Raw genomic sequence first — 60948 nt, forward strand, 5'->3', positions numbered from 1 at the left:
AGAATTTATATGCAATTTTATGCCCTTAACCCAGATACAACAGTTGTTAAATTATTGGGTCTCACTCTCTCCAAATACTTGAATTTGTGCACACTCAACACACTGATGCCTACGCACACAGCTTTTCCGATATCTTACCTCTTCTATCAAATACCTAAGTGTGTTTCCCTTGAGCAGCTGTAATACAGTATCCAACCAAGTCTGGTGTCGATGCACAGCACTACACAACCCAACAGCTTATTTAAATGTCACCAGTTGTCCCCGCTGGTACAGTGGAGTGTGTCCCGATTTTAATCGAGTGTCTCACTGGGCACCCTTGTTCTGAACCTCCCTGTGGCATCGGGTGCAGAAAGAAGACAGAGAGGCACTCTAGGGGTGATTCTTAGCCTCTCCCGCTCTAAGTGTGATTCTTAGCCTCTCCTGCCACGGGGGATCAGCCTACGGCTGACTCACTCCCTGCCGCCTCAGTGATTGCGGTGTGCTATTTCATGGTGTGCTACTTTTGTTTGTACTGCGGAACATTTGTTTAACTCTGTGGAACATTTGTATTAAAGGTGTATTGTTTTTACTCGTGCTGCATTTGTTTAACTCTGTGGAGCTGTGATTCCCTGTGTAAAACACCTGATGGCCTGACGAAGAGCTGAACGGCCATAGCGAGGCAGGAAAAGGACAGGCGGGACCAGTGGGCAGCGAGAATAAACAGACAGAGAAATCGGGGGAGGAGAAGGGGGGGCAAGAGAGAACAAAGAGAGGAGGACAGCGGAGCCAGCTACAGAGTAAGAGTGAGGGTAAGTGTCCAAAAATGAGAGAGGCAAAAGATAGTCGGGAGAACTGAAGAAAAGCTGGCAAGAATCTAGCCCAGCTAAGGCTGGGCATTCGTAAGTAAGACTAAGCCTCCACCTGTGTGATTTATTTAGGAGCTTGGGGGCGGGGGACGGGGTGGTGGGGAGGGGGCGGGGGGGCTAAAGAGTAATAGAAACCAACAATATTTTGGCGTTCTAATATGGGGCTAGAATCAAAATCAAACAATTTGCTAAGGGCCTTTTTATTGTTATAAAGTTCACACCTTTAGCAAGTCAATTTCCGTATACCAAAAGCTCCTATCTAAACTCCCCAAAGAAACAATGTTAGCGCAGATTTTCAGTTAAGAGACACAGAACCAAGTTTTGTGTAGGCGTTGAACTTTTAGGAACCGCTCAGATAGGACTTAGACACTTCAACCAGGAGGTGCCGGAGACAGAAGCAGTCACAAAAGGAAGATCAAAGCCAGAAGCAAGCCAGCTGCAGAGGTGTACAGAATCTCCCCTAACATATCCCCCCTTCGTATATGTTATGACTAACTGGGCTGAAAATTACACAGCCTTACAGCAGATACGGCCTTCTCTCTATTTTTCAATCTGAAGTAAGTAAGCCAAAACACAGTTTAAAGTCAGTAAGGTTGCTACTATTGCTGGAACAAGAGTAACACTTGCTAAAACAAGAAATCTACTAAAGTGATTCCCAAGATTGAATGAGGCTGTGGTATCTGCAAGGCTTCCCATAATATCCGTTCCTGACATATCAGGTAACTTTTTTTGTGAAAGTTTCCTTAATCTCTTGTTGTAAATGAAAAGTCATTTGGGAAGAATTAGGGTGACCCCCTCAAATGCATCTTAGTCATACTTGTATTCCTAAACTATAAAGATGTAATACAATAGGATGTGACACATTTTACTTTTACCTACTCCTTTAGTATTTCTTGTCGGGGTCAGCCAACCTGAATAGGAGAGTGAGGATTAGAAAGAGAAAAGGCGGAAGATAGAATTGGGAGGGCTCTCGGTGAATACTGCAGCAGCCCTGAATTTATTTCCCACAGCCCTTTTATACCCAAAGCAAAAGAGGGAGGGCAAAAGACATCCTTACCATAGTTCAAGGAACAAACAGGCGTAATTAACCTCCTAATTCTCAAACCATGCAGTAACCACGCCTCTGCCCAAACATCCTGTTATTTGGCCTTGAGCAGTAACAAGCTTGAACTCTCTCAAGTCAAGATGGAATGGAGTCACTGTGGGCCCCCACAGTTTCTGATTGATCCCCTAATGGTATAACGGCTTGTCTCAAATCAGCTATTCAATTAACTGTCTCATTATCTATATTGTTGAGCTCAGAGTTGTGCAGGATGCTTATGCCAGTCTCTAACAAACTCAGCAGTTTGAGTTTCCTCATGAAGTTTCCACTCTGGCTCTTGCAGCGGCAGCAGATAGTGCAATAATCGGTTCAACCATCCAGTATGCTCCTCTTAATACTGTTTCAGTGAACTTCTGCCCCGGGATCACCACAGGAGAGTCTGGCATGGCCTCGACAGCTTCACCGGTATCTGTGGTGCTGGCCTTGCTCAAGGATGGATGAATGTTCAGAGGTTAAGTTTCAAGACATACTAGAAGGACACAGCGTTCATGAGTGATGCGGTAATTTTTAGGGTGCCATGGCACAGGCCCCTTCAGTAAGATAATGGTACCCACGCTCCAAAAGGATGGCTTTGAGTTAGTCTGAAAGGCAAAGTATACTGATCATCCTTGATGTTTATCCTTCTTTCCCACTCCTGAAGAGGGTGGAGGGCACGTGCCAATTTTCACAAGTTAGTCTGAATTGAATTTACAAATTGCAGGAGAGGACTTGACATTCCAGCTCATGCTGTTGAGTAGGTTCATCAACAGTAAAACGGATCTCTAAAGTTCCGTCCAAACCATGCCGCTGCCATCTTAACTCTGAGTGAGAATATTTTTCTTGAGGGAAGCCATGACGTCATCCAGGCTATGCCGTCTCCTGGGAGATATTAAATAGCACTCTAGGTTTCTCAGCGTCACACGATCGCCAATGTACCCCGTCAGACTGCTTGTTGGTGACCAACATCTCATAAGATGGTAGATCTGTGGAACCAGTAGCATTAATCTCCTGTCCCTTAAAACCAGCTGCACGAAGCATATAAATCTTACTACTAATAATCTTGGGTAGTAGTAACTACAGATGGCCATACTTGAAAGGTTATATTTAGGCTTCAAATTCCATTTTCCATACAAATAGGAATTCCTTGTACTCCCACAGTATAAATTTTAATCTCTTTACCCTCCTCCAATGGCTGAGTAGGACCTCAGTTGTAAGTGGGGTTCTTAATTGATCTAAATAATAAAAACCTGGAGTCAGATACGGAGGAAAATGTTGAGAGATCACGAGAAGCAGCAGCAAGCCAAAGCCACCCTTACCGCATCAGCTTCCTAGTGGAAAAGAGAGCGAGTTCCTGTTTATTCCCGGTTATAGCCTCTCTCTGGCCAGCCATCTCACTTCCTATCTGCACAGACCTCCAGACCTCTATGGTTAGCTAATGGCATGCTCTATCCTCTGATCTTCAGACAAGCTTTATTTGTACGAGGAAGGTATCACCACAGTCGGCTGTCATAAGGACCAGGAAGCCAAGAAGGTTCACTAACCACCACAGGAATACCCACATCTCCCCACCCTACTGCTAGGTTAATTGGAGGACTGGAGATAAAATCCCAATATGTGTGGTTGGCTTCTGTTACCTGTAGAGCTACCACAGATAGCACAGCAAGGAACGTATTTGTAGCATTTAGAGGTTTCTGAGTCACTGGAACGATCACCTCCCCTTTGTCGCACAAATTCTTAATCTGTCCCAGGCGGGAGGACCAGCTGTCTGCTCCAAAGGCTGTCTGTATCTTTTCTTTCCCAGAGGCCCGTCTCCCATCTCAGTAGACAAGCATCCGAGAGACTCCTCTTGCTCACACCAGAGTCTTGGTTCTGATTTTGATTCTTTATCAACTTCGACGGGACCCGTAACTTCTCCTGTATAAGCATAAGCATACCTTCAGCCCATCTTTCCCCATTTTCCGTACTGATGCCAAGGCTTTCTTGTAGCACATTGGCTGACTTAACTCGGCAGTTCTTTCTATGGTCCAATGCCTTTCGGCAGCTGTTGGCCCTGTTTTGTTAACATTTAAATTTAAGGTTAGTAAAGCATCCCGCAGTCTCTCCCGGGGGTCCTCGTATTCCCCCTTCTGTTTAACAAGCAGCTTTAGAGTGCGATTAGCTCTCTCAACAATTGCTTGTCCTAGTAGGATTGTTTGATATCTCTGTAATGTGTTTTATGTTGTAACATGCAAAAAAAAATGGTTTCATGTCACTGGAAACATAAGTTTGGGCTTTATCAGTCTTAATTTGTGCTAGTATGCCCATTACAGCCATTGTTTCTAGTAAATATGTAATTATAGAATCTGCCCTTTCAGAACTTAAGGCAGATGCCCACTGGAACCCAGAATAAGTGTCAATGGTATGATGAATATATTTTAGTTTTACAAGTTTTGTTAAATGAAATACATCAATTTGCCAAATTTTATTTCTTTGTGTACCTTTAGGTAAAGGAACTTGATTATACAAATAACAAGATTTTTAAATAATTTTCTTAGCTTGTCAAGTAATGAAAAATTTTTTTCTTGAGTCCCTACTATTAATATGCTGTTTCGTATGAAACTCTAAAGCTTCCAACACATTTCCTATCAGTAATTGATCAATTTTTTCATTTCCTTTTGCTAATGGCCCAGGCAACCCAATTTGGGGCTAAATATGAATGCTGTATAGTGGCTAACTTCTGTACCAGATTGCTTATTGCAGTTGTATAAGTAATAAAGTTAATTCTGAATTATCAGGAATATGTTCAGCAGGGTTTTTTGGGTTTTGGCTTTGTTTTCTTGTTTGTTTGGTTGGTTGATTTTTTGAGATAGGGTTTCTCTATGTAGCTTTAGAGGCTGTCCTGGAACTCACTCTGTAGACCAGGCTGGCCTTGAACTCACAGAGATCTGCCTGCCTCCTGAGTGCTGGGATTAAAGGTGAGCACCACCAACACCAAGCTAGTTCAGCAGCATCTATCTGCAATTCAACCCTTTGTGCATATTGAGAATCAGTAATTAAGAGATTCATTAAAGTCTAATAAAACCATCAGAATGGCATGTAACTCTGATTTTTGAACGGAACCATATGGACTTTGGATTACTCTATTGATGTTTCCTGCTTTGTGACCAGCCATTTTTAATTTATTTGCACCAGTGTAAAATGTGAAAGCCCCCAAATGCATGCTATTTTCATTATGCAGGGAAGAATTCACTCAGTTCTTTTTATAAGCTGAATCTGTTTACTTTTTGGATATCTGTTGTTAATTTCTCCTAAGAAATTACTACAAGCTCCTTGTCAATCATCATCAATCGCCCACAATTGCACAATTTCAGCATTAGTATAGGGTGCCACAACCTCAGCTGGATCTATAAGTGACAACTGGTCACGTCTTATTCTTCCCTTTATAATTAATTCAAAAATCTTTTTTACGTAGGCTCTTAACTTTCTATTCTGTTTGTGAGCTAGGAAAATCCATTCTAAAATATTATCCTCCCTCTGCATAATGAATTACTAAAATACATTCAGTTGTGAGATCTAATTATTTCATGTAATTTTTTTGGAGGGGGGTTTCCGAGACAGGGTTTCTCTGTGGCTTTGGAGGCTGTCCTGGAACTCGCTCTGTAGACCAGGCTGGCCTCGAACTCACAGAGATCCGCCTGCCTCTGCCTCCCGAGTGCTAGGATTAAAGGCGTGTACTACCAACACCCGGCTTGTTGTATGTAATTTGAGCTCCCCATTGTTGTAACAAATCTCCCTTCCCCATACATTTGTGGGTATAGAAGCCACATAAGTCTTTAATATCCCTATTTGTCCTTTAGGCCCTATGCATTTAATCTGTTCCACATTTCATTTTACCTGAGATAACGTTCCAATGTCTATAAATTGAGTGGGGATTCTTTTTTGTAAAAGCTGATTTGGAGTTTAAGATTTTTGAAAAATTATAGATACCTTGGCTTTAGTGTCTAATAGGCTTGAGATTTCAATACCATTTACTCATAGGTTTATCTTTGTCATCATATTATTATCAATTATTTCTCTCTAGTACTTTCGAAAGCTCCCGTCCTAGGTATAGTAGCTTTTTCCCTTTAAAATATGGGAGAAATAGCAATTGAGCAAATTTATCACCAGACTTGTTTGCATGGTCTATTTTCAGCAAAGGCCATCTATAAAAGCATTAAAGACAATATAGGGTTTCAAGAGGTAACATTAAGCAAGACTATGGAGTATTTCTGGAACCCTTTTAAAAAAGAGGATCTTGTTTTATAGATTCCCAAGTAACATGTTAATGTAATGTGTCAATTATTAAACTGCGGGTTGAACAGTCTACCTGTGTTTTATTTAGTGGAAAAATAATTTCCATAGACTTTTTATCGGTTAAGAGATTGTTTTTATGGGTTTCTACTTTAGTAACCACCCAATCTGTTTCAGGGGTTACATTTTTATAGAATTTTTTTTTTCTAGAAGCCAACTTAAAGAGCAGAGCCAAATTTTCAGTAATATTGGGTAAGAGCATACTCAACAATATAGCTTAAAATCGTGAGCTTTGCTTCTTTTGCTGTGAAAATTAAACATTTATCTAAACATTAACTAGACAGTCAAAAGAGAACATCCTCTCTACAATGAGGGACTAATGTTTCTGGAAATCTAGACAGCGCTGAATTAGGACTTTATACCCTAACTGTGATTGTTTTTTGTTGTTAGATGCTGGGCTTGTTTTTTTAAAATATTTTTTTATTATTTTAATTTTAAATAGCTTATTTTACATGTCAATCCCAGTTCCCTCTCCCTCCCCTGTTCCCGCACCCCCACCATCCCCCCCCAGCCTCCCACCCTATCCCTACTTCCTTCCACATAGGGGATATCTAGAGTCTGTCATTTCAGTCAGGGCAGGGTCCAGGCACTCCCCTAAGAGTCCAGGCTGAGAGAGCATCCCTCTTTGTGTTATGGACACACGATGTCTGTTTGTATTCCAGGGATAAACACTGATCCACTGCTCAGGACCCCATAGTTTGCCCAGGCCTTCTCGCTGACACTCACATTTGGGGGGGGTCCAGATCAGTCCCATGCTGGCCTCCCCACTGTCAGTCTGGGGTCCAAGAGCTCTCCCCTCTTCAGATCAGCTGTCTCTGCTGGTTTTGCCATTCTTTGCCTATTTGCTCATCACTCCTCTCTCTCTGTCGCTAGGTTCCTTGGGTTCAGTTCAGTGTTTAACTGTGGGTGTTTGCCTCTGCTTCCATCAGTCACTGGATGAAGGCTCCCAGATGGTTATAGACATCAAGTTCATTATCAGGAATGGGCATTTAAGGTGGTCTCTCCACTATTGCTTAGCTTGCCAATTGGTGTCATCCCTTTAGATCACTAGAGGTCACACTGGTGTCAGATCTGTCTTCTAACCTATGGCTCCCTCTTCCCCCAATTCTACCCCCCACTCAGACTTCCTGTTCCCCCATGGCCTACTCTCTCTTCCTCTTCTCCCCCTCTCTTTTTCCCAGCTCCCACTCCTCCCCACTTGCTGTGTTCCCCATCTGTTCAGAGGATCTTGCCTAATTTCTCTTCTCTTGGGTACCATGCATATCTTTTAGGTTCTTTCCTGTTTCCCAGACTCTCTGTCAGTGGAAATGCAGACTGGCACTTTCCTGATCCATGTTTAAAATCCATATATGAGTGAGTACATACCATGTTTGTCTTTTTGTGACTGGGTTACCTCACTCAGGATGGTTTCCTCCAGTGCTATCCATTTACCAGCAAACTCTGGGCTTGTTTAAGATTTCCTCTTTCTCCCATGAAGGCACCACTGATGATGAGTTATATTCCCACTATTAGGGAAAAGTAAAAAGTATTTCCCATAAAGGGGCCTTCAATATTGAGTTATTCCCGATCTGAGGGAAAAAAACAAAAAATCATTTAAACCAAAGTTAAGCAAAGGGACAAGAAAACTCCAGGCTCTGGGCTTGCGGTTTTGCTCAGGCTGCAGCAGAGAAGTCACCTGCCGACTCTTTGTGATTGATCTGAGTGTTAGCTGTCCTCAGTTTCTTGTGTAGGAAAGAGCCTTTTTGCTTCCTCTGTTTCTGCTGGGAGGAGGATTCATTCTTTCCTTTATTTTTCATTTATGGGACCTTTTAATTTTTAGACCTTGATTCACTAATCTCCCCCTTTTTACTGGGAAATTCCTTTTTTCTTGATTATCCATTTCTCCTTTTTCCATCGAGAAGTTTCCTTTTATTTCCTTTCCTTCCCTCTCTTCCTTTTTTAAATTTCCTTCCCTTCCCTCTTCTCCACTGGGACGTTTCCTTTTTCCTTGATTTATTCTTTGTCTCAGGAGCCATTCCATTTCCATCTTTAATATTTAAAAGCTGTGCAGTTACGCTTTTTCTTTTAGCAACCGTACATAATGTTACTCCTGAGATGGGTGAAAGGTTCAGGCATTGCGCTGGCCTGCCCTGTTACCTGGCAGGATTCATTCAGGCAGCGCTCTGGCCAGCCCAGAGTTCTGTGAGAACCACACATGTGCAAAGGACCCTTTAAAGGACTGACCCCTGCCCGTTTACGCTCTTTTATTCTTACTCTTTTCTCTTACTCTCATCATCTCATCCTCTCTCTCTCTCTCTCTCTCTCTCTCTCTCTCTCTCTCTCTCTCTCTCTCTCTCTCAGCTCTGCTCACATCTCATCCTCTCTCTCTCTCTCTCTCTCTCTCTCTCTCTCTCTCTCTCTCTCTCTCTCAGCTCTGCTCACATCTCATCCTCTCTCTCTCTCTCTCTCTCTCTCTCTCTCTCTCTCTCTTTCTCTCTCTCTCTCTCTCAGCTCTGCTCTGCACAGGTTGGTTACCTCTCATCCCCCCCTTTCCTTCCCTGTCCACCAATAAAACCACGCGGGACCGTCGTGTCTCGTTACTGGGTAAACCCAGACGTTTTAACAACAACGGGGAGTTTAAATTCTTCACGACCCTGCTGGAGTCCTCTTGCCCTGAGAGTGAACTTCCCTCCCGTCCTTAGAGTGTTGAATCCCCTCAACCAAAGAATGAATGAAGGAAATGTCCTACATTTACACAATGGAGTCCTACTGAGTGGTTAAAAAATGACCTTTTGCAATTTGCAGGCAAATGGACACAACTAGCAAAAGCCATCCTTAGTGAGGTAACCCGGACCCACAAAGACAAATATAACACGTACTCACTCATAAGTGGACATTAGACATAAAGCAAAGGACATCAGCCTACAGGTCACAACCCCAGAGAACCTAGGTAACAAAGACAAACCTAAGAGGGACATACATGGATCCGCCTAGGGAAGGGAAAGGATAAGATCTCCTGAGTAAACGGGGGGGGGCGCACGGGGAAGGATTGAGGGGGAAGGGGAGGTGGGAAGGGGCGTGGAGAAAAATGTATAGCTTGGTAAAAATTATTAAAAAAATAAAAAGAGTAAAAAAATTCCCAGGTGTCTCATGGTGACCACAGCCATGAGTGAGGGCAGCTGTTGCTACACTTCATCAGAATGTTGGCGGCGCACAGTCTGGTCAAGGCAGCTGCGGCTGAACGGCAACTCTGGGGGGGGGGGGCTACAAAGCCAGCAGCAAGTGGCCGTCTCCTGATCTTGCGCGCTGACAACAGACGGAGTGTTTATCCAATTATTCTTTATCAATACAAACTCTGGAGTCAGACATCAGGGCAAGGCCATGAATGGTCAGACAAGTGGCGGGGGAAGTGGCCAGCGACCTCCTCTCTCACCCAAAAAAAGAGTCAAGAATCTCCCTAAGCCTCATCCTTTCCGTGTTTCTCTCTGTGTCCTTGCTCCTCCAAAACCTCTGTGGCTAATTTTGGTCGGCTAGTAGCTAGCTCCACCCCCTGATCCAAAGTAAACTTTATTGGCAGTCTTGGGAGTGTCCGAATGGGACCAAAACATCCCACGACATCCCGGAGGCGGGCCACAGCTTGCACAGGAGGGCATTTCTCCCCCAGGTGGGCAGCACCACGGGACAGAGGCTGGCCTTGCAAACACGGCCATTTCAAAATCCACAGTGGGACCATGACTGGCTGCCTGTGGGTGACCAATGAAGGGCGTGTCCCCCAGAAGACCTCTGGGCAGACAGACAGACATTCTCTGACTGGTGCTGGGAGGAGTCGGCTCTGAGCTCCAAGGCTACCCCGGATCCACTCCGCCTCAGCCTTCCATGTTACTGGGTTACAGGTGCGATCCGTCACCCCTGGCTTCCCTCGCCATTGTATTCGTGTGTGTACGCTGGGGTGGGGACAAGCGCGTGGAGATCAGAGAACAGCTTTGCAGCGTGGACTCTTGGACTTGACGCAGGCCAAAAGGATCGCACGGCATGTGCTTTGCCTGCTGAGCCCCCTCACGGCCCCCAATTGTCTTTTCAATTCTTCTTCCTCCTCCTCCTCTTCATTCTTCTCTTTTTTTTTTTTTTCATTTTTGGTTTGTGGAGACACAGTTTCTCTGTGTAGCCCTGGATGGCCTGGAACTCACTTTGTAGACGAGGCTGGCCTCGAACTCACAGAGATCCACTTGCCTCTGCCTCCCGAGTGCTGGGGTTGAAGGTGTGTGCCGTTACATCTGTGTTGATAATCCTTTTTTTGTCTGTTTTGTCTGTCGATTCGATCTGGTTTGGACTGAGTAATCTCTATCATCCTGTCTGCTGGTTCACTCATTTCTATTTCATCAACAATATATTGTTGAACCCAAGTATTTAATGTTTAATATTTTGTACACTGTAATGTTTAGCTCTGCAATTTACATTACAAGATACTAACCTCCCATCCACCGCTGCAGAGTTAGTCTGTTCCTAAAACTCAGACTTTAAATTGCAACCTGCCTAACACCTGCAGAAATCAAGGAAGTTTTTTTTTTAAGATTTACTTTTCATGCAATACCTGCAGAGGCCAGAAGAGGGCATAAGATCCTGGAACTGGACTTGCAGACAGTAGTCAGCAACCATGAAGGTGTTGGGAACCCAACCTGTATTCTCTGCAAGGACACCCAGAGCTCTGAACCACTAAGCCCTCTCTCCAGTCCCAAGAAATTTCTTCATGAGATGTTAACATTGAAACCAGGACTTTTCAAATGTTAGACACATGCTCTACTGCTGAGAAATGCTGCCAGCCCCTCACTGGGGGATTCTAGGCAGGGGCTCTACTACTGAGCCACGCCCCCAGCCCCTCACTGGGGGATTCTAGGCAGGGGCTCTACTGCTGAACCCTGTCCCCTACTCAAGAATGCATTCCTAAACTTGTGAGCTCTATGAAATAAAAACAAATCCAGTGGACCGGCCATGGTGGATCACACTTCTGATCCCAGCAGCCAGAGGCAGAGGCAAGTGGGTCTGACTTGAAGTCAGCCTAATCTACATAGCAAGTTCCAGGACAGAAGCCTGCACAGTGAGACCAGGTCCTGCAAACAAAACAAGCAGCCCCAGTGAGATCAGGGACAGACAGACCTTATCCAGAGATCACTCTTGCTGTAAGTGAGCACTTGTACCTTTGGCATGACCCAAACATCTGAAACAGGAAGGAGCTTTGAAACTACACTGGCAAACAAAGAGATAAAAAAAATAAAAATGTGTTGTGTAGGAGGAAAACAGAACTCCGCCATTAGCCATGTGACTTACTAGTGGCGCATACAAATGAGGTAATAAAAGGACGGTTTAGCCGGGCGTTGGTGGCGCACGCCTTTAATCCCAGCACTCGGGAGGCAGAGGCAGGAGGATCTCTGTGAGTTCAAGGCCGGGCTGGACCGACAGCCTCCAAAACAATACAGAGAAACCCTGTCTTGTAAAAACCAAAAAAAAAAAAAAAAAGGACGGTTTACCACACCCTAACCACACCCACTTTAGGCATGACTAAAGACGTATATGGACGTAGGCGGTGAACTACATCACTTGCCAGGCCCACTTTGGGGTATGGCTAGGGGTGTTACGGAGGAAGGTGTAAAAGACTGAACAATGGAAGTCTCGCGCTCTTTTCCGGCTTCTAGTTTGGTGGCAGAAAACTACTCAGCTCATCTGGGTTACTTGTTTGGTCTCTTGTAATTTCTACAATAAATACTTATTTTACTTTCAGTATGTGTGCTGTTTATTGTTGCAGCATCATTTTGTTGTCAGAAGTTCTGGAACCCGGATCCAGGCACCTAGAAAAGTGGCTGCTCCTCTGCCCTACCAGGCACACCTGGACTCTCCTTTCGCTAAGCTCCCCACCACTTTGCTGGGCAAGGCACGATTCCTGCCGCCGGGAACCAGCACCTTCTACCTGCCGGTAAGGTTAAGTGGTCTTCTGAGATTTCTCTCGTGGCCACGTGCTCTTTCACTGGCGGCCTGCTGATTTCCACCTGAATAAAACTCCACTGGTAACAAACTTAACTGCTTTATACAATGTCAACTAACATTACGATGCAGGATGTTAAGAATTTTCTTGTTTTTTGTATGGATGGGATTTTAGAAAAGGTTGAGGACCTACCTGGAAGGTACTTCCTACCCACGATGGTGATTATTAGTTTCATAATCAATATAATTTTGCTAAAGAAATGGTTCAAAAATAGGGCGAAATATGACAAACTTATACAGGTCATACGGTCATCGCAGGATGGTTATGAAATCCTAGTACAAAGAATTCAGGAAATGGAAAATTCCTTGCAGGATAGGAAGGAAGGTTTGGTATAAAATATTCAGGATATTAAAAATGATAATGTAGGTCTGACAAACAGGTTTAAAGAGACGGATCACAAAATTGAATTACTTTCAGGAAAAATGTGTTCAACAGACAAAATAGAAAAAGTGGAATAATGTTGAAACGTTTAACCAACAAAACTGTTCCATGTTTGATGATTTCACTAGCAAACTACAAAGACTGGAACATAAGATTGAAATGCTAACAGAAAAGAATTGTTCCATGTTTGAGAGCAATGACAAACTAGCTGATAGAACGTCATTTCTGGAAGGCAGTTTACATGCCATTGAGATACTTTCTAAGGATGAGAATATTAAATATTTGGAATTACGTGTAAATAATGAATGCAAAAAAATGAAAGATTCCATGACGTCCTTAGAAAATTATTTGTCCCAAGAACTTCAAGAGCTCAGAGAAACAATGATGAATAGACTGCAGGTTTTAGAAGACGTTCAATCTGATACTTCAGAATCAGACATACAGGCAACAGGTCAGGACAGGAGTTTCCCAACACCTCTTAAATGCCGGAAAGGTCTCCCTAAGGTTGCTATGCGTTCACCTATGGTTTTCCGAGTATCTGTAACCAAAAAACCAGCCACGAAAAAGCACGCAAATGGTACCATTGCTTATCAATGGAAACCTATACAGACGAAGGACCTAAAGGGAATCAAGGAGGCCATTGTTTCGTATGGTCTTCATTCTCCCTATGTCAGAGAGCTCCTAACCTCATGGGCCACTGTAAATAAAGTAACCCCAAAAGACTGCGCCCAATTAGCCTCAGCAGTGCTCAAAAATCTTTTCAAATTCAATGGAGAGCTTTATGGAGGGAAGAGGCGAAAGCCTTAGAGATTCAGGAATTAAAGAACGGTCATGAAGCACCCCAAGACAAGATTCTTGGGGAGGGTCCTTACACTGACACGCAGGTTCAGTCTGCATAATGATGAGCACATGTTGTCTTTGTGCCGTATAGCTGCTTTGAATGCTTTGGATAAGGTTTGTGAAACAGGAGAGATAATGCAACCCTATACCAAAGTAGTACAGTGTCCAAGGGAAAGGTTCACTGAATTTTTAGAGAGATTGTCCAGAGCAATAGAAGTACAAGTAACAAATCCAGAATATAGGCGACTCCTTATAGAATCTTTGGCATATGAGAATGCAAATCCACAATTCAAGCAGGTACTTTGGCCATTAAAAATAAGATCAGCGCCATTGGAGGAATGGGTCCTATATACAGCAAACCTTGAATGTAAAAGTCAGGATATGGGAGCTTGGGTAGATGAAGCTATTTCTACGGGCTTGAGGAGGCACCAGGATGCCAAATACCCTACCCGTGATGATATAGAGGCCTGGGTAGGGGAGGCAATCTCCAAAAATTTCAACAGACATAAAGATGCCACATGCTTTAACTGTGATAGAATATGTTATCTGAGTAGGAACTGTAGACAACGCATTCCTAGAAATAATGCTTCTACCAGGAATGCTTCAGACAGAAGGCCTCAGCCTCCTGGTCTCTGCAGGAGGTGTGGAATGGGATGACATTGGATCAACGAATGCTGGTCGACTACAGACAGACAAGGTAGATCTTTACAGCTGGGAAACGGGAATCAGGGTCTCAGGAAGGCCCCAGAAAGAAAGATTATCCGGTCATTCCCAGTGACAGTGGAGGACAGCCTCTCCTAGGACAATTAGAAGATCCACCTTCCATTGTAAATAATATGGCACCGGATAATACATTAGCTCCAGAGGATGAATCAATTATATCAGGAGGAAATACAAAACGTATATTTTGGCAAACTTCTATAAAATATCATAGACCCAAGTTACCATTTAAAGTAAATAATATGGTGATTAACGACATTTTAGACATCAGAAGTAACGTCACCATCATAAATCAGAAGTCTTGGCCCCTAATTTGGCCTTTAAAAGAGGTTAACTTTCAATTCTTAGGAATTGGAACTCTATCTCAAGTTAAACAGAGTTCCAATTTAGATGGATTGACTTTATTGGGCCAGAAGGACAGAGAGAAAGGTTAAAGCCATATGTTACAGATATTGTTGTAAACCTCTGGGGTCGTGATCTACTCCAGCAATGGAATATGCAGATTAACATTCCTCCTGTATCAGCTAGGAATTATAGACAAGCTCTTAGTGGTAGAAAGAATATAGTAAGACAGTACAGAAAACAGATGCCAAATGTACAGGCTGTACAGAAGCAGGATGCTAGTGCCAAACCTACAGAGCAACCAAAAGCTCTACCCTTAAAATGGCTGACAGATGAGCCGTGTAGTTTTCCACCGCCGAACTCGAAGCTGGAAAGGCGGAAAAAGAGCTAGACTTCCGTTGTTCAGTCTTTTCTACCTTCCTCCGTAACGCCCCTAGCCATGCCCAAAAGTGGGCCTGGCTAGTGACATAGTTCACCACCTACATCCGTATATGTCTTTAGTCCTGCCTAAAGTGGGTGTGGTTAGCAGTGTGGTAAACCGCCCTTTTATTACCTCATCTGTATGCGCCCCTAGTAAGTCACATGGCTAATGGCTGAGTTCTGTTTTCCTCCTACAGTGTTGACCAAGGGCCCCAGGAAGAACCCTGAGAGGGAGGCCCCGAGTGAGCAGCTGAAAACATTGAGCTTCTCCACACGGATGCCTGAAGATGCTCACAACTCTGGACGAGACCCAGGAGAATCCAGACAAAGAAGCTGTTGTCTTCCAAGTCCTTTGTCCTAGGAATCTGAGGCTGGAAAATACCTGGTGCAGGTCGTAGATTTGAGTCTAATATGTTCCACCAGCTACAGGCTGGGAGCAAAAGCCTCTGTCCTAGGTTAATAAAGCCTGCCGTAAGTAGTTACCTGCAACCATCACCTCCTTGACTAGGGTGCAGCCGATACAGTCATACTCTCCCTTTGTTTTCTGAGACAGTCTTTACTCTGGCCCGTACTTCCACGCCCGCCGGCCCCACCATCTCCAGAGACCGGGTTTCAGCTGTGGACCCCCCACCTGGTGCCTCTTTTTCCTTTTTCCTTAGTTAGTTTTTGATAGGATCCTTTTTAAAAAGATGTATTTATTTATTATATATACAGTGTTCTGTCTGCACGTATCCCTGCAGGCCAGGAGAGGGCACCAGATCTCATTAAAGATGGTTGTGAGCCACCATGTGGTTGCTGGGAATTGAACTCAGGTCCTCTGGAAGGGCAGTCAGTGCTCTTAACTTCTGAGCCATCTCTCCAGCCCTGATAGGGTCATATGTAGCCCAGGCTGGCCTCAAACTCTGCTTCTTGGCTGAGGATGACTTTCAACTTCTGATCCTCCTGCCTCTCCTTCCCAAGTTGCAATAGGCGTTGGGAAATGAGACCGAAGGGGCCTGCAATCTGCTTGCTGTGGTTTGAATGTGCACTTGTCCTAATCAGCTTGTCAGCTTGACACAGACTGCAGTCACATGGGGAGAGGAGCCGTCAATTACGAAGACTCCTCCATCAGACTGGTCTGTAGGGATGTCTGTGGAATATTTTCTTGAGTAATGCTGATTCCCTTTGGTGGTGCCTCCCCTAGGCAGATGGTCCTGAGATGTATAAGAACGTAGGCTGTGCTAGGCGGTGGTGGCCACGGCTTTAGTCCCAGCACAAAGGAGGCAGAGGCAGGCGGATCTCTGTGAGTTCCAGGACAGCCAGGGTTACACGGAAACTCTGTTTGAGAGAAAGAAAGAAAGAAAGAAAGGAAGGAAGGAAGGAAGGAAGGAAGGAAGAAAGAGGGAGGGAGGGAGAGAGGGAGGGAAAGAGGAAAGGAGTGAGGGAGGGAGGAATAAATTAGGCTGACTGATCCAGGGGGAGGAGGCCACTAAACGTTGTTCTTCCTGGCCTCTGGTTCCTGCCTCCAGGTTCCTGCCCTGACTTCCCTCAGGGATGGACTGTGACAGGGAAGAGTAGAATGAGCCCTTCCTCCCCAAGGCACTTTGTAGAGACTGTGTTCATCACAGCCATTGGAGGCAATTTCCATAGCACAGATATTTAAGAGGCAGGACTTGAGCAATGGCTGTCAGGAGGGCCCTAATTCACAGTGGCGCTCAGGCTGTGGGATCCTGCATTCTTCCTGGGTCTTCGAGGTTTTAGATTTATTTATGTGAATGAATGCTTGTGTGTATATGCCCTGAGTGTGTGTGCGCGCGCTCGCGTGCGCGCGTGCCCTTGGAGGTCAGAAGAGGGCATCAGATCCCATGCAACTGTTGCTGGAGACGTCATGAGCCACCATGTGGGGGCCACCACCTCCCGCCCTCCCTAGATCATTCCTACACACCTCCTGCTAGCAGATGACCCCTAACCGTCACAGTTTCTGGAGCTGTACGAAGTAACTGTCCTTTATATGTGATACAAATGTGGGAGCAGCACAAATCAGTCTAAACCACGGGGCAAGAAGCTCAGCAAGACGGTGCAGGGAAGGACGGGGGGGGGGGCGCAGGGAGCAACTACTTAAGCCTTTTTGTCACCTGTACTTTGTAAAAACATCTGCGGTGTTGGTTACAGTAAAAACCCTGTCCCAGTGAACTCAGGGCCACAAAATTCCAGTGGAATACATTTCGGTTCATGTTGCTAGTCTCATAAATACAGATTTTTTAAAAAAGCATCTTTCTAGTCTATACAGTACAAATATTAAGAGCCATAGAGTACAGAGATGCTAGCTATGTTGTACAAAGCTCCCTGGCCGGAAGGGGCAGGCCACACACTACAGAGGGAGTGGGAAGCCCGTGCATCCGGGAGATGATTTAAGGCTCCTTATGGGGTCACTGATGAATATGAAGCAGTACGAGCGCAGGGTTGGGGACTGGCTAGCATTCAAATACGAGCCTTACTCATATACCCTTCTCAGCGTCAGGAATGGTGGGCGGCCTGGGCCACACCCAGCTCTGCATAGTAGAATACAGAGGAGCGTTTCCTCCGAGGAAGTGACGCTTGTCAACACTCGCCGGCCTCTCCCACTTCCGTTAAAGCCCTCCCCGTGGCCTCTCAGCCAAGACCTGGATGGACGCTGAGGTTTCCCTGCTGTGTGTCCCCTGAGGGTGACAACTCTTTGCTAAGCGGTGACTGTACAGAGCAACCGTCCTCTCATCCGGGACTTGCAACATTCGTAAAGAATCCATCTCTGCAAACGGAGGCGCACCTCCCCTGTGAAAAGTCCCCGAAGGCTCTGAGACGGGGTGTGGGAGGTGTGGGGGGGGGTGTTGTCCCCGGCCAGTTGGCGACACAAAGCTGCTACGGATTCCCCGCGGTATGGACGCGCTGGTGGTAGACCAGATGCGACCTCTGGCTGAAGGCCTTGGAGCAGACGCTGCAGATGTAGGGCCTCTCCCCGGTGTGCACCCGCTGGTGCGTGTGGAAGTGCGAGGCCTGGCTGAAGCGCTTGCCGCACTGCTGGCACGTGTAGGGCTTCTCGCCCGTGTGGACCCTCTGGTGGGCGCTGAGCCCCGCGCTCCAGCTGAACTCCTTGCCGCACTCCTCACACTTGAACGGCTTCTCCCCGGTGTGCACGATCTGATGGACCTGGAGGTTGGATCTCTGGCTGAAGGCCTTCCCGCAAGTGGGGCACGCGTAGGGCCTCTCCCCGGTGTGCACCCGCTGGTGGGCCTGCAGGTGGGAGGCCTGGCTGAAGCGCTTGGGGCACGCGGCGCATCTGAACGGCCTCTCGCCGGTGTGCACGCTCTGGTGCGCCTGCAGGTTCGAGGCCTGGCTGAAGCCCTTGCCGCACGCCTCACACACGTAGGGCTTCTCCCCGGTGTGCACGCGCTGGTGATTGTGGAGGTTCAGGCTCCAGTTGAAGCGCTTCCCGCACACCCCGCACGCGTACGGCTTCTCGCCGGTGTGCACCCGCTGGTGGGCTTGGAAGTACGAGCTCTGGCTGAAGCCCTTGCCGCACACAGCGCAGCGGAACGGCCTCTCCCCGGTGTGGACCCGCCGGTGGCTCTGGAAGCTCGAGGCCGAGCCGAAGCCCTTGCCGCACTCGGGGCACGCGTACGGCTTCTCCCCGGTGTGCACGCGCCGGTGGCTGTGCAGGTTGAAGCTCAGGCTGAAGCGCTTGCCGCAGTCCCCGCACGCGTACGGCTTCTCCTCGGTGTGCACCCTCTGGTGGGTGTGCAGGTTCGAGCTGCAGCTGAAGCGCTTGCCGCAGGCCCCGCACGCGTACGGCTTCTCCCCGGTGTGGGTCCTCTCGTGCGCCTGCAGGTGCGAGCGCTGAGCGAAGCCCCTGCCGCACGCCCGGCACCGGTAAGGCTTCTCGCCGGTGTGCACGCGCCCGTGGATGTTGAGGTCGGTGCTGCGGCTGAAGCCTTTGCCGCAGCGCTCGCAGCGGTAGGGCTTCTCGCCGGTGTGGACGGGCGCATGCGCGGACAGGTGCGAGCTCTGGTTGAAACTCTTCCCGCACTGGGCGCACGTGTACGGCTTCTCCCCGGTGTGCACCCTCTGGTGCGTCTGCAGGTTGGAGCTCTGGCTGAAGCCCTTGCCGCAGGCGTCACACCAATAGCGTTTCTTCCCCGGGAGGGGGACAGTGGGGCTGTGCTCAGTGTCCTCCTGTGCGCGGTGCGCGGGGGACTTGCTTCCTAAGGGGGCCTGCTGCTGCTGCTGCTGCTGGTGATGGTGATGATGGAGGCCCCGGCTGGGGCTGTCACTGGAGGCTTCCGCGCCCTGGCTGCCCTGGCAGGACATCTGTCCTGTGCAAACACGACGCGGCAACACCGCAGAACTGGCTTTCCTGCAGTCGTCACCACGGCCGTGGGCTTCGTCTCCTTCGTCACCATCACGCTGGGAAATGCAACTCGGGATGTCAACGCCTGGAGACTTCGGCTGTGGCTCGGGTTTCCCCCGAGTCCGCTGACAGTTACTCCCATGGCTCGGTGACAGACGGGTTTTGCTCCAAGAGCCCTGAGCTCTCCCAGACAGGCACTCCTGGTTTTCAGCCACGCTGGCACGGCCTCCTGGGACACTCTCAAGACAGCCGTCACCCATGGAGGCCCGGGGAGAACCCTTTCCTTGAGTGTTTGCCCTGGCACCCGGCGTTCTGGAGACTTCGTTGACATCATGGCTCGTCATCTGCCAGCATGGAAACTGCCCCTGTAAGAGGCACCTTAACCCTGATGCGTGAAGCGTCTCCATCTGGTTTGGACCCTGGCCTCCTGAAGGAACACAGAATGGAAAGGGACATCAGAGGGCCTCGTTTCTCCCTGGGAACATTAACTAGAGACCGGCGCTGAAGACCAACCTCCAGGAGCTCTGGGAATAAGGGTCAATGACAAAGACAGCGTGCGCTCGAGAGTTTGACGCGGTGGGAAATTTGGAGTGGGCCCAGGAGCAAAGACAGCCTCACGCCTGCCCCACACAGCCTGTGTGTAGCTGTGCAGATGGATAATGGTGGGGGGGGGCACTTTTCATCGTGTTTTACGTGAGGGGTTTTGTGGGCTGGAGTACACATGGTTGACTCCTCCCTGAGAGCAGAGAGGACCGGGCCTGCTTGGCAGGGAGACCCATCTGGCTCACCTGACTCGGAGCCAGGGTGAGAGTCTCACGAGGGGCACATGAACGTCAAGGCTGAGGGAAAGAGCTGACACACACTGGAACTGAACTGAACAGCAGAGGCTCAGGAACCGAGGTCCAGCTAGAGGAAGTCACTGCCAGAGAGAGCACGAGCGTGTTTGTGTGTGTGTGTGTGTGTGTGTGCGTGCATGCATGTGCATTTACCACCAGAGAAAACACTCGTGTGTGTGTGTGTGTGTGCGCGTGCATGTGCATTCACCACCAGAGAGAGCACGAGCGTGTGTGTGTGTGTGTGTGTGTGTGTGTGTGTGTGTATGTATGTGTGTGTATGTGTGTGTGTGGTGTGTAGGAGGAGACTGGAAGGACTTCATCACACACGCTCACTTGGAAACTACTAGAAGGCAGCTAAAGCAGTCAGAGAGCAAGGCTCCACACACGCCTGCTGAGTAGGGAAGGCCTCCTCTGGGAAGAGGCAGGGTGCAGGGTCAGGGTTTCCTTGAAACGCCTGCTCTCCTACCTAAGGTGTCCAGGCTCGCAGAGGATTGGGGGCAGGGGCTCAGAGACCACGGATCTCAGCTGGCAGCCAGAGCAGCAGATGTCCTGACGTAATAACAAAGGTTACAACGCTGACCAACTGGTCTCCCTAGGAGACCAGACAATGACACGCGGACAACCTTTCAGGACAGGAGACAACAAAAGAGAACCAAACGAATTCTGAGGCTGAAAAAGGAAACAGGTGAACTATTGTAACGTGTAGTCTTCCTGCCAGCCGCCTGGGTACTGAGCTGTCTCAGCCCCCAAATATTTGACCATAACTGTTCATCTGAGTACTTCCATGTGGTCTTCTCTTACCAGAGAAAAGGGTCCGGACCTCTCTCCTCTGGTGTCCTACATCCTGACTGACTGTGCCTCTGTTTCCCAGAATCCTCCTCGACTCCTAGTCCCACCTGTCTTGCTTCCCTATTGGCCAACAGTGCTTTATTTAATAAACCAGTAAGACAACATATCCAAGCTCCAGTGAACCTGGGATGCAGCTCAGTGGCTTGTATGACCACTGGGAACAAAGTCAGTGGGAGGAAGAGGGAGGAGAACAGGTCGGGGGTCAGGATGGATGGCCCTGCAGGCTTCACGGAGCCGCTGCTCAGGGCACACTTGGGAGTCTGGCGTATGCCGCCATAACTAAAACTAGACCCATGGTAAGGAGTCCGGTGGTGTTCTGAGGCCAGCAGAGGCAAGGGCAGAGCGTGGAGAGTGAGCAGGACAGGCAGGTCAGTCTGCGGGAGCAGGACAGGCAGGTCAGTCTGCGGGAGCAGGACAGGCAGAGTCCCTGAGAGGGGTGAGGAGGAAGGGAAGAGGGAGGGGGAGAGGCAGAGAGGGGGGAGGGAGAGAGAGAGGGAGAGAGAGAGGGGGAGAGGGAGAGAGAGGGGGAGAGGGGGAGGGGAAGAGGGAGAGAGAGAGGGGAGATGGAGGGGGAGAGAGGGGGAGAGAGGGAGAGAGAGAGGGGGGAGATGGAGGAGGAGAGAGGGGGGAGAGAGAGGGGGGAGAGGGAGAGAGAGAGGGGGGAGATGGAGGAGGAGAGAGAGGGGGAGAGAGAGGAGAGAGAGGGGGAGAGGGAGGGGAGGGAGAGAGAGAGACAGAGGGAGAGAGAGGGGGGGGAAGAAAGAGACAGAGGGGAGACAGAGAGGGAGGGAGGGAGGGAGAGAGCATGGCACTTCACCAGGGAAGAACATTCTCGGCAGAGACAGATGCAGGAAAACAATGGACATTGGCAGAGCTGGAAGTGTGAGCCCTCGGAAGGTGGGTCCCAGCCGGGCACAGTGGACCAAACCAGCATCCTAGTGCTTGGAAAGCGGAGCCAGTGTCTGCCCGGCCTGTGTATTGGAAATCTATTCCATCCTGCCCCGAGTTCTGAGACTGGCTTCTATTATCTTTAAGATATTAGCTTAATGGCTGCAGGAAGCCCTAGCCTCCTTAGTGAATGGCTCCTATGTAAATGACAATAGACCTAGCCCCAGGCGAGTTTACACTCATCCTGAAGGCTAGGTGACCTCGCTGTGATGGAGCTGCAGCGCCTGATGGCCAAGTGGGCATGCAGCTGCGGAGTGTCCTTAGGATTAAGGGAAGTAACTGCCATTTGCCCTTTACCCATGACAGTAGAAGTCTTCTGCCACTTCCCCACCTTTGGTTGGTTACTTAAGATTGATGCATAAATAGACTGAGCGCCTTCAGTAATGACTGATTCTGCCCTCCTGATAATGCCCTATGTCTCCGTCTTTCCTTTAACGCCTATAGCTGGCCTTCCCTCATCCACACTACCCTACTCAGGAATGGATGAGGGGCCGTTTGGCTGGTCCTAATCGCAGTCCGTTAAACACCAGTCCAAGAAATATGGCCCTGCATCATGGGGCTAATACAGACAGGCGTGACAAGGCAGGAGCATCATAGTAAGATTTTGCCACAAAACCAAAGAACTCTGGTGGTGGCGCACACCTTTATTCCCAGCACTTGGGAGGCAGAGGCAGGCGGGTCTCTGTGAGATCAAGTCTAGCCTGGTCTACAGAGTGAGTTCCAGGACAGTCAGAGCTGTTACACAGAGAAATCCTGTCTTGAACAAAACCAAAAACCAAACAAAAAAAATCGAGTAACAACTTGATTTTACTGAGTAAAATGTGAAGCCCAAGTTCTGAGGGAGCAGCACAGCTGAACTCTCTGGTTGGGGTTGGGGGAGGGGAAGCACCCCCCACAAGAGCTCTGGTAGCTGCCCTTAGCTGTCTGGGTCAATGATGCAAGAAAGGGGTTGTGGGATCTCCCTCCACAGCTAAGGGAAGCTGCTGAGGTCAGACATGTGTTGGGGTGTCCCTGAATGGAGGCCCAGAGAGGCCATCGTGTGAAGCTGAGAAGGAGAAGCCTGGATGGCATGGAGACCCCAAGATGTTAGAGGTGCCAGAGTCATGGGTGCCTGCCGAGGAGAGCAGCTACCGGGGCATGGAACCAGCCCAAGAGAGACAAGTGAGCTGTGGTCAACAAAGCCGGAAGGAGCCGAAGCTCTGAAGAACGCTGTGACGTCAGACAGGAGATGCAGAGTTTGGGATTCCCCAGCTGGCTTTCAGTCCTGCTCTGGTCCAGCATTTCCTCACTGTGCTCCCGTCCCTACGTTTTAACAGAACGGTAATGCGCATCCTGTGCCACTGTACGTTGGAAGCCTGTGATCTGCTTTTTCTCTTTGATTTTAAGCGACTGCCCCGAGTCTAGAAGAGACATTGAATTGTGAACTTTTAAACAGAAATGAGACTGTGATAATGTATGGATAAGGGATTTTGAAGCTGGACTAAAGGCGCTTTTGCATTCTGATACGGGCACCCAGGAGTGGCGTGTGGTGCTTTGAATGAAAATGTCTCCAATAGGTTTATAGAGGATGGCTCTATTAGGAGGCGTGGCCTTGCTGCAGTAGGTGTGGTCTTGTTGGAGGAACTGGGGGCGGGGTCTGCGGTTTCAAAGGATCAAGCCAAGCCCACTGTGTCTCTCTTCTTGCTGTCTCCGAGTGTGGATGTAAAACCCTCAGCTGTTATATCCGCCAGCATGCCGCCATGCTTCCCACCAGGATGATAACGGACTGAACCTCTGAAACTGTAAGCCAGCCCCAATTGAACGATTTCCTTTATAAAAGTTGTCATGGTCATGGGGTCTCCCCACAGTAGCACAGGACATTGACTAAGGCAGACACATACAGTCACCCACAAACACTAAGACACACACACACACCTGCATGCACACTCACATATACATAAAGATGTTTTAGAAAAATTCCATAGAACAGCATCTAATGTGTAAAACGCATTTTTTAAAAATACAGTGGAGGGGTTGGAGACATGATTCAGAGCACTGGCTGGTCTTCCAGAAGACCCACGCTGGGTTTGCAACACCCACACAATGGCTCCAAACTGTCTACTACTCCAGTTCCAGGGGGTGTGATACCCTCTTCTGGTCTCTGAGGGCACCATTCAGGGAAAAAAACCAAAACCAAAACAAAACAAACATAAAAAAGACAAAAACCCAGATATACATAACATAGAAAATAAATAAACCTAACAGGAAACCAGTGAGCACAACTGAGGGAGACACCGGATGTAAGCTTGGGGCACTGCCCAGGAACACAGGCCACCGTCCTCACCCACTGACAGAAGGTTCCTGAAGGTCTCCAGCATCACGTCACGGTACAGCTTCCTCTGGGCAGCGTCCAGCAGCCCCAGCTCCTCCTCACTGAAGACCACGGCCACGTCCCTGAACGTCACCGCCTCCTGTGACAGCAAACAGGTGCCACCTCAGTTTCATACTCAATGTCACTAGGACCCGGGAAACTTTTGCCCGGAAAACACTGGTGTAAGGGACGCCAGTGCCTCTTGTGTAACTATCCCTGGGACCATCGCTGCTAAAGAGGAAGCCACAGACTTTAGAGTTGGGAGCACAAACCCGTGTCGGGAGTACTGTGCTCTGTGCTGCAAGCCCGGGCATACCTTCATCCCCAAATCCAAAACGTTTTGAAACCCACTTCGTGAGTGGTGACATCACTTGGAAATGTTTTGTGTTGGCGGAACATTAGGGATTTCAGATTCATAATTCTTTATTCGTCAAGTCTGTGCAAGTATTTCCAAATCCCAAAGTTCCCCGTATGAAATGCTTCCGTGTCCTGGAGTACTTGGCAGACCGCACTCAGGTCTGAATCACTCATTATCTCCTTAGGCCTGTCAATCCAACAGGCCTGCGGGAACCTTCTGGGACAGACAGCAGCTCTATTCTGGTCTCGGGGACACGCCTCTGCCAACAGCAGCTGTGTTCAGCACCACAGCTGTGAGCACGAGCTCTGCAAATCTTAGGGACTCTTCGAGCTCCAAGGCTCTGTGCATCCCTGGCCTCATGAGCCTGGACACTGACTTCTTTTTTTTTTTTTTTTTTTTTTTGGTTTTTAGAGACAGGGTTTCTCTGTATTGTTTTGGAGGCTGTCGGTCCAGCCTGGCCTCGAACTCACAGAGATCCGCCTGCCTCTGCCTCCCGAGTGCTGGGATTAAAGGCATGCGCCATCACCGCCCGGCAGACACTGACTTCTTAGCTTCTTGGTTTCACCCCCTGTGTAACTGTACCTAATCACAATGTCCCTGAAGGGGTTAAATGAGACCACAGGAAGGATCTACGACCGGGTAGGCTACACATTAAGCAGCCAGCATATGTCCAATAACACTACCATCATATATAATATATATACATATATAAATATGTATGTATATGTGTGTATATGTACATGTGTGTATATATGTATTTTTTAATTGTACCATCCATACAAATAAAATAAACGTAAAATTTTTGAATTAAGTGAAAGTTTCAGAAAACTGCTACTTTTAATCGCTTACCAAAGTACCCAATATTTTTAAAAGAGCCCAGGTTAGGCCAGAATACAGAGAATGAGGGTTACTGACTGTCTCCAAATTAACTGGGAAACCTGACACTGTTATTAGCAAAGCAAATGCATTCGCTCCTTGGGACTGATCGGGGGTAGTTACAGAACTTGGCTGAAGAGCATGTGAAATATCCCCGTTGAATTCATGTTTAAGCTAACTGAAACGTGCCTCGGCCTCCTAAGTGCTCGGTGGTGCATCACAAACGCGCTGAGTTTCCAGCTGCTGGAGTGTCTCCATCGGAGCACACGACTCGTCGCCTGATCCCAGCGTGTCTGTATGTCTGTCCTTCCCTCATCCCTCTATCACCCCAGGTGGCCCACCTCTGACGCTGTGCAGATGGCGGCGGCCAGACACTCCCTGACGGTTCAGATATGAATGCTCAGGGTGCCAAATACGGCAAATGAATGTGACCAGTCTTCTATGTGCATGCGCGTACGCAAGTCCGCATGCATGGCGTGTACGCAAGTACGCATGCGTGTAGGTGAACGCTTCTCTCCTGACCGCCCGGTCCCAAATAACCGACTCAGAGGCTGGATATAAATTACAAATGCCCAGCCAATAGCTCAGGCTTGTTACTAGCTCACTCCTACACTCAAACCAGCCGTATTTCTAGCTATGCTTTGTCACATGGCTCGTGGGTTGTTACCTCAGTTTTTACACGTCCTGCTTGCTCGGTGGCTGGCTGGCATCTCTCCCGAGACCCCCCTCCTTCTTCCCATCATTCTCAGGCTGGCTTTCCCGCCTGACTTCCTGCCCGGCTACTGGCCTGCCAGCTTTTCATTAACCAATGCGAATGATACATCTTCGTAGCGCAGAAAAAGATTGTCCCACGGCATTTCCCCCTTTTTGTCTAATTAAAAAGGAAGGGTTTAGCCCATGCACTTACGTGTGCACACGCATTTAGAGGCCAGAAGACAACCTCTGTTGTCCTTCTTCAAGTGCCAGCCGCCTTTTTCTGTTTTGGAGTCAGTGTCTTTCGGTGGCCTGGGGTTTGCCAAGCAGGCTAAGGTGGCTGAGTACCAGGGACCTGCCTGTCTCCACACAGTCACACACACAGGAGACCCTGCAAGGTGGAAGAGGGCCCAGCTCCCCAAAGCTGTCCTCTGACGTCTACATGAGTGCCTTGGCCTGCTCCAACCAGGACAAGATTTAAAAATAATAAAAAAAAAAACATAAACCACACCAATATGGAGAACTCATACTCACTTGCAAAATGAAATCAGCATATCATGGGAAACGATGTTACTTTTTTTTTTTTTTTTTTTTTTTTTGGTTTTTCGAGACAGAGTTTCTCTGTGGCTTTGGAGGCTGTCCTGGAACTCGCTTGGTAGTCCAGGCTGGTCTCGAACTCACAGAGATCCGCCTGCCTCTGCCTCCCGAGTGCTGGGATTAAAGGCGTGCGCCACCAACGCCCGGCACGATGTTACTTTTTAAAATGTACATGAACTTAAGTTTTTTAATGTATCTGTATGTTGTATGCCCATGTGTGTGTACATGTGTGTGCAGATGCCCTGGAAGGCCAGAAGGGGGCACCCTGGAGCTGGGGTTACAGGCAATTGTGAGCTATCCGAAGTGTGCGCTGAGAACTGAACCTAGCCTCAGGAAGAGCAGCTTAACAGCTGAGCCGCCTCTTCAGCCCACTGTTTCCATTTCAAAATGTACCCTTTTACAATTTCACGTGTGCAACGTGCTTTATTTTTATTATTTTATTTTTTAAAAATGATAATTATTCTTTTTTATTTAGGTTAGAAACAATCTTGTTTCACATGTCAATCCCAGCTCCCTCTCCCCCTCTCCTCCCCCGCCCTGCCCACCAGGTCCCCCAGTCCCCCACCCAATCTCCCCTCCGATCCCCAGGGAGGGTGAGGCCCTCCGTGGTGAATTTCCAGTGACTGTCAGTGCAGCGTGCTTTGAGCACAGGCTTCCCCGTTATGAACCTTTCTTCTCAGCAACACCCCTTAGCACTTTCAGTGTGGCTTGGCTGCACAGGCTTGCCCCGCCTGCAGGAGTCCAGTTTTCAGTCCCTAGCCCGGGGGTGGGAGTGGGGTGAGGGGGGCGGCGGGAAGCCTAACCAGCGTACCTGAAACTTGGTCATTGTTCTCTTCTTCTCTCTGGGTCAAGGCCGGGCTCTGGGACGCAAGCTGGGGGAAGGAAGGGTTTCGTGAGAGCATGGCTAGCACAGGCAGTCTGCGCGACGTCCTGAGCTTGTCCATCAGCCCCAAGCGCTGGCAGTCCAAGTCTGTGCGCGTCCACCTGGCTTTCCTACCTAAGGGTTAGCCTCCAGGCCACCCGTGCTCCACCTCACTTACGTTAGGGCAAAGCCCACATTCTCTGTGTCCTGCAGCTTCGGGGCTGCGGCGGGCGCTCTTAATTTCACTGCTCACAACCGACGAACGCTGTGTCGTGAGTCACCATCACGCTCAGAAGGTCCGTTCATTGTCATCGGCTATCTAAACATAATTGTCTCCAACCGTGGGAGTTGAATTGTATCACCCTATGACTCCCGCTCCAAAAGCTTTAATTACTAGCAGTCATTGCTCATCTGCAAGAGCCTCCACGAAGTCTCTTTTCCCGTGCGCGTTAAAGTAATAACCGATAGAAATCTAAAACCCTCTCCAAGGAAAAGGAGTTTGGGCCGGTGAGATGTCTCAGGGGGTAGGGGTGACTGCCGCGGAGTCTGACCTCCTTGGCTCAAGTCTCTGGACCCCACACGGAGGACGGAGAGACCCGACTCCCACAAGTTGCCTTCTGACCTCCACCGTACACACGCTGGCACGCCCCCCTGTCCAAGTGAATAAAGGCCAAAGTATTGCATTTAAAAGCCTGAGTCGCATACCGCTTAGGTCGTCAGGCCATCTGTCATCACAGCTGCTCTCCCGGGCTCCCGCGGGAGATTCTGGCTCGGCGAGCAGCTGCGATGCACCGTCCAGGAATCCCTGGCAGCGCCGCCTCTGGCGGAGTCCAGCGAGAGAGGCCCCGGCTGCAGCCCCGCTTCCCCGCAGGCCGCAGCCTCGGTCCCTGCGGGGGACTCCGGGGGCACGATCACAGAAGATGGGCCACAGGAAGCTCCAGGATCTCTGCTCACCAGAACCGCCACCAGGCAGCCTCGCCTTGCAGGAGCGGAAGCGATCTCGGCCGCCGCTGGTCCCGGAACTACAATTCCCAGAATGCCTCAGTGGAAGCTGCCTCGCTCTTGCTCGTCTCCCGGACTACATTCCCCAGAACGCTAAAGCGCCCAGAAGTTTCACGCGGTTTTATCTAGAGTGAACTCAGTGGAAGTCGCTTTTCGGGAACTGGTTCTCCCGATTGCTATTCCTTTGTTCATTTCTGAAATGCCATAAAAGACACCTGTGGATTCTTTTTTTTTTAAGCATTGATGTCTCATATTATATTACATAACAAAAGTTTAAAGCTTGAACTGTGCAGCTGTGGGAGGTCGGCTCGGCAGCATCAGAGCCCTTGCCTAGAATACCCCAGAGAAGAGCAGAACTAGGTCTGGAGGAGCGTATTGTAGAGACTAAATCCACTGTTATACAACCATTCGATTCTTTTTAAAAACCAGACTCATTTTTATTTGTTTGTATGGGAGTGCAGGTACCTTTGAAGACCAGAAGAGGGTGTCAGGTCCCCTGGTGCTGGAGTTACAGACTGTCAACTTGACACTAGCCCTAAAGGAAGAAGGCTCCTCAACTGAAAAGATGCCCGTATGAGAGTGATCTGTAGGCAAGTTTGTGGACATTTTCTTTATTCGTGATTGGTGTGGGAGGGGAGGGTCCCACCCGCTGTGATTGGTACTCCGCCCCGGGCAAGCCGTCCTGGGTTGTATTAAAAAAATAGTCCAGCAGCCAGGCCTGGTGCTCTTAATCCCAGCACTTAGGAGGCAGAGGCAGGTGGATCCCTGTGAATTCTGAGCTGGCTGGCGTGGTCTACAGAGTGAATTCCAGGACAGTTAGAGCAACATAGCGAGACTGTTTCAAACAAACAGATGCCTGGCAAGCCACGAAACAGCAAGCCTGCAAGCAGTGTTCCCTCCTCCGGCTTCCCTTGCTGATCAGCTGTGGCTGGCATGTGTAACCCTTTCTCCCCCAAGGTGGTTTTGCTCAGTGTCTCAGCACAGAAACAGAAACCAAACCAGGCCGGACGTTCTCTCCTACTTTGAAAGTGGGTTCAATAAACATCAAATTGAAATTATGTTTGACCCCAGCCATGCCACTTCTCAACTTTTCCTGAGGTTAATGGGTATGTGTATACAGAATATAGCTTGCTGGAGTCACATAAAGTCGGTGAGGCAACATCTTCACCCCTGCCTGAATGTGTACACAATGATAAAGGTACAAACTCCAAACTCTTGCCGTGAGCTCACCCACCACATACATGTGCAGGGTGGGTGACAGCTGTCCATCTGAACCAAATGTTTCCCAGAGCAGAATCACAAAAGAGCTTTGTCACTGGTGGCTTCTTCAAACGGTAGGTGCTGTGCCTCAGATCTGTGACTCCCCAAATAGGGTTGGGTGGGGACACCAAGGAGACTGTTTATGACTTTGCTGAGACACTTTACAGCTGGAGCCCACTCGAACAACAGGTTACTTTGTGTTGCTTTAGGAGTTAATATGAAAATCAAAACTAATGTACATTTTTAAAAATCAAGTACATTGGATAGATAGATGGCCCTGTGGTTAAGAGTACACGCTGTGCTTACAGAGGACCCAGGTTTGGTTCTCATCACCCACGTTGGACAGCTCACAACCACATGTATCTCTAGTTCCAGGGGATCCAGCGCCCTCTGGCCTCCCTTCTAAAGCAACTGCACGCGCTCGCGCGCGCACGTGCGCGCACACACACACCACAGAGAGAATAAATCTTAATAAATATTACCGTTAATATAGCTGTATGTTGTATGCAAAGCTCTCTCGGGGCTAGAAAGATGTCTCACCTACATGGTGACAAGCAACTGTCATGAACCCCAGTGGCAGAGGACCCAAGACCCTCTTCTGGTGTCCGCCGGCACCTCACGCACACAGAATGGACAGACACAGTGTTGATGGCCGCACTGATGGTCCAGGGCTTTCTCGGAGGCCCCGTGAAAGGACAAAAGGAACCTAGTTCTCTGTCCTTGATGGGGAGTGGGATTGGCAGGGCGGGTCTGGAGCTGAGGCCTGGACCGCAGAGGAGGTAGGGTTTCAGTTCCTGGGAGCTTGGCCTCTCCCCTGCAGAGACTGGAGTTAGCAGTCCCTAGGCCGGTGCGTGCTCATCTGAGATGCTCTTGAGGGCCTGAGATCCCCCTGTGCCGCATTGCTCCATTAGCCCTGCTGACCCTGTCCCATCTCCCCTCTGGGAATAGCATATACGGTGCACTTCACCCTCTTTTTCTTCTTCTTTGTGTTTGCTTGTTTTGAGGCAGGGTTTCTCTGTATAACAACTCTGGCTGCCCTAGAATTCACTGTGTAGACCTGGCTGGCCTTGAACTCACAGAGATGGACTTGCTGAGATCAAAGCCTTGTGCCACCACACCTGTTGGTGGGGTGGCGTTTCTTTCTTTCTTTCTTTCTTTCTTTCTTTCTTTCTTTCTTTCTTTCTTTTTTGGTAGGATCATCTTTAAGTTCAGGTTGCACTAGAACTCATTGTGTACCCCAGACTTGTTCACCTTGTGTAGATTCTGTATCTTGGACTCCTTATTCTCCTAGCCACCATTTCCTCAAAGCCCATGCTGCCACACCCTGGTGTTCTGCATGACTATTGAATCTAGGTGAGGTCCTTTACTAGTTTTTGAAAGTTCTCAACTCCTAACACTCAGATACTTTTTTATTTTCCCTGGTCTCTCTTTCCCTGTTCTCTCTCCCTGCTTTCTGCCATGAGTTTCTAACCACCAAATTAAAATATTAGGCCTCCCATGTTATTCTACTCTTGAATGCTTATTTTCCTCACATTTTGGGTTTTGCTTTTTTAAAAAGGCAGATGTCGGGCTGGAGAGATGGCTCAGCCGTTAAAGGCTAGGCTCACAACCAAAAAATAAAAAGGCAGATGTCATGTAGGTGATAAAAGTCTCAACTCCTAACCCTTCTGGCTCCGCCATCCAAGTCCTGGCATTACACGAATGCATCTCCATGCCAGGTTCAGCCTGGATTATTTCTATCGATCTACAGTCAAGTTCTCTTACTTTTTCAGTAATGTCACTCATGATTTTTGTAGTTGTTGAGACAGCTGGCCTCGAATTCAGGATCTTCCTGCCTAAACCTGCTAATTGTGTATGTCAGATTCAGAAGCATTCTTTATAAGTTTTCTGTTCCAGAATCTCCATGTCCCCTGGTGTAGAATTTTTTTTTGGTTTTTTGAGACAGTGTTTCTCTGTACTGTTTTGGAGGTTGACCTGGAACTTGCTCTGTAGACCAGACTGGCCTCGAACTCACAGAGATCTGCCTGCCTCTGCCTCCCCAGTGCTGAGATTAAAGGCTTATGCCACCAACGCCCGTCCTAGAATATTATTTTAAGATGTTATATTTATTTATGCTGTGGAATGTTTGTTAATTGGTACAGAGATATGATACATTCTTTTATGTTGCATTTGTTTAACTCTGTGAAACTGTGTAACTTTGCCTGTCCAAAACTCCCGATTGCTCTAATAAAGATCCGAATGGCCAATAGCAAGACAGGAGACAGGATAGGCAGGGCTGGCAGGCAGAGAGAACGAATAGAAGAAGGGGGAGAGAGGACACTTGGGGCTTGCCACCCAGCTACACAACAAGCCATGAAAGTCCAGAGGCAAAAGATAGATAATTAAAGAAAATCTGGCTAGAAACGAGCCAAACTAAAACTGGGCATGAGCATTCATAAGTAAGAATAAGTCTCTATGTGTTTATCTGGGAGCTGAGTGGTGGTCCCCCAAAGAGTGGAAAAAAAAAGCTACAGTTGCCTAATCAACTTCCATGGAAGCCTATCAGCCCATGTGTGATAACATCTGCCTTTTCTTAGAGTCATGGGCATAACAATAAAACCAAGGCTATCCTCATACGGCAAATTTGAGCCAAGCCTGGCTTACATGAGCCCCTGATAATCTCAGAACTTGGCCTTTTCTAATTGTCATTGCAGTGCTTAGTCTGCCGTCACTTAGCAAAGGGTTGTGTTCGTTGCTCAAGGAAATGCCACATAGCACGGGGACGGCAACAGGGACGGAAGGCGTGGTGTTTTTGTAGGGTGAAATTTGGTACTCCGCCATCAGCCATGAGACATATTAGAGGTGCATACAGATGAGGTAATAAAAGGGCGGTTTACCACACCGCTAACCACACCCACTTTAGGCATGACTAAAGATGTATACGGACGTAGGCGGTGAACTACGTCACTAGCCAGGCCCACTCTTGGGCGTGTACGGAGGAAGGAATAAAAGACTGAGCAGCAGATCATCTAGCTCTCTTTTTCCGGCTTCCAGTTCGGCGGTGAAAAACTACTCTGCTCATCTGGGTTGCTTGGTTGTCTCTTGGGAGTAATTTCTACAATAAATACTCATACTTTCGACGAGTGTGCGTTTATCGTTGCAGAATCAGTTTTACCTGGAGCTGAGCACACCCGCTTTGCCAGAACGTTACAGTGGCCCAACGAATGGAATTTTCCAGGAGTCTGGCTGGAATCGGGTCACTCTCTTGCAGTGGTTACCTCACGGATGTCACTGAGCCGGCTTACTGATGTTGCTTTGAGCTAAGGTCACGGTGGGAGTGCTGTCAAGTGTCCCTGCTATTCTATGCACTCAGCCTTCAGCCATCCCTGCGTGTATGTTCCACAAAGGACTCTCTGCCCTTAGTTTCCCTTTTCCCAGGATTCCCTGTTGTTGCTGGTCCCGGGGGCAGTCTAGTTGTCTGAAGATCCAGGAGTGTCCCTTGCTGCCTCTTTCGTCTCTTTTGATCGAAGGTTACAGAGGTCTATTCAGCCACATCCTGCTGAGACAGTGGTCTTAACTTATCATTCTTCTGCCTGATGAGCAAAACGAAGGCAACAGTTTGCATGGAGAAGCCAGGCAGCAGTGGCGGTGCACGCCTTGAGTCCCAGCACTTGAACTCAGGAGCAGATGCAGCAGTGGCGGTGCACGCCTTGAGTCCCAGCACTTGAACTCAGGAGCAGATGCAGCAGTGGCGGTGCACGCCTTGAGTCCCAGCACTTGAACTCAGGAGCAGATGCAGCAGTGGCGGTGCACGCCTTGAGTCCCAGCTCTTGAACTCAGGAGCAGATGCAGCAGTGGCGGTGCACGCCTTGAGTCCCAGCACTTGAACTCAGGAGCAGATGCAGCAGTGGCGGTGCACGCCTTGAGTCCCAGCACTTGAACTCAGGAGCAGATGCAGCAGTGGCGGTGCACGCCTTTAGTCCCAGCATTTGAACTCAGGAGCAGATGCAGCAGTGGCGGTGCACGCCTTGAGTCCCAGCATTTGAACTCAGGAGCAGATGCAGCAGTGGTGGTGCACGCCTTGAGTCCCAGCACTTGAACTCAGGAGCAGATGCAGCAGTGGCGGTGCACGCCTTGAGTCCCAGCTCTTGAACTCAGGAGCAGATGCAGCAGTGGCGGTGCACGCCTTGAGTCCCAGCACTTGAACTCAGGAGCAGATGCAACAGTGGCGGTGCACGCCTTGAGTCCCAGCACTTGAACTCAGGAGCAGATGCAGCAGTGGCGGTGCACGCCTTGAGTCCCAGCACTTGAACTCAGGAGCAGATGCAGCAGTGGCGGTGCACGCCTTGAGTCCCAGCACTTGAACTCAGGAGCAGATGCAGCAGTGGCGGTGCACGCCTTGAGTCCCAGCACTTGAACTCAGGAGCAGATGCAGCAGTGGCGGTGCACGCCTTGAGTCCCAGCACTTGAACTCAGGAGCAGATGCAGGCGGTCTCTGCGTGCGCAGACAGCCTTGTCCGCAGAGTGAGTTCCGGGACATCCAGGGCTACATAGAGAAACACTGTCTTGAGAAACTGAAAAATAAAAGTGAATTCCCAAAAAAAAAAAAAAAAAAAGAGTTGTACAAAGCAGCAGCAAGGTCAGTGCCTGAGCCAAGTCCAAGCCTCGCCTCTTTTTGCTGCATTTGTACATACTGGCAAACACTGTTAGTCGTCCAAGCAGCTCTGAATCTTCTCTTATTTGGAATTCAGAGGATGCTGGTCGATAAAGCCACCATGGGCTCAGTCTTCCCGTGGGTGGCTGATGAAGGAATGAACAAGGGAATGGAGAGATGGCTCAGCAGTTAAGACCACTGACCACTCTTCTAAAGGCCCCGGGTTCAGTTCCCAGCACAACCAACTCTAATCCCAGTTCCAGGAAATTCAAATTCCCCTCTGCCCTCCATTCTTGTGCTTAAACACATAATACATACATGCACATGGACACTCAGCCAGCCCTAACAGTGAATCATAGAGAGGAAAGACCAATTTAAGGAATTCTACACCTGTCTGCTCAGGACTGGGTTAGGGTTTCTAATCAAACTGCTTGAGGTCCTACATTTCAAATGATATTCATGTATTTGTATGTCTAGTAATATCCCTCCCAATTCATTTTGAAATAAACTGGCAAATGCTGTATCTTTGCCTATTTTTACACATAGAACAAAACTTTGAGTTAGGAAAGATCATGGGTGCGGTGAACAACCTTTTTGTACACTATGAATGTGTACCACTCTCATTGGCCAATAAAAAGCTAACTGGCCAACAGCTGGGAAGGAAGAGATTGAGCGCAAGAGCCAGACTGTGAGGATTCTTGGAAGAGGAAGGGTGGAGTCAGAGTCACCGACATGGACAAGAAGCAAGATAAGGATGCTGTGTGGTAATATTTTGTTTGTGCCTTAACAAATGAAGCTTGTCTGGAGATTGGAGTGCGGAACTAGACACTAGCTAAGCATAGAGGCCAGGCAGTGGTGGCACATACCTTTAGTCCCAGCACCTGGGAGGAAACAGGAACTAATATGGCTGGTTGGAGAGGATGTGATAACACAGGGAGGAGAGAGGAGCTTGGCCCTTTTACAGCTGAGGAACTGTTGAGAAGTGGCTATGGTTTGGTCCTTTGTCTCTCTGATCTTTCAGCATTTACCCCCATATCTTTTTTTTAATTAAGACCTTTTGTGAAGCAGACATTAAACTTGTGGTCAACTTGTAGTAGAATTATCCCTCAAGATTACAGAGACATAGTTAGAGCAGTCTTGGAGCCTGGTCCTCAATTATAATGGAGGACCTGGTAACAAGATAAGGCTAAATGTGGTGATATATTGTTTATGATTTATGATTCAGAAAGCAAAGTCAGCCATAAGCTACAGAGATCAGGCAGTGGTGATACACACCTTTAATCCCAGCAGTCAGAAGCTAGGAGGTGGTGGTACACACCTTTAATCCTAGTACTCAAGATTAAGAGGTAGAGAAGAGACATTAAAAGATAGTTTGGGTATTACAAATTAGGATAGAAGGTAAATTAGGTAAAACTTGGAATCACCAAGATAGGAGTATCTTCGCTGAATTTGTCAAATGCAAATGGATTAGATATTGTTGATGTACTTATTGCCTGTATATAATATATATAGTTTTTGCACTTAATTTACATATTTTTTCTTATATTAGTTATAACCTTTTTATTTTAGACAAAAAAAGTTAAATGAGGTAATATTTTGCTTGTGCTTTAACCAATAAAACTTGTCTGAAGGTCAGAGTGAGGAGCTAGACTAGTTAAGCATAGACCAAGCACTGGAAGCACATAGCTTTAATTCCTGCACGTGGGAGGAGGAGACAGGACATGATATGTATGGCTGGGCAGAGAGATGATAAAGCAGGGTAGAGACTGGACCTTGGCCCTTCTTTAGCTGAGAAGTTGGCAAGGTGGGAGGTGGCTGTGACTTATTCCTTTGTCTCTCTGATCTTTCGGCATTTCCCCTGATATCTGACTCTGGTTTTTTTTTTTATGAGACTAATTAGAATTCATGCTACAATGCTGTACTGAGAAAAAGTACCAAGACATGTAGCTAAACATAGATAAGAATTATGGGTTAATTTAAGAGTTAGCTAGTAACAAGCCTGAGCTATTGGCTGAGCATTTGTACTTCATATAAGCCTCTGAGAGATTATTTGGGACTGGGTGGTCGGGAAGGAAACATCTGACTACACATGGTTTCGTTTATTTATTTTTCTGCATATGAGTATTTTGCCTGAACATATGTCTGGGCCCCATGTGGATAAGATACCACATAGTCTCCAAAAGCAGCCAGTGCTCACCATAGCTGAGCCACTGCTCTCGGTCTGGTCTTAAAGGCTTGGTGGACAACTTCTCTCTCACCCAGCTTATGTTCTAGTGGACATGAAGATTGTACTGTTCTTAATTCCTGCTGGCATGCATGCTGGGGAGGTCTTGATCCTCTGCAATAGCTCGTTGAGACTTTGACAAACTCTTGGCAGAGCTCTGTACCATGCTGCTTCCCAACCAAGACTGGCATTCATGTTGGGTAGAAACACTACATTTTCATTAACAAAACAGAAGAGCATTTGACAGACCTTCAGTTCTGCGTAGATTATCAGAAGAATGACTATTCCTACAGTCCTCCCTCCTACAGAACTTATAGCTGCTATGGACTCTTTGATGGATCAGAAGGCCTGAACTCCAACGGAAACCCTTACCACACACATCACACGTGTAGGGTTTCTCTCCCGTATGGACTCTCTGATGAGCTTGAAGATTTGACCTCTGGCTGAAGTCCTTCCCACACACCTCACATTTGTATGGCTTCTCCCCAGTGTGGACCCTCTGATGGGCCTGGAGAGTGGAAAACCCACTGAAGCTCTCACCCCACTGTTCACACTTGTAGGGTCTTCCTTCTGTGTGGGTCCTCTGATGGGCTTGGAGGCGGGAACTCTCACTGAATCCCTTGGTGCACTTCCCACATGCGTATGGTTTCCTCACCATGTGGACCCTGTGATGAACTTGCAGGCGGGAACTCTAGCTGAAGCCTTTCCCACACACCTCGCATGTGTATGGCTTTACTCTGGTATGGACGCTATGGTGACCTTGTAGATACGCTCTCTGACTGAAGCCGTTCCCACACACCTCACATGCATATGGTCTCTCTCCAGAATGAACACTCTGGTGACTTAGAAGGTATGATTTCTGACTGAAGCCCTTCCCACACTCATCACACTGGTAAGGCTTCTCTCCCGTGTGGACTCTCTCATGCGCCAGGAGAGTTGAAGCCTTGCTGAAGCCTTTGCCACATTCTCCACATTTATAGGGCTTTTCTCCTGTGTGAACCCGCTGATGAATCTGAAGATTAAAACTCCAACTGAAGCCCTTCCCACACTCCTCACACTTGTACGGTTTCTCCCCAGAGTGAACTCTCTGGTGGCCTTGCAGGTAGGAATTCCGACTGAAGCCCTTCCCACACTCCTCACACTTGTACGGCTTCTCCCCAGTGTGAACTCTCTGGTGGGCATGCAGGTAGAAACTCCGACTGAAGGACTTCCCACACTCCTCACACTTGTACGGTTTCTCCCCGGTGTGAACTCTCTGGTGGCCTTGCAGGTAGAAACTCCGACTGAAGGACTTCCCACACTCCTCACACTTGTACGGCTTCTCCCCAGTGTGAACTCTCTGGTGGGCATGCAGGTAGGCACTCTGGCTGAACTCCTTCCCACACTCCTCACACTTGTATGGTTTCTCTCCCGTGTGCACTCTCTGGTGAATGTTAAGCACCCATCTGTGACTGAAGCCTTTCCCACAGGTGTTGCATTTGTGTGGCTTCTGTTTCTGATGATCTTTGGGGCTGGAACTCCAGCTACAACCATTCCTACCCTCTCTAGTAAAAGGTTTCTCTCTGATGTGAAGTTGCTGATGGCCTTGAACACGCAAACTTTGACCAAAGCTGCGTGAATGTTTAGGAGGCTGCTCCCTGGGATGCACGGCTGGGAAGTCCTGGAAATGTGGGGGCAGCCTGAAGTGGTTACCACACTCAGAGTTACAGAGAGTCTCTTCCACATGGACTCTGTGATGAGGGTGAAAACTTGAACAACGTGTGAAATCTTTCCTACCCTCCACACCTGGATATAGTTTCTCTTCAGCATGGGTGTTCCCATTGACTTGGAGATACGAACTCTGATTAGAAACATTCCCATTCTCCTCATACTTGTTGGGCTCTTCCCTAGTGTGGGCCCTAAAATTGCTACCACAGTGTAAACAGCAGTCCAGGGTTTTCTCAGGGATGCTGCACTTCCGGGAGGCATCAGCTGGGTGGGCACATCCACAAGGGTGAGGAGGGGAGCCGCGGTGGACGTTCTCACTGCACTGGCACAGGGCGCACTCTGGACACTCTCTCGGAGGGGAACGCACAGGAGGGCTCTCAGCAGCACCCTCAGCTCCTGTCTCCACACTCTGATGACTGTGACGAGCTGAGCCGTCACCACGGCCCTTTCCACACGGACTGTGTGCACAGGGCTTCCCTCTGGAGTGGAATTGCTGCTGTGTGACAGAGCTGTGGTCCTCACTGTGACCATGGCCCCAGGCTTTTCCAGCCTCAGTACATGGGCAGGGCTCAGGCCCTAACCTAACCAAGTCCTGCTTTAACGACGATACTGTCATGGTCTCTTCTCCGTTGTCATGGACACTACAGCTTCCCTGCTTTCTGTGTAACCCCTCACTGTCCCTGTGGTATGAGAACCACCTGATGCCCTCACACCTGCAGAAGTGATTTCTCCTGGACATTTGCTGACCTTCCCATTGGCAATTACACGCTCCATGGAGATATGATTCCCACCAGAACTGCTTGGCTCTCAGCGAAGGAAACCCTTGATTTTTCATAGAGGCAGCGTCATCATCTACAGGAGGCCACACGTAGTTCCCGTCTTCAGAAATCTGAACCGGCATGCCTGCGCACACCAGGCAAGGACAATCTCCTTGGTTCTGAGACTCGGTGTTTCCCTCTGGACATCTTCTCATGGAATCCTGACCCCTGGGTAACAAGCCTGCACCTCCTGGCCAGGTCTGACAGGAGGAGAATGCTCTGGGACAACAGGAGTTTAATTCCACAGCATGTCCACCCTTGCTTCCTAGGAGGATGAGAATCCAGAGAAATGCACAAGTGAGCACCTTATTAAGAGACTTGGAAGTCAACCCTTGGCTAACAGCAGGAGACTCACGTGTCACCCTGTTCTATGAGCACTTACAAAACACCCGATACAGACACAGAAGCCACAGAACCACAGCTCTCTGGGTACCTTAACATCTAGATTTTCTGTCAGACAGTAGGGATGCACACCTTTAATCACAGCATTCAGAAGGCAGAGGCAGGTGCATCTCTGGAGAGTTTGACACCAGCCTGGTCTACACAGTGAGTTCCAAGACAGCCAGGGCTACACAGAGAAACCCAGTCTCAAAAAAAAAAAAGAAAAGGAAAGAAAAAAGAGATATTTTTTTGTTTGTTGTTTTTTGAGACAGGGTTTCTCTGTGTAACAACCATAGCTATCTTGGAACTTGCTCAAACTCAGAGATATGGGTTTTTCCTAAAAAATGTGCATATCATATATGGCCCCATGGAAAGGTCCAGTGAACTCTAAGCATGTCATTGTGTCTTTATCACACATTGTTGGGTGATCCAATGGTGAAAACAAAAGGGGACATTACAAAGTGGAAAATGTCTCCTGTGAGCATGAGTGTGTGCTCTCACTCTGTCCCTCTATGTGTGTGTGGTCTCTCTCTCTCTCTGTATCTCTGTCCCTCTCTTTCCCCGAGTGTGTTTGGGGTCAAGCCCTGGCATGACTGAGGAAGTCAGAGGACAACTTGGGGAGTCAGTTTTCTCCCTCCTCCTATCAGGTGGTTCTAGGGATGGAACTGGTGTCTCCGGCTTGGTGACGAGCACCCTTACTCAGCTCTTAGCGGCCCTGCTCTAAGCACTATTAACTATTTGTGAGGCGGGTGGGGCCCAGTGGAGAGTTAGGGAGAAGTGACTTCCCTGCCCCGTGTTCTGGAAAGAACTCCCACCCCCTGACCCGCAGCTCGGGCTCCCACCTGGGAGTCCACGTCCTGGGGCCTCCACCATGCAAAGCTTCTCTTCCTTCTCCAGCTGGGCTATCAGCCCTGGTTTGAAGGGCTCCTGCGCTATGTGAGAAAGACAGAAAAGCCATCTCTGATCATGTCTACGTTGTCAAACGACATAAAAAGAAACAGCTGGAATGGAGGTGTATGTCTGTCATAGCTGCGCCTGGGAGGCAGAGACAGACAGTTTGAGAATGGTCTAGCCTGGGCTCCATGGAGGGCTGCTGCTTACTGGCTGCAGTGCAATGTGTCCACCAACTTCACCAAACCCTATTTGCTCCCAAATCTGTTCAGAGTTTCTACAGGTTCCTTGGGAAACATCTGATTTTCTAGGAGAGGCAATGTTTGGCAGTACACCTGCGCCATCCACTGACCAGGCACGGTAACTACAGGTATTTTAATCTAAGACAAAACAAGAGGTGATTTTTCCAATTTAGGAATCACCAATTGGTGGTAAGAACATCTAATTATAACATGGCAGGTAATTTTACACTGCAGGATTTTTTTTGGTTTTTCGAGACAAGGTTTCTCTGTGGCTTTGGAGGCTGTCCTGGAACTTGCTCTGTAGACGAGGCTGGTCTCGAACTCACAGAGCGCTGGGATTAAAGGCATGTGCCACCAACGCCCGGCTAACACTGCAGGCTTTTAGATATTTCGTTACCAATGTCATGGATTAAGAAGTAAAAGACAATTATGATATTTTTATATGTATATGTGTGCCATGCTTGTGATCATTGTGTTAATACATGTAATCACATGGAAAAAACATGTACAAATGATTCGAAAATTAGAGTAAAAAATTCAGGAAAAAGGTGATTTAGTTACCAAAACAGATAATTTGGAATTTGATCAGAACAACCTTCGAGACACATTCAATTCATTGTCCACTGCACTTATGGCTAAGTTGGAGTCTAGCCAAGAGGAATTTTCAAAATTAACAGGGTCAATTCAATCTGTGTCTGAAAATAATGACTATCTAGCGGACTGAATGTGTTTTCTGGAAGGAAAAATAGATGCCTTTGGAGTTTTTAGGGAGGATGGTATGAAAAGCTTGGAGTCACGTTTAACTGAACAGTCCAAAGACTTGAAACAGTTTTTAACGCAGGAAATCCAAGACCTCAAAGAACAGTCCAAGGACTTGGAATAATTTTTAATGCAGGAAATCCAAGACCTCAATGAGCAGTCCAAGGGCTTGGAACAATTTTTAATGCAGGAAATCCAAGACCTAAATGATGACATGGTTGCAAAATTTCAATCTTTAGAAGATACGTCATCTGAAACAGGAAATAAACAAAATATGGCTACTAGACATCTTTAGGTGGCCTTTCCAGTAACCATGATAGAAAAGCCAGCATCGAGGAGGAACCAAACTGGTTCCACTACACATAAATGGAAACCTATTCCCATGAAAGACATGAAAGCTATAAGGCAAGCAATAATGTCTTTTGGGGTCCACAGCCCTTATGTGAAACTAAACACATGGTCTACTACTAATAAAATAACTCCCTCAGATTGGCATGATTTAATATCTGCAGTGCTGGACCAGTCTTCCCAAATACAGTGGAAAGCTTTGTGGAGACAGGAAGCCAAGGCCCAGGCACTTGAACTTCAAGGTTTGAAGGACGGCTTTGAAGCTTCCGAAAGTAAGATTATTGGGGAGAAGCAATTTTCTGACCCGCAAGTCCAAGCTGATTATGATGAGCATACATTTGATTTATGCAAAACAGAAGCACTAAATACTTTGGATAAGGTTCGTGAAAGAGGGGAAAATGTTGAATCATATTCAAAAGTGATTCAAGGTCCGAGAGAAAGATTCTCTGAATTCTTACAAAGATTATCCAGAGCAATAGAATTACAGATAACTGATCCTAATATTAGGCAACTTCTTATAGGATCTTTGGCGTATGAGAATGCAAACCCACAATACAAACAGATACTGTGGCCATTACGGATCAGATCAGGACCACTGGAGGAATGGGTCTTACATACAACTAATGTTGAGTATGACAATCCAGAGGCAGGAACCTGGATAGGAGAAGCCATTTCTATAGGATTTCAGAGGAATCAGGATGAAAAATGGCATATCCAGGAGGAGATACCGAATTGGGTTGGAGAAGCAATCTTCAGAAGTTTCAAAAGACATCTAAACCTTAGATGTTTTAATTGTGGTAAAATAGGACATTTGAGTAGGAATTGTAGACAAAGCATTCACAGAAATAATGCTTCTACCAGAAATACTTCACACAGAAGGCCTCAGCCTCCTGATCTCTGCAAGAGATACTGGACCAAAGAATGTTGGTCAACTACAGACAGACAAGGTAAGCCTTTGCAGCCAGGAAACACGCACAGGGGTCTCCCCGTAGAGGCCCTAAGATCAAGGGTGATTTGGTCCTTCCCAGTAACAGTGGAGGACAGCCTCTCTCAGGACAATTAGGAAATCCACAGCCTACTGTAAAGACTAATGGCACTGTGGATTAGTTATTGAGGAGGAGCTAGTTGATACTGGAGGAAATAAAAAAGGAATAGTCTGGCAAACTTCTATACAAGATCATAGACCCAAATTAGCTACAAAAATGAATAATAAATTATTTTACGGGGTCTTAGACACTGGAGAAGAAGTAACAATAATAACTCAGAAAAACTGGCCAGTAGGTTGGCCCTCTAAAGATATAAATGTTCAATTTCTAGGAATTGGGACCTTATCTCATGTGAAACAAAGTGTCAGATAGATAGAATGTATTAGACCAGAAGGGCAGAGAGGAAGTTTGAGGCCATATGTCGCAGATATTGCTATGACTCTTTGAGGTCGTGATTTATCACAGCAATGGAATCCCCAAATTAACATTCCTCCTGTATCAGATATGAATCATATACAAACTCTAGATGGTAGAAGAAATGTTGTAAGGTATTACAAAAAGCAGTTGCCAAACATACAGGCTGTACAAAAACAGGATGCTAATGTCAAACCTACAGAGCACCTGAAAACTCTGCCCTTAAAATGGCTAACAGATGAACCTGTCTGGGTAGGTCAATGGCCTATGACATCTGAGAAGTTAGAGGCTTTGGAGTAGTTAGTTCAGGAACAGATAGATGCTGGACATATTGAAGAATCAACTAGTGCATGGAATTCACCTGTTTTTGTTGTCAAGAAGAAGTCTGGTAAGTAGAGAATGGTTACTGATCTTAGAGCCATCAACAAGGTAATTCAGCCTATGGGGTCTCTACAACCTGGGATGCCACTACCTTCTCTAATACCTAAGGATTGGCCAATTATAGTTATAGACTTAAAAGATTGCTTCTTTACCATACCGTTACAAGAAAACGACAGAGAAAAGTTAGCCTTCACATTACCTACCTATAGTAATTCCCAACCGGTACAGAGATTCCAGTGGAAGGTACTGCCTCAAGGTATGTTAAATAGGCCAACTTTGTGTCAATATTTTGTGCATAAACCTCTATAAATTGTTCATAAAAAATTTCCACATTCGTTAATATATCATTATATGGATGGCATATTACTGTCTGACTCAAATAAGGATACTTTAGAAAAGGTGTTTAAAGCAGTAAAGGAAACTTTGCCTCGCTGGGGATTACAAATTCCCCCAGAAAAAAATACAAAGAGGAGATTCTATTAACTATTTAGGTTATAAAATAGATGCTCAGAAAATTAGACGACAGAAAGTACATATCAGAAGAGATCGTTACCTGACTCTTAATGATCTTCAAAAACTATTAGGAGAGATTTCTCAATTACAGACAATTATTGGTATAGAAGGCCATGATTTAAAACACCTTAAAATGGCTTTAAAAGGAGATAAAGACCTAAACAGCCCACGAGTACTATCAGCTGAGGCTGAAAAAGAATTAGAATGGGTAGAAAAGAGAATATTAGAAGCATATGTGGACCGTGTGGATCCAAAGCTGGACTGTATTCTGGTTATTTTACCATCTAGAGAATACCCCTCAGGAATATTAATGCAGAGGGAAGACATCATACTAGAATGGGTATTTCTGCCATATAAACAGAATAAAAAATGAAAACAAATATAGAAAAGATCTCCGATTTGATATTAAAAGGTAAGGCAAGGCTCTGTCAACTGACTGGGAAAGACCCAGCTGAAATTATTGTACCTTTAACAAATGAGGAAATTTCCTCCTTGTGGAAGGATAATGAGTACTGGCAAATGGCTTGCAGTGACTTTTTGGGAAGTATTAGCAATAACTATCCCAAAAGAGAGAGAATCAAATTCATAAAGAAAACAATTTGGATTCTTCCATATATCGTGAGACAAACACCTATTTCTGGAGTTCTTACCTTCTGCACGGATGCAAACCAATCAGGTAAAGCAGGGTATAAATCAGGAAATATAAGTAAAGTAGTTCAATGCCCTTACAACTCCATACAAAAGGCAGAATTATATGCCATTCTCATGGTATAAAGACTTTACAGAGCCTCTCAATATAGTCACAGATTCTCAGTATGCAGAGAGAGTTGTCTTGCACATTGAGACTGCAGAATTTGTTCCTGATAGTACAGAATTAACCTCATTGTTTTTAAAATTACAGGAAACCATCAGAAACAGGACTCACCCTATATATATAACACACATCAGATCCCATAAAGGTCTGCCAGGTCCTCTGGCACAAGGCAATGATGAAATTGATCATTTTTTAACAGGTAATTTGTTGGAAGCTTCAGAATTTCATAAGAAACACCATGTTAACAGCAAAGGTTTAAAGAAGGCTTTTTCTATCATCTGGCAACAATCCAAAGAAATAGTAAGAAATTGCCCTACTTGCTCATTCTACAATCAAACTCCGTTACCAGCAGGTTGTAATCCTAAAGGTATTCTCAGAAATGAACTTTTGCAAATGGATGTGAGGAGCCGCCCTCGCTATCGCTATTGCCATTAGAAGATGGCGCTGACATCCGCTGTCAGTTAGAGTTCACCGTTTAAGCTGTGCCTCTCCCGTGGCGTCATCTGGGGTGATGAGCAAACCACCAATCCCGGCTCTACACGTCTCACTCGGAGCTCCTAGGCTTATATAAGGGGCTGGGTTTCTTAGCTTAGGGTCTCCCTCTCAGAAGCTGATCATCTATCTCTCAAGATGCATTAAAGCTTTACTGCAGAAGGATCCGAGTGTCCTGTGTCGTTCTTGCTGGCGAGACTGTGGAGCGGGACATCTGGTGCCGAAACCCGGGAACTCTTCAACATCGCCGGCGCCGCAGGAGACCCCTCGGAAGACGGGGCAGATTCAGAACTGCAGGGACGTAAGTTCAGAGAGGTATGCTTGATCCTGAACACCCCCTTTCTCGACTTTGGCCTTAGTTTGTCATCACCGTGGGACGGGTCAGTGGATGCTTTGGTGCTAGTCCTGTTTGTCCTTCTTCTTCATCGTGGCTGGTACTGACAGAACGGTGCTGTCAGTCTGGTAAAGGAGTCTAGCGCCGTTTTTCAGATAAGCCGCTAGCGCGATGGGGTCCTCACAGTCAGTGGTTACTGCCCTACAGACTGTGCTAAAACAAAGAGATCTCAAATTGCACCACGAACATTTCAAAATTTTGTGAAGGAGGTAGATAGAGTGGCACCATGGTATGCTTGTTCCGGGTCCCTCACTGTGGCCTCATGGAACAAGTTAGGTAAAGAACTAGACAGGAAGCATGCAGAAGGAGATATCTGCTTAGGTACCAAAGCCATTTGGAAGCTAGTTAAAAACTGCTTGGAGGATGAGGCCTGTCACCCTGCTATAGTAGAAAGTCAGGGAACCTTAGAGGAAGTTCAGGATAGCATGTCAGAACCTGAACGGAGTGAGAGAATGGGAGCTCGCAAAAGGAAAGACATGTCTAAGAAAAAAGGCCCTCCCCAAGAAGTTAAGAAAGGGGGGAGAGAAAGAAGGGAGTGATCATTCACCCCCTATCAAATCTAAGAAAAAGAAAAAGCCAGAATCTAGCCTATACCCTACGGTAAAGCTAGAAGCCTTGGAGCTAGATAATTCCGATTCTGACACTCTGGATTCTAGCGAATAAGCTGTTCTAGAGGAGGAGGTGGCATGGCATGAGGAAGAAAGATATCACCCTGATAGACACCGGCCGCTAAAAAAACAAAAATGAATGTGAGGCCACCGCCTATAAATCCGGCGGGCTCACGCCCCTCGGCGCCTCCGCCGTATGAGCTTCGGCTGAATACTGGTACTGACTCCTTTTTACCGTTAGAGGAACGGAGAAAAATACAAGTGGCTTTTCCAGTATTCGAGAATGTGGAAGGCGGAAGAGTACATACCCCCGTAGATTACAATCAAATCAAAGAATTGGCCGAATCCGTTCGTAATTATGGGGTCAATGCTAACTTTACCACAATACAGGTGGAAAGGCTTGCTAATTTTGCCATGACTCCCACTGACTGGCAGACGACAGTGAAAGCAGTGCTTCCCAACATGGGACAATACATGGAATGGAAGGCTCTCTGGTATGATGCAGCTAGAGTTAATGCCACGGCTGAAGATGAGAATCAGAGGCAGTGGACATTTGAAATGCTGACAGGTCAGGGTCAACATGCCCTTAATCAAACCAACTACATCTGGGGCGTCTATGGTCAGGTGTCGGCCGCCGCTATTAAAGCATGGAAGGCCCTCACAAAAAGGGGAGAATCCAGTGGACACCTTACAAAGATTGTCCAAGGACCCCAAGAGCCATTTTCAGACTTTGTGGCCAGAATGACCGAGGCCGCCGGTCGCATCTTTGGTGATTCAGAACAAGCTATGCCCCTGATTGAGCAACTTGTCTATGAACAAGCAACCCAGGAATGTCGAGCGGCTATCGCCCCTCGCAAAAGCAAAGGTTTACAAGATTGGCTCAGAGTGTGCAGGGAGCTGGGGGGGACCCCTAACCAATGCAGGACTAGCTGCCGCCATTTTACAAACGCACAGGCGTAGAGATTTATCTAGTCGAAAAGCTTGTTTTAATTGTGGGAAAATGGGGCACCTTAAGAAAGATTGTCAAGCTCCTGAAAGAACAAGAGAACTGGAGCTTTGCCGTCGTTGTGGTAAAGGTTATCATAAGGCTAGTGAATGCAGGTCAGTCCAGGATATAAAAGGGAGGCTTCTGCCCCCTATTGAAGAACCCAAGGTACCCCAATCAAAAAACGGGTCACGGGGCCCATGGTCCCAGGGCCCTCAGAAATATGGGAACCGATTTCAGAAAAGCAATCAAGAGGAAGTAGAGGCTTCCGAGGAACCCCCCGGAATGGACTTGCGTGCCGCCTCCGACTTCTTACTCATGCCCCAAATGAATGTTCCATCGGTCCCAGTCCATTCCCCTGGACCTTTGCCCCCTGCCACCATTGGGCTTATTCTGGGCCGAGGCTCCTTAACTTTACAGGGACTCATTATATATCCTGGGATTGTTGACCCGTATCATAAAGAGGAGATTCAAGTTCTCTGTTCTAGCCCTCGGGGTGTATTTTTTATAAAGCAGGGAGATAGAATTGCACAACTGGTGTTGCTGCCCTCCCTCGGGGATGGAGAAACCTACACTTTACAAAAAAGGGCTATGGGATCTTCTGGAAGTGATTCAGCCTATCTTGCTATACCCCTAAATGAGAGACCTACAATAAAATTGTTAATTAATGGAAAAGAATTTGAAGGGATAATGGATACGGGAGCAGACAAAAGCATTATTTCACTCCATTGGTGGCTGAAGTCTTGGCCCACTGTTGTTTCATCTCATTCTCTACAAGGTCTTGGATACCAGTCCTCTCCTGCCATCAGTGCCTCAGCCTTAACCTGGCGGAACGCTGAGGGCAAATGGGGATGTTTTACCCCCTATGTGTTGCCACTCCCTGTAAATTTATGGGGACGGGATGTGTTACAAGCCATGGGCATGACCCTAACTAATGAATACTCCCCCCAGGCATCAGCCATTATGGCAAAGATGGGGTATACAAAGGGTAGAGGCTTGGGTAGGCAAGAACAAGGCAGAATAAAACCCATTACGCAACACGGAAATCGGGGTAGAAAAGGACTGGGTTTTATTTAGGGGCCGTTGAGGCTTCATGACCCATACCGTGGAAAACAGAGGAGCCGTTATGGGTCTCTCAATGGCCTCTATCCTCTGAAAAATTAGAGGCTGTCACAAGATTAGTGCAAGAACAGGAACGGCTGGGGCATCTAGAGCCTTCTACCTCCCCATGGAATACACCAATTTTTGTTATTAAGAAGAAATCTGGGAAGTGGAGATTACTCCACGACCTGCGGGCCATTAACAATCAGATGCATCTTTTTGGCCTTCCTTTGCTTTCTGCACTTCCTCAAGATTGGAAGCTTATTATTATAGATATTAAGGATTGTTTCTTCTCTATTCCACTTTACCCACGGGATAGACCAAGGTTTGCCTTCACTATCCCTTCTCTTAATCATATGGAACCAGACAAGAGATTTCAGTGGAAGGTACTGCCGCAAGGCATGGCCAATAGCCCAACAATATGTCAGCTGTATGTGCAGGAGGCTTTGGAGCCAATTAGGAAGCAATTTACATCTTTAATCATGATCCATTATATGGACGATATTCTTATTTGTCACAAAGAGTTAGATGTTTTACAAAAGGCTTTTCCCATGCTGGTGGCTGAATTAAAACAGTGGGGATTAGAGATTGCCTCAGAAAAGGTTAAAATTGCAGATACAGGCCTCTTTTTGGGCTCAATGATTACTCCCAAAAATATAGTTCCTCAGAAAATAGAAATTCGCAAAGACCACTTACAAACATTAAATGATTTTCAGAAACTTCTGGGAGATATAAATTGGTTGAGGCCCTTTTTAAAAATTCCATCTGCTGATCTAAAACCCCTCTTCGATCTCCTGGAGGGTGAGCCTCATATCTCCTCACCCAGAAAATTTACCCCTGCGGCCCACCGAGCCTTACAGATGGTAGAAGAGGCCTTACAGGAAGCACAATTACAACGTATTGAGGAGTCACTACCTTCTAATCTGTGTGTTTTTAAGACAGCTCAATTGCCAACTGCAGTCCTGTGGCAACATGGACCATTACTTTGGATTCATCCAAATGCTTCCCCTGCTAAGATTATTGACTGGTACCCTGATGCTGTTGCACAGCTCGCGCTTCGCGGAATAAAAGCAGCTGTTACGCATTTTGGCAGGGATCCTGATTCCTTGATTGTGCCTTATACTGCTGCACAAGTTCAGACCTTGGCAGCCACATCTAGTGATTGGGCAGTTTTAGTTACTTCCTTTTCAGGACAAATTGATAATCATTTTCCAAAGCATCCAATTTTACAGTTTGCCCTAAACCAGGCTATAGTGTTTCCACAAGTGACAGCTAAAGACCCACTCCCAGATGGGACTGTGGTGTACACTGATGGATCGAAAACTGGTATGGGAGCTTATGTGGTCAAGGAACTTCACCTCAAGTTGTAGAATGTCTGATAGTACTGGAGGTTCTTGAGGCTTTTCCAGGACCCCTCAATATTGTATCAGATTCCTCTTATGTGGTTAATGCAGTTAATCTCCTTGAGATAGCTGGAATAATAAGATCCTCCAGCAGAGTTGCTAACATCTTTCAGAAGATACAAGCTGCCTTGTTAAATAGGAGATTTCCTGTTTTCATTACCCATGTCCGAGCACATTCTGGACTCCCAGGTCCCATGTCCTCAGGGAATGACTTAGCGGACAAGGCTACAAAGCTGGTGGCCGCTGCCTTGTCTACCCATGCACAAGCAGCAAAAGAATTCCATCAGCGCTTTCATGTGACGGCTGAGACCTTGCGCCGTCGTTTTGCTCTATCCAGGAAAGAGGCTAGGGAAATTGTTACTCAATGCCAGAATTGCTGCGAATTCTTACCTGCTCCCCACGTGGGAATAAACCCACGTGGCATTAGACCATTGCAGATGTGGCAGATGGATGTTACTCATATTCCCTCTTTTGGAAGGCTTCAATATGTTCATGTTTCTGTTGACACCTGTTCTGGCGTAATGTTCGCCACGCCCCTAACAGGGGAAAAGGCCTCATATGTGATTCAACATTGCCTTGAGGCCTGGAGTGCTTGGGGAAAACCCAGAATTTTAAAAACAGACAATGGACCAGCATATACCTCTCAAAAATTCCGACAGTTTTGTCGGCAAATGGATGTTACCCATCTAACTGGCCTACCTTATAACCCTCAAGGACAGGGCATTGTGGAACGTGCCCATCGTACACTCAAATCATATCTGATTAAACAAAAGGGGAGTATTGAGGATGTTCTACCCTCGGTACCAAGAGTTGCTGTGTCCATGGCACTTTTTACCCTTAATTTCTTGAACTCTGATGCCCAAGGCCACACTGCGGCCGATCGCCACAGTTTAGAGCCTGATAGGCCAAAAGAAATGGTAAAATGGAAAGATGTCTTGACTGATCTCTGGAAAGGCCCGGATCCTATTCTTATAAGATCCAGGGGAGCTGTGTGTGTTTTTCCACAGGAGGAAGAAAACCCCTGTGGATCCCTGAAAGACTCACTCGAAGAGCTCCTTCACAACTCCAGAATAAGAAGGATGGAGGCCAAGTGGGTGATGAAGACTCTCCTACTCGGGATGATGGTTCCTAGTATGATGGGAGAGTTACGGTGGGCCATCATGTCTACCTTCCCCTACCGATGCCAGTGATGCATAATGCCCAGGTGTTCCCTAGATTTTTCACAACTAATAGAGAGTTGGGGCTTGCCTTTTTGCCTTTAGATCCTCAGATACAGAGTTTTCAGGATGAGAGAACCTTGTCATTGGTAGGAAGCTTGTGCTTTACTGTGATTTCTTCATTAAAGGATAATTTTATTCATATGGATCCAGAAAGATCTAATGCTAATCCTTTTGAATTAATGGAAGCTGTACTGATCTTTCTCCTATGGCAATGATTGCTGGAGGATATAGTGAGAAGGGACAGATTACTTTTGATTGGAAAGGGGCATTAGGCAACAGTCTGAGTGAGGGACAGAGCTCTGGATCATCTGATTGGTCCTCCTCCAATGTTAAGTATACCCCTTTTAAGTGAACTAATTATTCAGCTGCTCCAATTTGTGTTTGGCTGCCCTTTATTTGGGTTGTGAGTAATGATACCTCAGGTAAGAATCAGAAAGAAATAAATTGCTCTGCTTAGAATTGTTTTCATGCATTATGCTGGGATGCTATTAAGCACCCTTTTGCTTTGGTAATGCGCATGCCTCGATTTGTTCCAGTTCCTGTTGAGGCGCCAAGTAGTTTGAGTTTGTTTAGGGAAAAGGGAGATTTTTGGGATCTCTGCTATTATTGTGGGCCTGATAGCTGCCGCCGCGGTTACTGCTTCGGTTACCGCCTCGGCCCTTGCACTTTCTGCCACTGTGCAGACAACTCAAACCATTAATGAACTATCGGCCACTGTGACCATGGCCCTAGATAAACAGGCCACTGCCAGGTCTCAGATACAAGGAGGCCTGATGTTGGTAAACCAACAGATTAATTTGGTTCAGGAACAATTGGATATATTGTGGCAGATGGCCCAATTGGGATGTGAACAAAAGTTGCCTGGCCTTTGTGTCACTTCAGTACAATATGAGAATTTTACAAGAGCAGCTAACCTGTCAAAAGCTCTGTCTCAACATTTATTACAGAATTGGACTTTTGAGTTTGAGCAGACACTCTGTGAGTTGAGAGTGGCGATCCTGCAAGTGAATTCCACGCGTCTGGATCTTTCTCTGATGGAAGGCCTCTCCTCCTGGATTTCATCTGCATTTTCTTATTTTAAGGAATGGGTGGGGGTGGGATTATTTAGCCTAGTTCTCTGCCGTGGAAGAGTGTTGATGCTTTGGATGGTGTGTAAGCTCAGAGCCCAAACAAAAGAGACAAAGTGATGGTGGCACAAGCACTTGCTGTCTTAGAACACGGAGCCTCCCCCTGACATTTGGTTAACCATGTTAAATAGGTCGCTGGCCTCCCGGCTCTTGCACCCCACGAGGCTAGTCTCATTGCACGGGATAGAGTGGGTAGGCTTCAGCAGCCCAAGGAGTTGCAAGGCTAAGCACTGCACAGGAGAGGTCTGCGGTATAACAACTTTCTCCTGGGAGATAAGTCATCTTGCATGAAGGTTCTATGTCATGATCTCCTTCCCCCAGAAAAACGACATCGGGACTGGTCAGGGCTCCCTCTGGGGATAAGACCCTGGAGAGGAGCTTTGTACATGTTCCAAATTTGCACATGGGGATTTGACCTCTATCTCCACTCCAAAGTTGTGGGTGTCCTATGGCTTCAAAAATAAATGAATAGGGGGAGATGTGAGGAGCCGCCCTCGCTATTGCTATCGCCATTAGAAGATGGCGCTGACATCCGCTGTCAGTTGGAGTTCACCGTTTAAGCTGTGCCTCTCCCGTGGCGTCATCTGGGGTGATGAGCAAACCACCAATCCCGGCTCTACACGTCTCACTCGGAGCTCCTAGGCTTATATAAGGGGCTGGGTTTCTTAGCTTGGGGTCTCCCTCTCAGAAGCTGATCATCTATCTCTCAAGATGCATTAAAGCTTTACTGCAGAAGGATCCGAGTGTCCTGTGTCGTTCTTGCTGGCGAGACTGTGGCGTGGGACAAATGGATGTATTTCACTTCCCAGAATTTGGCAGTTTGAAATATGTACATCATACATAGACACGTTCTCAGGCTTCCAATGGGCTACTGCCCTCAGCTCTGAAAAAGCTGATTCTGTTATTACACACCTCTTAGAGGTGATGGCTGCTATGGGTATACCTACACAAATAAAAACTGACAATGCTCCAGCATACGTCTCCAGTAAGTTGGAACAATTTTTCCAATATTATAATATAAAACATGTAACTGGCATACCTTACAATCCCACGGGACAAGCAGTGATTGAAAGATCTAACCGAACCTTAAAAGAGATGCTTCATAAACAGCCAGGGGCGACAGCGACCCCCAAACACAGGTTACATAATGCTTTACTAACGTTGAATTTTCTTAATGCTGGTGGAAAAGGACAAACTGCAGCAGAAAGACACTGGACTACAGAGAAGACTTCTGAACTGAACCAACCGGTGTATTTTAAGGATGTTATGACCCTCAGTCTGGAAACCAGAATATGTGTTACGTTGGGGAAGGGGTTTTGCTTTTGTTTCCACAGGAGAAGAAAACCTTTGGGTTCCATCAAAATTAATTAAGATTCGATCAGAACAGGAGACGTCTCAGGAGGAGGAAAGATGGTGGCTCATCTACAAGGTCTGCTATGTATAAGGAGACCTCATTAAAGGAAAGAGAAGTGTTCTGTTTGTGTCTTTACAGGAAAATTAGTTCCGAAAAGTGAAAAAATACTAGGTATATGGATACCTAAAGAAGACAGGATACCTACCCAGAGGACCATCAAACATGCAATAATACAATGTGGTATCAATGTCCAAATCTCTCTATTTTGTTATTATAATTTCTATTTTCTTTGTTTCTTAATATGCTTGAGTCCCAATTCATCTAATTATTGCTGGCTTTAGAGTTGGATTGGCTCTCCTGCTTTAAACCCAAGCATATTGTTAAAATACAATTTAGACTTTCTGTATTATATCAAAGAGCCATTGATATAAGACAGAAGAAAACAAAAATAGAGACTGTCATCTGTGTATACTTGGTTCTTTTTCCAAAATTCTAATCTCCTTCATGTTTATTATCTTCCTTAGGGTTGCCTTTCCCAGTATTCATACACATAAACGTTAAAAATTTCTGTGCTAACATTAATGCTTCAGTTTTCCAGAGAAAAAGGGATTTCCTGACAGCAGCCTTCAACTGCTTCACAAAGAGAATGTGGATTCACTTCCCCGACTCCGCCTGATTCGACTGGATGCATCTAAACTGCCCCACATCATTGATCCCACCTGACAGGCACCATCCTGAAACCAGTTTGGAACTACATCACTCGACACATCTCCAGACCAAGGAACTGATACAGTGCATCTTTTACAATCTGATCAGAGCTTCAGACAAGAGCTTCAATCTAAATTAGAACTCTAATCCAGAACTTCAGTCAAGCATCTCCTGCCAAACAGAGACTAATTAACCTACTTAAGACTCTTGTTACATTAACAATTTCTTCCCACAGGTCCCCATGATTGTCATTGTCCCACTTCAGCAGGAAGTAAATTTGAGAATTCCATGTCCCTTCTCCCTATTATTGATATTAGAGGATAGTTTACACCTGTTAATGTTAATTTGCAATTATTTTAGGCTTGGGATTGGAAGGAGGTGTTCAGACTTAGGCACCCCTTTCAAATAAGTTTATAATTTAGGTGGAATGGATATGTTTAGCTTAGGATAAGTAGACTGTAACTTAATTATCACCCTCTATGTATATATGTTGTATATGTTTGAGTTTGTATCGAATTTAAATAGTCTATTTAGACTAAAAGGGGAATTGTAGGAGTGAACCCCACAAAGCTATCCGCCCATGAGGGCAGGGACAAGTAAATTAGCACAGGTAGATATAAAAGGAAGTGAAAGGAAAAGGAGTTCGCTCTTTCTCTTGGAAGCCAGCCATGCTTCTAACTCGTAGCTTGTGTGACTCTCTCTCTGGTAAATAAATATATTGTATCTCCTATAACATCAGCTATCACCAATAGCTCCTCTTCCCAGATGACTCCAGCTTGTGTCAAGTTGACAAAACCAAGCAGGACTCTCATGTACAGCTCAAAGCACAGATGGACGGAGCCATGAGAAACCTCCAGTTAGACAACCAAGCCCAGAGAACACGTCCAGGAGTCCCCGGGCTCCCACACAGCTGGTCCCATGCATTCCTGGGGAAACCCAGGCCCCGTCCTCACCCACCGAGAGCAGCGTCCTGAAGGTCTCCAGCATCACGTCGCGGTACAGCTTCCTCTGGGCAGCGTCCAGCAGCTCCAGCTCCTCCTTGCTAAAGACCACGGCCACGTCCCTGAATGTCACCATCTCCTGTGACACCAAACACATGTGGGCATGACTACAGAAGAGGTGGCTGAGAAGACGTGAAGGGAGAACCTGCGTGGGATTCAGAGGCTCTGGGGTGGAAATTCCCACCTCTGCCAGCCTTCCAATCTGCTGGAGCCACCCGCCATGAGGGCTGCAAGAAATCCGTGTGTGTGTGTGTGTGTGTGTGTGCGTGTGTGTGCGTGTGTGTGCGTGTGTGTGTGTGTGTGTGTGCGTGCATGTGTGTGTGCGTGCGTGCGTGCGCGTGTGTGTGTGTGTGTGTGTGGATGCGCACGTCTGCCTACATATGAATGCACACACATGTGAGTCTGTGATCGTGTATGTGCGAATGTCCATACTTGTGCACATGACAGGTCATCTATTTGGAGATCTCTGGGAGTCAGTCCTGGCCTTCAAGCTTGCAGAAGCACAGAGCAGGGTACAGTCTCTTGTAGAGAGCTGCCATCGAGTATTCAGCAGGTGACAATTAGAGATGAGGGAGAAGCATGAGATGAGAGAGAAGCATGACTTGAGGGAGAAGCATGAGATGAGGGAGAAGCATGAGATGAGAGAGAAGCATGAGAGACGGAGAGAGAAGCATGAGATGAGAGAGAAGCATGAGATGAGGGAGAAGCATGAGATGAGAGAGAAGCATGAGATGAGAGAGAAGCATGAGATGAGGGAGAAGCATGGGATGAGAGAGGGAAGCTTCAGGAAGTCCCTGAAAGTGGCCAGGTTCTCTAATCTTCTGCTTCCCAGACAGTTATAAGCAGTAAGGAACACTGAGTGGCAGCACAGCTTAGAAGACAATCAGTCAGCGAGGTCCCAAAAGCAGAGACCACCTGAGATTTGGACCAACTCAGGTAGTGGGTGTTGGGGGCCCATGTAATAATTTGGAGATATGTTCTACCAGGCCACAGTTCTGAGCTCAGAATTTCTATTGTCTTTTAGATGTTGGCTGATTACTGCCAGATGCCTGGCCTAGGTGGGGACTAGCTCCTATTCTGTATAACAAAGGCCAGGATGAGCATCCACCCACCCTGAGGGCTAGTGCTGGTGTGGGGTGCCTGAGGGCTTGAGTATGTGCTACTTAGGAGTGTCTCTAGGATTAAAGGAAACATCTGCTAGCAGCCTTTTATAAATGATAATGGATGTCTTCTGCCTTTACCCCCACTTTTGGATGGTTACGGAAAATGAGCCTTCAGTATTAACTGAGAGTCCTCCTCATATGACCAGATGTCTCTGTTTCATCCTTAGCACCGCTGGGTAGTGAGGTTTTCCCTCATCCGCACTCCTCCACTCGGGGTTGGACCTGGGGTTGTTCGGTTGGTTCTGACTGCAGCCCCAAAGACATCAGTCCGGGACAAATGGTCCCTGCAGCATGGGGCTAATACAGACCTGACCACCACACCGGGAGGGTCACTCTACACCTTGCTGAGTGGCCTGCAGGCTGTGAGTGCCACGGACCCCAGTGGGAGCTGTCACTCACACTGGGGTGTTTTCTGGCTATGCAGCTGTCATTTCTGCTCCTGTAAGTAACCCCTCCCCATATTCATGTAAGTAACCCCAGTAGACGTCACTGGGTCAACACGCTGGATTGTTTGGGTTGTCACTGGCTCTCTATCAGGAATGAGTGAACATTTGGTTATGTCTCCCCAGGAACAGTGCCCACAATTTTCAGTGGTAGAGGCACTACGAAGAACTCACCAGTGAGGGTTGGGGATGCAGCTCATTGGTGGAGTCACTGAATTCTAAGGGGCTCGTGGCAGGAGCGTGGAGTCCCCGAGGTCAATCCTTAGCACTCGTGTAAAACGGAACTCCGTGCTGCATGCTTGGGGGAGGTGCAGACAGGGGCACTGCTGGGGCTTGCTGGCCACCAGCCTAGCTCCAAGTTCAGTGAGGGGTTCTGTCTCAAGCAAATGAAGCAGTGATAGACACCATCCTCCTGCCTCTGCACTTGCCCCCCCAAACACATAGGCATGCACTACACAAATACACACACACACACACAAATAAACATTATAATTTGAAAAGAGAAACAAGGGCATGAGCTGTGGGAGAATTCCTGCTGGGCTCCACCTTCTCCAGCACCTAGCCCTAATCCATCTTTTGTTTCTGAGTAGCTTTTGCTTCTCTTGTTGCCGTCCTTGTCAACCTGGTCTGAGTTTCCCACAGGTACAAGCCCCAAAACCACCCAGAGAGTGGCTATATTTTCATATTGAGAATATGCATTTGACATTGTCCTTGGGAGGCCCAACCAGACTCCTTTGAGGATATGGAAATCAATTTCCTACCGTGTAAATTGGGGAATAAAAGCAGCCCTGGCCTAAGGGAAAGTCGTTCAGCCCTAAGAGAGTCTGAGTCCCCCTGCAGCCAGGAAAGGCTAGATTTATTCTAAGGTGTGTTGGGGCCCATATATTTTGGAAATCTATTCCACCCTGCCACGAGAGCCCATTATTTCTATTGTCTTTAGATCTCCGTGGAGAATGGCTCCTATCCAAATAACAATAGACTTGAGCCAGTACGAGTCTACACCCACCCTGAAGGCTAGCAAGGTGTGCTGGTGTGGGGTGCCTGAGGGCTTGTGTATGTGCAGCAAAGGGTGCCTTTAGGATTAAGGGAAATAATTGCTATCAGCTCTTTATCAATAGATGTCTTCTGCCATTGCCCCCACCTTTAGATGGTTACTTAAGATGACACATCTATAAACTGGGCGCTTTCAGTATTAACTGAATGCCCTCTTGACGATCAGATGTCTCTGTGTTTTCTTTAACATCGTTGGATAGGTAGCATTCCCTCGTCCACACTCCTCCACTCAGGGTCGGACCCGGGGTTGTTTGGCTGGTCCTGATTACAGCCCTAAGGACATCAGTTCATGATAAAGGTGCCCATGAGTCTTCTTTCCACAGACCCTCATGAACCCACACCTGTGTCAGAACATTTGGTGCCCAACGTGGGGCTTGAAAACGGACAAAGGATCTGCTGAAGGACAGAGAAGCCAGCCACTTTATTAATGGAGGAAAAGTGCTCTCAGGGTAAGGGGGCTCCAGGATCGTCAGGGTCATTTCAGGAGCAACAGTATATGCAGTCATGAAAATACTTGTTAAAAGGAAACAGCTCACAGAGATTTCAGTATTAATTAAATGGTATTGCCACTGGTTTCAGGCAATTTCTCATGTTCAATTGAAAGTGATAGTATGGAAGCAAATATTAAGAGCTTTGGAGAGATCTCATCAGAAAGGAGAGCCCAAACCATTAAAAAATTTGGTCTTTATGTAATTTAATATTAAAAGCTCTGGAGCTGCTACAGAGTGAGAAGTCACTTGAAGCTGTAACTGAAGTAGAACAGGAAGGTAAAGGGAAGACACTCAGGCTAGAAATGGTCAGTTAGCAAAGGAGAAGGCTCCTTCACAGTCGATAAGAATGCTGTTTCAGAGGGCAGAGAAAGTGAGGGAAGACAGGACGTGGGAGATGACTCTCATCCCCCTTCATCAGTCAATAAAGCCAATTTAGAAATTAAAAAGGCTGAAAAGTTAACTGCACAATTTTTAAAGATAGAATGGCTCTTGAGACAAAGAATAAAAAAGGAAAAAGGAAACTTCCCAGTAAAGGGAAAGAAAGGAAATAAAAAAGGCAATCTTCCCAGTAGAGAAGAGGAAGGAAAGGAAATAAAAGGAAATTTCTCTATAGAAAAGGGGAAATGTTTAACCAAGAAAGAAGGATTTTCCTGGTAAAAAGGGAGAAAATACTGAAACAAGGCCTAAAACTTACAAGTCCCCATAAAAGAAAGATAAGGGAAAGCACGAAGCCTCTTCCCTGTAGGAGCAGAGGAGAAAAAAGGCTCTTTCCTATAAAAGAAACAGAGAATAGTTAAAAGTCAGCTCTGTCTCTGGCTGACTCTGCCTCTGGGCTCTTTCACAGAATCGCCCTTCAGGACAGGGCGGTGGCATCGATCACCAAGAATCAACAGGTGGCCTCACTGCGGCACCCTGAGCAAGTGCACCAAGCCCACAGCTTAGGACTTTGTTGTCTGTTTGCTTGAATTTAGTTAAAATTTTGTTATTGTTCTTCCCCAAGAGTGGGAATAACTCATCATCAATGGTCCCTTCATGGGAGAAAGAGGGAGTTTAAACAAGCCCAGCTTCCAGTAAAGAACAATTACATCAGGGCATAAAATATTAAGTCAAATGCTGTTTGGACTCCCAGAGATATCAGTAATTCGTTGTATAGAGAATGTTCACTTTTGAGTATCTAATTAATGCTTAGATGAATGTTTGATTTTCATAGGGAATGAACTAAGGAGAAAACTTCATGATTTTAAACTGTATCACTGGGTATGCTCCTGTCTGCTCATCATCACTGAGAATCTGCCTCTGTAAGTTTCTTTCTACACATTGCTGGTTAAATTCTATAAGAATGTAACCCCTGAGACAGACTGCATTGTTAGATTATTAGAGATATGGCTACTAAGGCACAAGCTCATAAAGAACAATTCTTTACTGATAAAGAGTTCACAAACATTCTTCTTTCACTAAATGAGATGCAGGTTGTTTGATCCACACGGTTAATGAATGGCAAGAGGATCCTGTTTGAGATTTTAAGAAAATACTCCATGAATATTGCCTGAAGTTACTTCTGCAAACCCTATAGAAATTTTAGTGCATCTATAGATGGCTTATGCATGAAAGACTATGCAGACAGAAGCTGGTGACACAATTGCTCAATTGTTGTTGCTCAATATTTTAAAGGTAAAACACCTGAAATTGCCGGGCGGTGGTGGCGCACGCCTTTAATCCCAGCACTCGGGAGGCAGAGGCAGGCAGATCTTTGTGCGTTCGAGGCCAGGCTGGACCGACAGCCTCCGAAACAATACAGAGAAACCCTGTCTCGTAAAAACCAAAAAAAAAAAACAAAAAACAAAAAAAAAACACCTGAAATTATAGAAGATTTTGAAAATATTAGAAAAAAAAAGGTGTTCTGGCGAACTATTAGTGCTGAGAGGCCAAAGTAAAAATTAAAGTAAATGGCATTGAGAATTCAAGATACCAGATACTAAAGCTGATATATCTATGAATACATAAATATATTTATGTGTTTATGTACATACACACATACATATGTTTATATAACTATATATATGCATATATATATATATAGAGAGAGAGAGACAGACAGACAGACAGACAGACAGAGGAAGAGAGTTTGATCTTATTATTTCTTTATTCAATTATTGAGACAAGGTCTCACTATGGCTGGGCTGGAACTCACCATGTAAACCAAGCTGGTTTATAATTCGCAGAGATCTGCTTGGCTGTTTCAAGTGCTAGGATAAAAAGTCAAGTGTATTACCATGAAGATCCCTAGCCCCAATCTGTAATCTTTTTAAACAATGTAGTAGGGTAT

At 46.9% G+C, this 60948-nt stretch overlaps 2 protein-coding genes and 1 long non-coding RNA gene across 6 annotated transcripts in view; 1 reads left to right on the forward strand and 2 right to left on the reverse strand.

Annotated features, from left to right (window-relative positions):
- LOC121135574 overlaps positions 1-15719 on the forward strand; it is a 15934-nt gene extending 215 nt beyond the window's left edge. Inside the window, exons 1-3 of the long non-coding RNA XR_005872676.1 lie at positions 1-788; positions 12035-12202; positions 15172-15719. The exon at positions 1-788 is cut by the window's left edge and continues 215 nt beyond it. This is a non-coding gene — a long non-coding RNA (uncharacterized LOC121135574). The remainder of the gene's footprint in view (positions 789-12034; positions 12203-15171) is intronic.
- Positions 15720-16943: 1224 nt separating this feature from the next.
- Positions 16944-55544, reverse strand: LOC101841768 (zinc finger protein 235). Of its 4 annotated transcripts, none has more exons than XM_040734620.1 (4): positions 55429-55544; positions 27656-27716; positions 24294-24420; positions 16944-19764 (listed from the first exon to the last, which is right to left on the reverse strand). In XM_040734620.1, exons 2-4 carry the CDS (start codon positions 27668-27670, stop codon positions 17852-17854), a joined length of 2055 nt encoding a protein of 684 aa, XP_040590554.1. In that variant the 5' UTR covers positions 27671-27716; positions 55429-55544; the 3' UTR covers positions 16944-17851. The 4 variants fall into 4 exon arrangements, with proteins under 4 accessions (XP_040590554.1, XP_040590553.1, XP_040590555.1 ...); XM_040734619.1 differs by lacking the exon at positions 55429-55544 and adding an exon at positions 28412-28810; XM_040734621.1 differs by lacking the exon at positions 55429-55544 and adding an exon at positions 27885-28810.
- On the reverse strand, positions 37074-55546 carry LOC121135569 (zinc finger protein 112-like). Its single transcript, XM_040734618.1, has 3 exons — positions 55429-55546; positions 40574-40663; positions 37074-39615 (listed from the first exon to the last, which is right to left on the reverse strand). The coding sequence occupies exons 2-3, from the start codon at positions 40602-40604 to the stop codon at positions 37517-37519; spliced, it is 2130 nt and encodes a 709-aa protein (XP_040590552.1). The 5' UTR covers positions 40605-40663; positions 55429-55546; the 3' UTR covers positions 37074-37516.
- Between the last annotated feature and the right edge of the window lie 5402 nt (positions 55547-60948).

This window comes from Mesocricetus auratus, unplaced genomic scaffold, assembly GCF_017639785.1.
Source record: "Mesocricetus auratus isolate SY011 unplaced genomic scaffold, BCM_Maur_2.0 Super-Scaffold_100038, whole genome shotgun sequence".
In the NCBI taxonomy this organism is placed as follows: domain Eukaryota; kingdom Metazoa; phylum Chordata; class Mammalia; order Rodentia; family Cricetidae; genus Mesocricetus; species Mesocricetus auratus.

What these genes read in the sequence shown, in the direction of transcription:
- LOC101841768 (XM_040734620.1), bottom strand. An exon ending in CAGGAACCTTCTGTCAGTGG is followed by an intron (nt 19,765 to 24,293) that starts GTGAGGACGGTG and finishes GTGTTCCTTCAG; the next exon opens with GAGGCCAGGGTCCAAACCAG.
- LOC121135569 (XM_040734618.1), bottom strand. Translation starts at nt 40,604, where the DNA reads ATGGTGGAGGCCCCAGGACGTGGACTCCCAG. An exon ending in CCCAGGACGTGGACTCCCAG is followed by an intron (nt 39,616 to 40,573) that starts GTGGGAGCCCGA and finishes TCATCCTCCTAG; the next exon opens with GAAGCAAGGGTGGACATGCT.